The sequence below is a fragment of the Rhinatrema bivittatum genome, chromosome 12 (assembly GCF_901001135.1).
Source record: "Rhinatrema bivittatum chromosome 12, aRhiBiv1.1, whole genome shotgun sequence".
Classification (NCBI taxonomy): domain Eukaryota; kingdom Metazoa; phylum Chordata; class Amphibia; order Gymnophiona; family Rhinatrematidae; genus Rhinatrema; species Rhinatrema bivittatum.
In genome coordinates, this window is record NC_042626.1 from 71,591,620 (window position 1) to 71,663,098 (window position 71,479).

The 71,479-nt window shown below is 47.6% G+C and overlaps 2 protein-coding genes across 5 annotated transcripts in view; one reads left to right on the forward strand and one right to left on the reverse strand.

Annotated features, from left to right (window-relative positions):
* Window positions 1–2,403, reverse strand: part of LOC115074067 (death-associated protein 1-like) — an 18,535-nt gene extending 16,132 nt beyond the window's left edge. The window contains exons 1-2 of one of the 2 annotated variants that reach the window (XM_029573180.1): window positions 2,200–2,403; window positions 1,559–1,658 (exon numbers count right to left, since the gene is read on the reverse strand). In XM_029573180.1, the coding sequence (XP_029429040.1) occupies window positions 1,559–1,658; window positions 2,200–2,245 (146 nt within the window). In that variant the 5' untranslated portion in view covers window positions 2,246–2,403. Of the gene's footprint in view, window positions 1–1,558; window positions 1,659–1,738; window positions 1,863–2,199 lie in introns of those variants that run through there. The other variant, XM_029573179.1, reaches the window with a different exon arrangement.
* A 9,594-nt stretch (window positions 2,404–11,997) lies between these two features.
* Window positions 11,998–60,053, forward strand: TNS4 (tensin 4). Of its 3 annotated transcripts, XM_029573290.1 has the most exons (14): window positions 11,998–12,030; window positions 27,499–27,613; window positions 45,824–46,495; window positions 49,340–49,700; window positions 50,030–50,496; window positions 51,977–52,063; window positions 52,612–52,728; window positions 53,058–53,150; window positions 53,672–53,749; window positions 53,874–53,945; window positions 55,403–55,571; window positions 58,338–58,406; window positions 58,833–58,859; window positions 59,151–60,053. In XM_029573290.1, the coding sequence occupies exons 3-14, from the start codon at window positions 45,955–45,957 to the stop codon at window positions 59,290–59,292; spliced, it is 2,223 nt and encodes a 740-aa protein (XP_029429150.1). In that variant the 5' UTR covers window positions 11,998–12,030; window positions 27,499–27,613; window positions 45,824–45,954; the 3' UTR covers window positions 59,293–60,053. The 3 variants fall into 3 exon arrangements, with proteins under 3 accessions (XP_029429150.1, XP_029429149.1, XP_029429151.1); XM_029573289.1 differs by lacking the exons at window positions 11,998–12,030; window positions 27,499–27,613 and adding an exon at window positions 38,382–38,573; XM_029573291.1 differs by lacking the exons at window positions 11,998–12,030; window positions 27,499–27,613 and adding an exon at window positions 38,771–39,317.
* Window positions 60,054–71,479: the final 11,426 nt, after the last annotated feature.

Consider the following 71,479-nt stretch of genomic DNA (forward strand, 5'->3'; position numbering starts at 1 on the left):
CACAATTACTGGGATTATACCTGGGGGTTTATCCCCTATACAAATGGCCACACACAATTATTGGGATTGTATAGGGGATAAGCCCCTGGGTTTAAGCCCCCAGGGATAATCCCAGTAATTGTGTGTTTATATGAGATTAAACCCCCCCTGGGCAGGGCACCAGTAAGCACAATCTGAACCCGTAACAGGGAGGCAAAACCCAGGAGTCTGGACTGATCTGGGTACGTATAAAAAGAGTCCCACGTTCTAAGGAGGGAGAGACAGTAACTCTTGTGAGCGCACAGGATACAGCTCACTGATGCTCTTTGATGTCACCCCTGGGGCTGAGTGTTCCAATGCCAATCCAGGACTAGGGACAGGGACAGGGACTTGACTCCCCCCCCCCCCCCCCAAGTACCTCCAGTGCATACATTTTATTCTACGTGCTTTCAACCAATTGATTATTTTTACCCAACAAAGTATCACGAGGGATGTAGCCACGCGCCACTGGTGCACTCATACAGACTCTGAAGTGGAATGTTTGCTGAGCCGAGCCACTTACCTCAGCCAGGCAGCACTTTTGAAAGAGGAAACAATACCAGTTATTCCAAGGCCCGACATGCTCCACACTATATACATTTAAGGTGCCTTACATCTGTTTTCTGATGATAACTTAATAATTTTTCCCCAAGAAGCAAAAGACTCTTATTGCACTCAACTCTACTCCAAAACTGGTGATTATTAACACCCTTTGCTCTTTTTCGTCTACACAGCATACCCCGTTCTCTGAACAGACCTGCTGCAAACAAATGGTTTCCCTGGAACACCAAGAGGCTACATGTAATCTCTTATCAGATACACAGTTCTCTAGAATAGGTAGGTGCTGGTTCTGTTCTATGAAAGACCAGCAGTAACATTAGTGAACAAAGCAACTCTCTTCCTGTCCACTGCAATCCAGCATGCTTTCATTATCACTGTTTGCCTTCAGTCCACACATTATTTGTTCATTGTAACTTTATCTTCCTGTTCATTGTAACTTTATCTTTCAGCAAAAGGATGAAAGAACAATGATAAAGGTAATCTAGTAACAGAAATCGGAAATGACTCATTACACTTACCAATTTATATCAATTACAAACTATGTTACCGACCCTAAAATTGGCACCTATGTAACTTAAGATACATTAGCCTCATTTTATGTGCCTTAATGTAAACCGTTGTGACGGTTCCCACCAAACAACGGTATAGAAAAATGTTAAATAAATAAATAGTTAATTGGTTACTCCTTGTTTCACTGCAAACCAGTACGATAAGACACTAGTCTTGAGTATGGGTATATCAAAAGAATTTAAATAAATAAATAATTAAATAAATTATGCCTAAGAAGTCGACAGAAGAGGAAAAGATTTTTGTTTTAGGGGGGTTTTTTTTCCACAACTGTAACACCAGGACGAAACAATGGCAAATAATTCTCTGTACTAAAGCAAAGGGTGGGGGCAAGAATAGATAGGGATGGGAGAGAACCAGTGTCCTGGCAAGGCAGGAGTGGAACCTCTGGTCTGAGTGGAAGACCCCTTACCTGCTACTTTCCCATTCTTTCCCATCCTTATCCTTTTCCTGGTTCTGCTGGTCACCACTGCTGTGATGTTTGCGGACTATACGCATTCCTCCTGCTTTCACTGTAAGAGAAGACGTGCAGTCAGTGCACAAACCCAGGCCACACCCAGCATCCCCACATCTGCTATTATCACAAAAGTACCTTGTACTTTTTTGCATACAAAGGTGACTTGGCTGCTGCTGTTTTCCATTTCCTTCTACAATTAGCTGTGTTCTTCCTTGCCTCACACCAATCCCGTTTTCATACTACACAGGACACCCCACATGAATAATACTCCTGCAGGGGTGCTTCTTTCTTATAAGATACGGGAGGAGGGGAAGAGATAGCATGGGTTTTGTAAACACACCCCTCCAAATGTCTGTGATTATATAAATGTCCCATTCATTAGCATTGCACTGTAATCTTTGTATGCTGTTCAAAACAACAAGCAGGACACCACACCTGGCAGACAGCAAATTTGCGCTGTCAAACAGTAGCAAATGGTAGTTTCCCTTCGAGAATCTGCTACGCCCGTACAAAAGGCTCCTCAGATCTTGCACCTGCTTTATTTGCGGGTAGGATTGTGGGACGGGGGACAAAAGAGAGACAGTTTTTCGCAGGACCCTGGATAAAACTAAGCGCCACGGCCTCCCCAAGCGCGTAGAGCATCCAAAGGAAAATCTGTTAATTATTTCACAGTCGCTGCTTGTGTGCGTCAGGCCCCTATATCATTATCATCAAGCGCATGGGAGAAGGTCCTCGCCTCCGGCTGGCCCAGTCCCGCTGCACGCAGTGACTTGCAGTTACGATTTCTCCATGGGAGTTCCCTACTACAACAACAAATATGAAAACTGCATCTCCCTGCATGCACCGGGCAAACCCTGGCCTGGTGAGGAGGTGGCGGCGCTACCCTGGGGCTGTGGCCACAGAGTCCCCCACGCTCCCCAGCTCACCTGCGGGAAGATGCCCTGCACGGGTCTCCATCGTCTCCTTGGGCCGGTAAAGGCCGCGGCGCAGGCCCCAGGCTCCGGTAACAGGCGAGCGCCGCGGCTCGGGCTCGGATAGCGGAAGCGACCGGGTACCGGAAGCAAAACAAAGCACACGTGACTGGGCGATGTCACAGTGCAGGATGCCGGGGGGGGGGGAGGGGCGGTGAGGTTGGTAGGTGACGAAGGCCTGGAGCAGCAAGTAACTCCCCCCTCCCCTCCGTCAGTTAGCCGCATTTGGTACCGTCCAAGCTGTCCCATCCACAGCCCCTATAAATACCCGTCTCGCTGGTCAGGCCGCAGGCGTTATCCCTGCTCAGTATATCCTTCTCTCGTCCCAGTGCTAACATTGTTGCTAATTCAAAATAATTTTTCAAAACGGTTTACAATATAATACAAAATACAATATTAATAAATGAAAATATAATTTAAAAAAACATGATTAAAGGCATAACAGACCAAATCACAAAAATATAAAACACCCAGTGATATTTACTAGCCCTCAAAGACCTGGTTAAAAAATCAGGTTTTAACTGACTCAAATACCCGTCTTGAGTATTAAGCATCTACATCTCCCAGTGCTCCCCAGCAAGTACCTAAGTAAATACCCCTTTGAGTACTCAGCAAACACTTTTCCCAGTGTTCAGGAATTATCCCTTCCCAGCAAGTAACCTTTCCAGTGCTCAAGAATCCCTCCTCAGCAAATACCTGAGTATTGAGTAACTACCCCTCCCAGTGCGAATGGTGACCAATGGAATTGTTGTACTCTGACAGATTTTTTTTTTCTTTGTTGTACACCACTTTGGGGAGCTGGGTTTAGGAATTAAGTAAATACTTATCTGACTGTCCAACAAAAACCTCTTTACCAGCTGCCAACTGATCATTAACTCCCTTCTCTTTCTAGCCACTGTCCCAGACCCCATTTTTTCCAGCCTCTCCCTGTCTAACTACCCAAGTTTGTAAGTCCTGTACTTCCACTGTGGGCAACACCTGAGAGTTCAGTAACCTGCAGAAAAAAGGAACTAACAATGCCTTTGAACAGGTCATTAGTGAGATCTCACCTAGAATATTTGTCCAGTTCTGAAGACCATACCTCCAAAAGGATACAGAAAGGCTGGAGGTGGGCCTGAGAAGGGCTACCAAAACTGTGTGTAGTCTGCAGCAAAAGCCATTATGAGATGAGCTTTAGGGACCAAAATATGTTATGCCCACACTCCAGGAGAACATAAGAACATAAGAAAATGCCATACTGGGTCAGACCAAGGGTCCATCAAGCCCAGCATTCTGTTTCCAACAGTGGCCAATCCAGGCCATAAGAACCTGGCAAGTACCCAAAAACTAAGTCTATTCCATGTAACCATTGCTAATGGCAGTGGCTATTCTCTAAGTGAACTTAATAGCAGGTAATGGACTTCTCCAAGAACTTATCCAATCCTTTTTTAAACACAGCTATACTAACTGCACTAACCATATCCTCTGGCAACAAATTCCAGAGTTTAATTGTGCGTTGAGTAAAAAATAACTTTCTCCGATTAGTTTTAAATGTGCCCCATGCTAACTTCATGGAGTGCCCCCTAGCCTTTCTATTATCCGAAAGAGTAAATAACCGATTCACATCTACCCGTTCTAGACCTCTCATAATTTTAAACATTTCTATCATATCCCCCCTCAGCCATCTCTTCTCCAAGCTGAAAAGTCCTAACCTCTTTAGTCTTTCCTCATAGGGGAGCTGTTCCATTCCCCTTATCATTTTGGTAGCCCTTCTCTGTACCTTCTCCATTGCAATTATATATTTTTTAAGATGCGGCGACCAGAATTGTACACAGTATTCAAGGTGCAGTCTCACCATGGAGCGATACAGAGGCATTATGACATTTTCCGTTTTATTCACCATTCCCTTTCTAATAATTCCCAACATTCTGTTTGCTTTTTTGACTGCCACAGCACACTGAACCGACGATTTCAATGTGTTATCCACTATGACACCTAGATCTCTTTCTTGGGTTGTAGCACCTAATATGGAACCCAACATTGTGTAATTATAGCATGGGTTATTTTTCCCTATATGCATCACCTTGCACTTATCCACATTAAATTTCATCTGTCATTTGGATGCCCAATTTTCCAGTCTCACAAGGTCTTCCTGCAATTTATCACAATCTGCTTGTGATTTAACTACTCTGAACAATTTTGTGTCATTTGCAAATTTGATTATCTCACTCATCGTATTTCTTTCCAGATCATTTATAAATATATTGAAAAGTAAGGGTCCCATTACAGATCCCTGAGGCACTCCACTGTCCACTCCCTTCCACTGAGAAAATTGTCCATTTAATCCTACTCTCTGTTTCCTGTCTTTTAGCCAGTTTGCAATCCACGAAAGGACATCGCCACCTATCCCATGACTTTTTATTTTTCCTAGAAGCCTCTCATGAGGAACTTTGTCAAACGCCTTCTGAAAATCCAAGTATACTACATCTACCGGTTCACCTTTATCCACATGTTTATTAACTCCTTCAAAAAAGTGAAGCAGATTTGTGAGGCAAGACTTGCCTTGGGTAAAGCCATGCTGACTTTGTTCCATTAAACCATGTCTTTCTATATGTTCTGTGATTTGATGTTTAGAACACTTTCCACTATTTTCCCTGGCACTGAAGTCAGGCTAACCGGTCTGTAGTTTCCCGGATCGCCCCTGGAGCCCTTTTTAAATATTGGGGTTACATTTGCTATCCTCCAGTCTTCAGGTACAATGGATGATTTTAATGATAGGTTACAAATTTTTACTAATAGGTCTGAAATTTCATTTTTTAGTTCCTTCAGAACTCTGGGGTGTATACCATCCGGTCCAAGTGATTTACTACTCTTCAGTTTGTCAATCTGGCCTACCACATCTTCTAGGTTCACCGTGATTTGATTCAGTCCATCTGAATCATTACCCATGAAAACCTTCTCCATTACGGGTACCTCCCCAACATCCTCTTCAGTAAACACCGAAGCAAAGAAATCATTTAATCTTTCCAGCATGGCCTTATCTTCTCTAAGTGCCCCTTTAACCCCTCGATCATCTAACGGTCCAACTGACTCCTTCACAGGCTTTCTGCTTCGGATATATTTAAAAAAATTTTAATGTGAGATTTTGCCTCTACAGCCAACTTCTTTTCAAATTCTCTCTTAGCCTGTATTATCAATGTCTTACATTTAACTTGCCAACGTTTATGCTTTATCCTATTTTCTTCTGTTGGTTCCTTCTTCCAATTTTTTAATGAAGATCTTTTGGCTAAAATAGCTTCTTTCACCTCCCCTTTTAACCATGCCGGTAATCGCTTTGCCTTCTTTCCACCTTTCTTAATGTGTGGAATACATCTGGACTGTGCTTCTAGAATGGTATTTTTTAACAATGACCACGCCTCTTGGATGTTTTTTACTTTTGTAGCTGCTCCTTTCAGTTTTTTCCTAACAATTTTTCTCATTTTATCAAAGTTTCCCTTTTGAAAGTTTAGCACGAGAGCCTTGGATTTGCACACTATTCCTCTTCCAGTCATTAAATCAAATTTGATCATATTATGATCACTATTGCCAAACGGCCCCACCACCGTTACCTCTCTCACCAAGTCCTGTGCTCCACTGAGAATTAGATCTAAAATTGCTCCCTCTCTCGTCAGTTCCTGAACCAATTGCTCCATAAAGCTATCATTTATTCCATCCAGGAACGTTATCTCTCTAGCGTGACCCGATGATACATTTACCCAGTCAATATTGGGGTAATTGAAGTCTCCCATTATTACTGCACTACCAATTTGGTTAGCTTCCCTAATTTCTCTTACCATTTCACTGTCTGTCTCACCATCTTGACCAGGTGGACGGTAGTATACCCCTATCACTATAGTCTTCCCCGACACACAAGGGATTTCTACCCATAAAGATTCAATTTTGTATTTAGTCTCATGCAGGATGTTTATCCTGTTGGACTCTATGCCATCCCGGACATAAAGCGCCACACCTCCTCCCGGGTGCTCCTCTCTGTCATTGCGATATAATTTGTACCCCGGTATAGCACTGTCCCATTGGTTATCCTCTTTCCACCATGTCTCTGAGATGCCAATTAAGTCTACGTCATCATTCACTGCTATACATTCTAATTCTCTCATCTTACTTCTTAGACTTTTGGCATTAGCATACAAACATTTCAAAGCTTGTTTTTTGTTTGTATTTTCATTCTGCTTTTAATTGATAGGGATAAGTTAGAATTTTTTAGCTTAGGTGAGTTTTTAGTTACAGGCACATGGACTATTTTTCTAATTATTGGAACCACACTGTTAGGTTGCCCTAATTCTAATGCATCATTAGTATCCTTTGAAGATACCTCTCTCCGAACCATGCACTGCTGAGCGACTGTCGGCTTTCCCCTTTGTTCTAGTTTAAAAGCTGCTCTATCTCCTTTTTAAGGGTTAGCGCCAGCAGTCTGGTTCCACCCTGGTTAAGGTGGAGCCCATCCCTTCGGAAGAGACTCCCCCTTCCCCAAAAGGTTCCCCAGTTCCTAACAAAACTGAATCCCTCTTCCTTGCACCATCATCTCATCCATGCATTGAGACTCCGGGGCTCTGCCTGCCTCTGGTGACCTGCACGTGGAACAGGGAGCATTTCAGAGAATGCTACCCTGGAGGTTCTGGATTTAAGCTTTCTACCTAAGAGCCTAAATTTGGCTTCCAGAACCTCCCTCCCACATTTTCCTATGTCGTTGGTGCCCACATGTACCACGACCACTGGCTCCTCCCCAGCACTGTCTAAAATCCTATCTAGATGACGCGTGAGGTCCGCCACCTTCGCACCAGGTAGGCATGTTACCAGGCGATCCTCACACCCACCAGCCACCCAGCTATCTACATTCCTAATAATCGAATCATCAACTATGACGGCCGACCTAACCCTTCCCTCCTGGGCAGTAGGCCTTGGGGAGATATCCTCAGTGCAAAAGGACAATGCATCACCTGGAGAGCAGGTCCTTGCTACAGGATCCTTTCCTGCTGCACCTGCTTGGTGCTCTCCCATCATGAGACCCTCTTCCTCCAAGGCAGCACCAGGGCTGCCAGTCTGAAGTTGGGACTTGACTACTATGTCCCTGAAGGTCTCATCTATATACCTCTCTGTCTGCTTCAGCTCCTCCAGGTCTGCCACTCTAGCCTCCAGAGATCGGACTCGTTCTCTGAGAGCCAGGAGCTCTTTGCATCGGATGCACACTTACAACTTCTCACCGGTGGGTAAAAAATCATACATGTGACACTCGATGCAAAAGACTGGGACGCCCCCCTCTTGCTACTGGACTGCTGCCTTCATCTCAATTTTGATCAGTTCCTAGTTAAGTTTTAGGTTGCTAAGGGAGTAGGAATGTGTCTAACGTCCTTTAAATGAAGGAGAGAGGGGATGTCAGCATGGCCATTTGGCTAGGGCCTACAATGTTCAAGGGGGCCTACTTTTGTTGGACAAAATTTAAAAAAAAGCTAAATATATCTATTTATAACATGTATAAATAAAACATTTATTCAACTTATTGTACTAACTTTTTTATGCAAGAGAAGGATTCAGTCATTTTGTTCTTTAAATTTAAATATGATGGTTTTATTTTATAGAGGTGAGCAAGCTTACAAACATAACAGCAGAATGTAAGGCTGACCTTGGTGGTATTGAAAAGTATCTGGACAGCTTTGAATGTGTTTTAATGGCTTCAATTTGGATTAAAGTGCTAACAATGATACATGAGGTAAATCTACTATTGGAATGTCGTGATGCAACATTGGACACAGAAAGAAACAACATCAATCAATCTTCTGAAGCTTAGAGACAAGTGGGATGAAATACTTCAAGAAGTTAGTCAATATACCAATAGGTATATTGACTAACTTGAATTTGCATCGTGGTTCCACACACTCAACAACATGCAGAAAATTACTTCATTGTGAATTTCTTCCATCACATAGTAGACTTTGTACTTAATGGGCTTAAGCGTCGATTTTCTGCAGTTAAAGAAATATGCAGTCATTTTGATTTCTTATGGGACTTTAAGAACTTGAGTGAAGACAAATTATTTCAAAAAGTTAACAGATTTGTGAGCCAATATGCGAATCAAGTTTCAGTTGAACTCCTCGATGAAATAGCTTTGCTTAAGAGAGTGTTTGACGTAAATTTTAAAATTGATGATATGTCACCAAAAAAAATTTACGGTCAAATATTGAGTTTGAAGTTATCTAATATTTTTCCAAATGTCCTTATTGCACTGAGAATTTTCTTGACACTTCCAGCAATGGTGGCATCAAATGAAAGAAGCGTTAGTGTCCTAAAATTAGTTAAATCCTATTTGCGATCAACAATGGGACAAGAAGACTAAATGGATTGGCTATATTGAATATGAATAGTGATATAGCAAAGTTACTTGACTTTTCAATTGTAATTGAAGAATTTGCTAACAAAAAAGCTCGTAAAACCTTCTTAAATAAATAAAAATTATTTGGGAAATTTAGAAAACGATTTCTCTTATTAAGTATCACATCAGAACCTTACAGAGGGGCCTACTTTTCTTAGCTGGCACGGGCCTAATTCCTGCTCTCTCTGGCCCTGTATACCCAAGAGGAGAGGAGAGACAGGGAGCGGGGAAGGATAGGATGGAGACCTTTAAATACTTCAAAGGTATAAATCGGGCACTAGAAGCAGTGCAGGAGGAGTCGAGTGGTTAGAGCAGAAATACAGTAAATGTTTTAGTGGAACTAAAGTTCTAGAATGAAAGGAGGGAGACTCAGGAGAAGCATCAGAAAATATCTTCACAGAAAAGGTGGTGAATGCTGGAGACAAAAACAGTATCAGAGTTCAGGAGAGCCTGGAATAGGCACAGAAGATCCCTGCTAGCAAGAAGGTGAGGGTAAAGTCAGAGATCAGGCTGGGTCTGTGGCAGGAATGAAATTGGGCAGATGGGATGGTCCTTATTGGCCCTCTCATTCTGTGTTTCTAGGAGTCTGAGTCCCCAGCATAGTTTCTGCAAACCTCTAAAACCCCCTGGATGGCGCCTTAATCTCTCTTTGCTGGACTGCAGGGTTTTCTTGTGAAGGATGCGGGACAGGATTATTAGAGCTAAAATAACAGACAGACAAACGGACTTGTCCACGGTCTCAGAGAGAAAGTCATGACAAGCCAGGAAGGAGATCAAGTGACTGCTCCAATGTCAGAGAGGCAGTGGCAGAGCTGGGATTTGAACTCTGAATCCTCAGAGCACGCCAGGCTGATGCTGATGTCACTGGCCACGAGATGTGATGGCCTGTTCCTCTCTAGCGAGGAGATGCCTGGGTGTAAGACGTCGGCTGAAGCCAGAGCGGTCTCCTTTACAGCATGGAATGGACAGAACAAGGCGCAGGCTTGCAGTTTCCTCCTATTTCTATCTTTTTGTTTTGTTTTCTGTCTGGGGCAACTGAAAATATTTACATCCCCCTTCATTGCCATCTGTCAGCCAAGAGCCGCTGGGGCACACCAGGAGAATAGGATTTGCACAAGATGCTCCTTGGGGATCTTGAGGTGGGCAGCCTGGGATTCTCGGGTTTCTAAAGGAAAAGCAGCAGGGGCAGATAGATTCCACCCTGAGGTCAGGAGAGGAAATGAAGTCGGCCGGGCATCCCACATTCCTCCATTGCTCTGGGACTCAGGCCTCCAATTAAAGTCATCTTAGAAGGGCACCTCCGTGCCAAGAATGTGTCTTAAGCAAAGTGTGCTGTAATAACAGATTTCCAATTCCAAAGAATGCAGTGAGGGTTTGATTGTTGTTATTTTAAATTTCCAAATATAATGCATTACTTTTACATTTAATAACAGAATAATAACCTGAAAATAAGAATAAGTATTGCATTGGCCCAAGGCCGGTGCTAGCATTTTTGCTGTCCTGTGTGAACAATTACCGTACTGACCCCCCTCCTTGTTTTTTTGAGGTTTTTTTTAAAACACAGAATACACCACCTCAGTTAAACATGAAGAACACAGACTTACCCTCACCAAATACAGAATAAAGAGACTATAAACTATAAATAGAAACTGAACTGGCAACTGCAACAAGCCAGACTCTGTATGCAATGCAACAATGGAGAAACAGAAACATCACCAGTCCCTCATAAATCATTCATCAACAATAAAATCAAGAAATATAAATCAGTCATATTAGTAAAACCATACTTTTGAAAATAATATTTCCAATGATCCAAGAAATAGAATAGCATCCAATAATTAAGAGCTCATACAAAATTTAAAAAATTTCCCAAACAACAATAAATTATTTCAAAATGGCAGACACAGGCATCCAATAAGTAAAACTAAAAAGGATGGAAAATTCACCATTCTCCATACCTGAAAACTTTATATTTCCAGTCATCCTGACTAAGGCATAGATTAGTGAGGCAGTACAAATTTTCTGCGCACACACACACACCTAGATAGGCTCCCATTCATACACACACACACGACAGCTTCCTATTCATTCTCTCACATACACACCCCAGTCAGGTTCCCATTCATACACACACACTCCAGACAGGTTCCTTCCCCCCGCCCCTCCCCCCCCCCCCCACACACACACATTCACACACCAGTCAGGTTCCCATGCACACAGAAACACAAACAACCCCAGACAGGTTCCCATTCACACACAAACACACACACACCCCAGACAGGTTCCTATTCACACACACACGACAGGTTTCCATTCATTCACACACATACAGGGCCGGCGGAACCACTAGGCGAACTAGGCGATCGCCTAGGGCGCTGAGCATTAGGGGGCGCCGAGCCGCTGATGGCCAATGGCCGCCGGTAGACGTCATCCCAATGGCGGCTGAGCGGTGAACTACTGCTATGCTGTGTGCCGGATACACACAGCAAGAAGATCGGCAGGACCGTGGTACAGTCGCGTCTAAGCATGCTGGTGCTCCTCCTCTTTCCTGCCCGCGCGGCTCCGGCAACATTTTTCTTCCGGGGCCGCGCGGGCAGGAAGGAGGAGAAGCTCCTGCATTGGCTGGTGCTCCTCCTTTTTCCTGCCCGCGCGGCTCCGGCAACATTTTTCTTCCGGGGCCGCGCGGGCAGGAAGGAGGAGAAGCTCCTGCATTGGCTGGTGCTCCTCCTTTTTCCTGCCCGCGCGGCTCCGGCAACATTTTTCTTCCGGGGCCGCGCGGGCAGGAAGGAGGAGAAGCTCCTGCATTGGCTGGTGCTCCTCCTCCTTCCTGCCCGCGCGGCTCCGGCAACATTTTTCTTCCGGGGCCGCGCGGGCAGGAAGGAGGAGAAGCTCCTGCATTGGCTGGTGCTCCTCCTCCTTCCTGCCGGAGCCGCGCGGGCAGGAAAGAGGAGGAGCATCAGCCGCGTGCAGAAGAGGATCAGCGCGGCTCGAGAAGACCGGGGCCGCTGCAGAGCCCATCCTGCAGTGGCCCGTGAAGAGGAGGCCCAGAGGTGAGAGAGAGACTGAGGGTTTGTACAGTGTGTATGTATGAGATGAGTTGAGAGACTGTGTGTGGGAGTGAAGACCTGAATGTTTGCAGAGACAGCATGGGAGAGCCTCTGTGTGTGTGAGACAGCATGTGACAGTGAGAGCCTGTGCTTGAGCAAGACAGCATGTAGGAGTGAGAGAGAGCACCTGTGTGTGTGAGTCAGCATGTGACAGTGAGAACCTGTGTGTAGGAATGATTGTATGAGAGAGAGCATGTGACAGTGAGAGCCTGTGCTTGAGCAGGACAGCATGTGGGAGTGAGAGAGAGCCTGTGTGTGTGAGTCAGCATGTGACAGTGAGAGCCTGTGTGTAGGAATGATTGTATGAGAGAGAGCATGTGACAGTGAGAACCTGTGCTTGAGCAAGACAGCATGTGGGAGTGAGAGTTAGACAGCATGTGCAAGAGAGAGACTGTGTATAAATGATTGTATGAGGGACAGCATGTGAGAATGAGTGCCTGTGTATGTGAGAGAGAGAAAGCATGTGAGAATGAGAACCTGACTGTGTGTTTGAGGGAAGCAGACAGATGGAGAGAAAAGAAATATGTTATAAAAGGAATTGGCAAAAAAATAAGAAAGGGAAGGTGGAAAAAAAAAAAGCCTGTGACCAACCGATTAGAAAACTAAGATCAGACAGCAAATGTAAAAAGAAATAAATTACTTTTTACTGATTGGAACATGTAATCTTTGGGAATGTGCAAGAGTAGCACTTTCTCTATGCGGATCTCACAATGTACGAGATCAGCATAGAGGAACTGGAAGCCCATGGGGCCTGCACAGAGGAGGCAGCAGAATGGGCTTCAGTGCCAATAGCAGCAATCAGCACCTCCGCAATAGCCATAGAGCAGCAGTGACAGTGGCAGCAGAAGAATGAGAGAGGCTCTGAGGTTGCTGGCAAAAGAAAGAGAGGGGGTCTCTGCCTTTATTGTGTGCATGTGTATGAATGGGAGTCTGTCTGGCGGTGTATGTGTGTGAATGCATGGGTGCCTGCCTGAGGGTGTGTCTGTGAATGTATGGGTGTCTTCCTGGGGTTTGTATGTGTGAGAATAGGTGCCTGCCTGTTTGTGGTGTATGTGTGTGTGTGAGAATAAATTGGTGCCTGCCTGGGGGTCTGTGTGTGTGAGACTGAATGTGTGCATGCCTGGGGGATGGGGAGGGAGTGGTGTGAAAATGAATGGGAGCCTGCCTGGGGTTCAGTGTGAGAATGACTAGGAGCTTGCCTGTGTGTGTGTGTGTCTGTGTGAGAACGAGTGGGAGCTTGCCTGGGAGTGTGTGTTTGTGTGTATGTGAGGGAGCCAGTGAGAGTGAGAGCATGAGTGTGTATGAGAAAATCCAGGGGAGTAAGAGTTTGTGTGGGGGTGTGTGTGGAGGGGGAGAGAGTGCCTGAGTGTGTCAGTGTCTGTGAGAGCGAGAGGTTATGGTTGGGTATAAGAGCATGAATGTGTATGTATGTGACAGTGTATGTGTGAGAGAGAATGGACATGTGAGTATGTGTGAGAGAGAGAGGATAACCTCCTAATCCTCGACAATATCAGGGTGACTGGAAATCAAGAGCTCCCATGTATGGACAGCAGGGGCTTTTTAAAATCCTTATTAGTTTTAATTATTGTGTGTTATTTGATATATGTACTGTTTTGAAATATTTTATTGGTGTTTGGGAAATTGTAAAAAATATATATGATTTTAATTAATAGAAATTCTATTTATCAGTAGTTTTAAAATATTTTATTAGTATGGTTTTACTATTATAACTGATGCTTTGTTTCTTGATTTTATTTGTTTTATGAGGAATGGTTGTTCTGTTTTTCCATTGCTAATACACAGAGTCTGGCTTCTTGGGGTTTCCATTTCAGTTTTTTCTAATTTGTGCTCCTTTATTTTGTATTCTGTATTTGGTGAGGGTCTGTCTCTGCTCTGTGTGTGTGACCATGATGAGAGATTCTGCTATCATATAGTGTCTGTATAGAGATCTATAGCAATCGGGTTTGTTTTGTTTCCTCAGTAGGTGGTGTATTGGTATTCTAGGACCCAGTGTAATATTTACCCTTGCTTATTCACAGGTAGGGTATTGTTGTTTGAGTCCTTGGTGTTATTACTGTTATGTTATGATGGGATTGCAGTATAGATTTTGGGTGTCTTTTTTGCGGTGCTTTGTGTTAGTTCACAATGTGTCTGGCAGTGGAAGGTGTTTGTGCTGCTGTTACTGTGAGGTGACACCAGAATTTGAAAATATATTTTAATATGATGAGCTGTAAGGGAAACATCCAAGCTCCATTGTTTGGGGGAATTTCAGTGGATGCACAGAGATACAGAACTGGAGGTGCAGGATTTGTATTGACATTCTGTCCCTTCCTATATATTCCAGACTTCACTCTCATAATCCATATAGAATTAGTTGAATGAGGCTATCAAATAATTTTATAGTAGTTTTACTAGAAGTGTGAAACTGGCCAGCTTTTTAAAATAATGCAGAGGACCCTTTGGACTTTTTTTAACAACACTTTTTTTTATAACCAATTTTAAAGCAGGATCCATGCTATAGAGGTGGGTGAGATGAAGAAATGTCATTTTGGCTCCCCCCCCCACCCAAAACAAATTCTTCTGTCTAGAGATGCCACTGATTTTCTGTGGCACACAAATGCATTGGCCCCTGGGCGCCGGAGACCCTTGGTGCACCACTGGGTGCGAGCCATATGGGGCCGCAAGTGGTGGCAAAGAGGAGTGGAGATTTGGCGGGCCGCAAGCAGTGCCCAATCTGCTCGCGACCCAGAAAACCCCAGTCAGCGGGCGTGATTGAGAATGAGGTAGGAGTCGGGGCCGAGACCGGGGGGGGGGGGGCGCAAGGAAGAAGGCTCGCCTAGGGCGCCAAATCCCCTTGCACCGGCCCTGCACACATACACACCCCAGTCAGGTTCCCATTCATACATACACACCCCAGACAGATTCCTATACACACACACACACACACACACGACAGGTTACCATTCATTCACACACATACACACCCCAGTCAGATTCTTACCCACACACACACATACACACTCCAGTCAGGTTCCAATGCACAGAGAAACACACACACACACATGCCCCAGACAGGTTCCTATTCACATACCCCCACCCCACCCCCCAAGTCAAGTTCCCAATCACACACACACACACACACACCCCAGACAAGTTCCTACTCACACACACACACACACACACCCCAGACAAGTTCCTACTGACATACACACACACACACTCACCCCAGACAGATTCCTTCCCCAACACACTCATCCCAGTCAGGTTCCCATGCACACAGAAACATACACATCCCAGTCAGACTCCCATTCATACACACCACACCTCCCACACCCCAGTAAGGCTCTCACACACACATACATACCAGTGGGAGCCATTCTTCTGACGTCCTCATGTTCTGGCATTTCCTCTTTGCTGATCTTGTGTATCGCGAGATCAGCATAGAACACGTGCTAGTTGCACATGTTTTGGATAGCTTATGCCAGCACTGAGAAGCCCTAAGAGAACCGGCTCCTTTCTTCATCCGCCAGTGGGATGGGGTCCATTGGCGGCCTCGCAAGCCTCCTTTACTTCCGGTCCGCCAGCGGGATGTGGTCTACCAGCAGCTTCATGGACCTCTTCCTCTTCTCGGCTGTCGGTGGGACAGGGTCCACCACCCCTCAAGGTGTGCCACCCTCTGCAATTGCACGATCTGCACACCGAGTAGCGCCAGGCCTGCATTGACCATGCTTGTGGATTAGTAGACTGTGAGTGTCATTGATGTAGAGTGGAGTATGCTTTCCTTCTCTTTTTCTACACATGAATGCATTATTTAAATCATTTTATAGAGCATGCAGCCAATAGAAGAATAGTTACTACCTCTCTGCTTCGTTACGGTGTCTTCAGAATTCACCCATCCCCCTACCCCTGAGCTTCTCTGAACGGAGCCGCAGCCTAGTGGTTCATGCAGCGGGCGGTGAACCAGAGAAGCGCTGCCCCTCCTCGTGACCTTGGGCAGGTCACTTCACCCTCCATTGCCTCAGGTGCAAACTTGGGGCCTGATTTACTAAGGCTTTTAAACACAGTCTGGAGACAGGAAAATACCTCCTGTACCTGAATGTAACGTACCATGAACTACATCTAAATAAATAAACCGCACACCCTGGGAGGTGTGCTTACACCTTCGCTGTCATCTGAGTTGATCCTTTCAGGATAATTCAGGAACATTAACATACCAGGTACCCTTGGGTGACACCGGTATGACACTGGCATGGGACGAGCTGGCTGTCTGCAGAAAATCCTTATACATTCCTGGGGGAGGGCCCAGAGAGGGGGGTGCTGTGCAATCTGCCTGAATCACTTCATGCGCTGTCCTGCAGACGCTATAAAACTAATCATCCTGCATTCTGTTTGGTTCTCCAGTAAAAGAAACACTTCTTGGGGAGTGGGGGGGGGGGGGGGGCAATAGCCCTTGTTACTGGCATTTATGTAGGTGATTCTATTAGTAAATGACACTGGATCACACTCCACCTTCCAGCAAGAGATTTGAAAGCTCTTCACAGAAGCCGTGCAGTTTGGCGGCTTCCTTTGCAAGCTCTTACTGGGGATGCGGAGTGGAGAGCTCTGGGAGGCAGGGCAGCCAGTCAGATCACTGTCAGCTTTCTTAACAATCCATTCTTAGATGAAATTATGTGTTATTATTGTCCGGCTCCTGACTGCCCAGAAATAATTTACAAAGGACCATCAAGTCTCACTATTTTGAAAAGGTTCACTTCAGCAGCGATTGTCCCTATAAGGAGCTGTGTGTACCTGGAATGGAAGAGCTCTGGAATGACCATGGATGAAAACGTTGGCATCAAATTCATGTTTCCCTTGTGCTTTTTCTGAAAAGTAAACTCCCTTCAATTCTCCAGGCTATGAGTGGTAACAGGTTCCTGATGCTGTATTTCTGTTCTGCAGTGCAGCCCCTGCTGGCGTGTACTTTGAGCTGCTGTCCACTAGGGAGCGAAGCAGCCTCACCAAGGGATCATTTGGCACTGTTCATTCTGCCTGTGCACAATCACCAAGCCTTGCAGTGAAGTTCTCAGTGGCCACACCGCAGTTCTTGTTATCTGGCGCTGAGCTCAGCCAGTGGGCAGCCGTCGACAACAAGTAACATGGTTGATTTGTGTTAAGCAACAACTACACTCCAGGTTATCGCCAGTATCCCAGTAGTGGAGGTTGTCCAGACACAGCTGCTGTGCTGCTGAAGCCTGTTCAATAAGGCCCATTGACAGCTTGGTGGGCAGACTCTGGGATCTATGGCAAGGAACTTGTTTGGCAATGGTACTGAGCTGCATTCCTTATGCCCAGAGGGTCTCTTCTGTGTAATCCGAGTGGTAGTTTGGGCCATGGTGAGTGTCGAGATGGTAGAGGAGCGGCAGGTGCATTTAAATAATCGTAGATCTTCTCCAGTACATCCGAAGTGGAAGAGAGGTCAGTCGGGGAGTTCGTGAGAGAACGTGCACCATCAAACGTAGCCACATCGAAGGGCGAGTAGTCATGGACATTCAGATGCAGTCTCTGTCTCCTTGCTCCAGTGCTGGGAATTTAAGGAAAAGCCCTTGCTGTGAAAAGTAAAAAATGCCATAAATATAAGAACAGTGGACAGAGAGAGCTGCAGCGTATCTGTTATAGCCAGCCCTCCTATCTAATGCTTCCTTCCAGCAGATCTCACAGAAGCACACACCTTGTGGCAGGGAGAACCTTCTGGGCATAGAGGGGGTTACTTCAATGCACACAGGGAGGGTCACTTTCAAACTGCATAGCAGTCAAATCTGTGTGTACAATTGTGCACATAAGCATACTCTGAATATTTGTGAGAGTGCCCGAGTACACTCAGAAACCCACCCGCATGAACTTACAGCTGCTCCATCGAGGGCGTGACTTGTGCGAGAGAACTTACGGGCATAATATTTTAAATTCATAAAAAGGTAGTTCTATAATTGAGCAACCCTCCCAATTCCAGCGAGCGCCACTCATTGGATCTCGCTTGCGATTGGCTGGCCCCAGCATTCCATGTTCTGATGCCAAAGAATGCCCAGGGAATCTCACCTCTGATTGGTTGGTGGAAACCTCCCATGCTGCATGTGCAGGCTCGGCTCCATGTGCAGTGTTTCAGGCATAGAGCGGGGCGCACCCCTCCCTCCTGACCCAGTCCCATGCCCTCAGAGAATGAGGAATATGGGAATTATACCCCTGGATAACAGCTGTTCTTTTTTTCAAGGGAGGAGGGGGAGGGGTAACCAGTAGCTCTGGCACGCATCAGGCTGTCTACAAAACCAACACAACAGCCATCACTAGGACAACAAATTACAGTGATGGCGTGGTCTCAGGAACCATGATGTCACAGCTTTGAAGTGCGAGGGAGAGGTTCCCAAGCTGTGACTCACTGCTGCACTGTGAAGGGGAAATCCTGTCCTCTGGGCCTGGGAATGTTTCCGTACAGGCCTCTTCCTTTCTTATTTCCATGTCATGGGAAAAGCAGAGGAGAACATGTGCAAGGCAAAATCACCAGAATCCGGTGCCTGAGCCTCTCAGGGGCATGCTGAGATTGCGATGCACTCCTGGAAATCTCCCAGGAAGAGACCACAGCATGTGTCTGAGAGCCATAGATGGCTACAGAAATGAAGGGGGATGCCTGGCTGTGATTCCACATGCTGTCTCTGGGCAGGAGGAGAATGCCTTACCTGCCTTACCTGTCTAGCACAGTAAGACTGGCAGCTCGGCCCATGGAGGGGCAGCGTACCGGACCGTGAAGCTCAGATCCTGGTTCCATGTCCCCAGACACCCCTCATTATCTTCCTTTGACTGAAGCTAGCCACGTCCTTGCGCTCATAGACTGTCAGCTCTCTGGGGTAGGGACGTTGTAATTAGCTGTGACAAGTTGCTTATTTTGCTCACAGATTCCCACAGGAAAGCAAATACTGGGTAAACAACATGAAAAGACAGTGCTCCGAGTTCTAGGCTTAGGGCTCAGAACTAGGAGCCAGGAGGCTCCGGTCTGCAGCCACACTCACCCACTGACCCCTCATTTTCTCTTCCCTGTCTCAGGGAATAATAATAATAATAATAGTCAATTGGCTCCTCCTCCTCTCCGGAGGCTTTGATTCATTCCCAGTGCTAAAAAATGTGCCTCCAGATGATCCACCCCAGAGGTGTCTGCATGTGTTTCTGCCAGGGTTGGAGGGCAGTGTACAAATCTAAATTATTATTATACAGTGAATTTTAATATTTCTATCTGGAAAACAGCCCCAAATGAGCAGATGAGAAGGTTGGTCTGGCCTGATTGTACTTGCTAGAAGGGTTGAACTAATTCTGTGGTACTATGGAAAGTGGAGGGGGGAGACTGAGAGGCAGCATGCCAGAAGGACCCTTCTCAGAGACGAGGTGCAGAAGCTTTCTTCTAGCCTGCGGGATTGCTAGGGGTAATCTGATCCCCGGATTCCTGGCTGCGTCAGGTATAAGGATTCTGGACTCGCTGACGTGTGGTGTGAGGAATGCATTGAGGTTTGCTAGCACCGGGCTTGCCTGCACTCAGCACCCGCTGGGTGGCTTCAGGAGAGGCCTGTGATTCAGTCCAGTGTGATCCTACCACGCAGCTTCTGCCAATCTACTGAATCAGAGATCAGAAGCCCTAACCATGAATTTCCTGCTCTGTAACTTTGCGTTGTATTTCTCCCATGGTTGTGTGAAGTGTGGGGATGCATCCAATATCTTTCTCTTCTTAGTGGTAATTATAAACTCCTTGGATCCATGTAGAAACAGAGCTGTGTTTATTTATTTTTATTTATTTTGTTGCTTTTATATACCGACATTCGATCGAGATATCACATCGGTTTACATCTAACATAACAATAAGGCAAAGCCTGCTTATTTTACATTGAACATGATAACTTGTAAAATAAAATTAAAGAGGTACATTTAGATATTAGAATTAAAACATTCCGACTTTGTAACATAGTAAGGGTAAGTTAGGTTAAGTATATACATGTAGCAATATAACAGAGAATTTGAATCATTGGAGGGGAACTTAACAATAAAGATCTGAATGGGACCAGGGAGGGAAAAGGAAGAGATTTTATGGAGGGTAGCGTTCAGAGGGAGGCTAAGGATGGATGGGAAGGTGGGGACGTGCTTAGAGGGAGGCTGGGAGGGATTGGGGGGGGGGACGGGGGGATGGGGGGATGGGGAACTAACTAAGGTGGAGTAGAGGGAAGGAAGGTGTTGTGTTATAACAGCCGTGTTTAACAAAGTGAAGTTAGTAACTGTATGGGGAAGGGGTGCTTACGTCTTAAGAGTCCTATGCCTCCATATTTCTGTTACTCTTGTGTGGTGTAACATTAATTATTATGTGAATGGATATTGGATTTACAATTAGAGATATATTTTAAAAGTCTACTCAATGAGCAGAGAATGTGAAGGATCCCAGCCTGGAAACATTAACTTAGCAGTGGCAGAGCCCAGGGTGTTAGTAGTATCTGCAGTCCCCAGGGAGTAACTGATTGTTACGGCCACTAACATGACTATCTGGTGTCCCCAGGGTATAATTTACAGAATATCTGTGATCCCCAGTGTATTGCAATGCCTGATGAATGTCTAGCATAAGAACATAAGAACATGCCATACTGGCATGCCATACAGCATCCTGTTTCCAACAGTGGCCAATCCAGGCCATAAGAACCTGGCAAGTACCCAAAAACTAAGTCTATCCCATGTTACCATTGCTAATGGCAGTGGCTATTCTCTAAGTGACCTTAATAGCAGGTAATGGACTTCTCCTCCAAGAACTTATCCAATCCTTTTTTAAACACATCTACACTAACTGCACTAACCACATTCTCTGGCAACAAATTCCAGAGTTTAATTGTGCGTTGAGTAAAAAAGAACTTTCTCCGATTAGTTTTAAATGTGCCACATGCTAACTTCATGCAGTGCCCCCTAGTCTTTCTACTATCCAAAAGAGTAAATAACCAATTCACATCTACCCGTTCTAGACATCTCATGATTTTAAACATCTCTATCATATCCCCCCTCAGTCGTCTCTTCTCCAAGCTGAAAAGTCCTAACCTCTTTAGTCTTTCCTCATAGGGGAGCTGTTCCATTCCCCTTATCATTTTGGTTGCCCTTCTCTGTACCTTCTCCATCGCAATTATATCTTTTTTGAGATGCGGCGACCAGAATTGTACACAGTATTCAAGGTGCGGTCTCACCATGGAGTGATACAGAGGCATTATGACATCCACCATTTTATTCACCATTTCCTTCCTAATAATTCCTAACATTCTGTTTGCTTTCTTGACCGCCGCAGCACACTGCACCGACGATTTCTTGACTACACAGCAGTTCCATCATTGCCAGCTCCCAGAGGCCTTGGAGCACTTCCTGGTCTCCCACATTTTCACTTTATTACATAAAGATTCCTAAACATGCTCCCTACCTCTCCATGCACAAAGAGTATCCTGAGCTCCCAGGTCTCACACACACACGCACACAAACACACACACACACGCACGCACGCACACGCACACACGCACGCACACACGCACGCACACACACTTCCACCAGACCCTCTTCTTCATCTGATGCAGGAGATGTCAGTGTAGTTTATAGAGAGCTTCTCTAAGTTTCTACATGCTTTCTCTTAATTACTTAATTACATAAAACAATAAATATTGTTGTCATTTTTGTTCAGTTTTAAAATTTATATCTGTTATGGACAAAGCTGAGCATTTATCACTGGTTAAATACATGTATAAGAAGAATATAATAATACCTGGGTGCGATTCTTTTTGCATCTGCACTTAATTAGGGGATGGAACAGGTACAAAACCTTCCACAAAATGTATTGTCAGAGGCCATATAGGCAAGTGACCATTGATGTTACCAGGCAATTCGACCTAAGGGGAAACGTAATGGTGCAATTTATGAGAACATGGGAGGGTTCGATCCACTGCCAGCACAAGGCATAGAGGAGGGCTGTGTCAGCTCTAATACCAGTAAAGAAGGGAATACTGTGATGGAGCCACTGCCACTGGTAGGAGGGAGTGCTGTGATGGAGCCACAGCCATTGGTAGGAGGGAGAGCTGTGATGGAGCCACTGCCACTGGTAGGAGGGAGTGCTGTGATGGAGCCACTGCCACTGGTAGGAGGGCGAGCTGTGATGGAGCCACTGCCACTGGTAGGAGGGAGTGCTGTGATGGAGCCACTGCCACTGGTAGGAGGGAGAGCTGTGATGGAGCCACTGGTAGGAGAGCGTACTGTGATGGAGCCACTGGTAGGAGGGAGTGCTGTGATGAAGCCACTGCCATTGGTAGGAGGGAGAGCTGTGATGGAGCCACTGTCATTGGTAGGAGGGAGTGCTGTGATGGAGCCACTGCCATTGGTAGGAGGGAGTACTGTGATGGAGCCACTGCCACTGGTAGGAGGGAGGGCTGTGACGGAGCCACTGCCACTGGTAGGAGGGAGTGCTGTAATGGAGCCACTGCCACTGGTAGGAGGGAGAGCTGTGATGGAGCCACTGCCACTGGTAGGAGGGAGTGCTGTGATGGAGCCACTGCCACTGGTAGGAGGGCGAACTGTGATGGAGCCACTGCCACTGGTAGGAGGGAGTGCTGTAATGGAGCCACTGCCACTGGTAGGAGGGAGAGCTGTGATGGAGCCACTGCCACTGGTAGGAGGGAGTACTGTGATGGAGCCACTGCCACTGGTAGGAGGGAGTGCTGTAATGGAGCCACTGCCACTGGTAGGAGGGAGAGCTGTGATGGAGCCACTGCCACTGGTAGGAGGGCGAGCTGTGATGGAGCCACTGCCACTGGTAGGAGGGAGTGCTGTGATGGAGCCACTAGGAGGGAGGGCTGTGATGGAGCCACTGCCACTGGAGGGAGGGAGTACTGTGATGGAGCCACTAGGAGGGAGGACTGTGATGGAGCCACTGCCACTGGGAGGAGGGAGTGCTGTGATGGAGCCACTGCCATTGGTAGGAGGGAGAGCTGTGATGGAGCCACTGGTAGGAGGGAGTGCTGTGATGGAGCCACTGCCATTGGTAGGAGGGAGTACTGTGATGGAGCCACTGCCACTGGTAGGAGGGAGGGCTTTGATGGAGCCACTAGGAGGGAGGGTTGTGATGGAGCCACTGCCACTGGGAGGAGGGAGTGCTGTGATGGAGCCATTGCCACTGGTAGGAGGGAGAGCTGTGATGGAGCCACTGCCACTGGTAGGAGGGAGTACTGTGATGGAGTCACTAGGAGGGAGGGCTGTGATGGAGCCACTGCCACTGGGAGGAGGGAGTGCTGTGATGGAGCCACTGCCACTGGTAGGAAGGAGGGCTGTGATGGAGCCACTGCCACTGCTAGTGCTATGATGGAGCCACCAACAATAGGGAATTTGGTGAGGAGGACCAAAGATTCACTTAGGGTGCCAATTACTCTTGCACCAGCCCTGGGGAGTCTGTGTGTGTGTGTGGGGGGGGGGGGAGCCTAAATGAGTGTAAGTATGTGCTGGGAGCTATAGGGCAGGCAGTGATGTCATTAAGGCCCCTACTCCCCACAATAGGGGTGGGGAGAGATGAGGCCTTCCTGACATCAATGCCCTGGCAATGTACAGTAAAGGAGGTGAATCAGAAATGAGTTGCATTAGTATAGGGAACGTGCGTGCAACCATTTAAAAATAGGACAAGGGGATGTTTTCTTATGATCTTATGATGCAAAAGAAGAAAGGGGAACATAAGGATGTTCGTTGCATGAGGAGACAGTCCCAATCCCCTGAAGAAATGGCTGGGGCACACGTTTGCTGGTAGTTGGCACGTCACGCCCACACTTAGGAGCAGGGTTGCCAAGTAAACAGTGACTTGCTCCAGATCCCATGGAAGGAAGCATAGGAGGAGGCGGGGAGGGAGCAAGAGAGGAAGAAGGGGGAGGCCTGGGAGTGGGCCCTGCTGGCACCCACAACCAGCAGCTCGCAAAAGAGCTGTCACTCAGCAGTGACTGGAAGTAGTCACTTAAAGTAACAGTTGTTACAATTTACCACCTTCTGAGAAATAAACCGCAGGGGAAGTCCTGAGATCCGAGGCTAAACGAAACATCTGTGGGAGCTTAATGTATTGCCAGTGGATAATGTAAAGGAGGGTGAGAGGTCTGTGTGATAGTCTACCAGCAGATCTGCGGCATCTCTCAGCCAGCTTTACCCGGAGAAACCAGGAGTACTAACTTCTACTCTTCTTAACAAACCAATGAAACTATTCTATCAGCTTCCAAGCTGGAAATCAGGAGTGAAAGGTGAGGAGATCCTTCACCTAACGAGTGGTTGCCAGCCTAAGGCCATCTTGTTATGAGTTTGATCTATTTTTGGTTGCCTACCTATCCCCCCCCCCCCCCCCCCCCCCCCACACACACACCTCCCAGTGCAGTCCTCAGGACACCACACACCACAAGCGATAAACTGGCACTTACATTCACCACCAAAAAAATCCCAGGAGATTATGTCTTGATCTGGCATGGAGACCTTGGGGAAATGTGCATCAGTGCTATGATTGCAAGATTGTCCTGATTGGGGTGGGCATTCATCTCATGATGATATAGGAGTTGCACTGGCAGTCAACTTTCCCCGCAGATTTTATAGTCTGCAGACCCCTCGCCCCCTCATTTTTTTCTTATCCAGTTTTTTTGGAAAACTCTGAACTCCAGACTTCTGTTTTTATCTGAGCTCCATCAAGTAGCAGACGTCCTGCTAATGCCACATAGTGGTCAAGAATGGTGCCTTGGAAGGCTTCCAAAAGCATGAGAGTGGCTCATGGACACTGATGTTGCCACGAATATCGGTATAGAAAAGTTTATAAATAATAATAATAATAATAATGGACATGCCGCAAAGGTAACTGATCTGAGCAGGTAACCCAAAAAATCCTTCGGAGATCCTGCACTCCTCTCATGCCCCAACCAGGCGAGGGTCCTGCAGCCTTATTCGTTACAGCTTATCTCTGGTGCACAAAACTGCACTGGGATTTATCGATTAAAACACCCCGTATTGCATGCGAGTCTGGCGGCTGCATCTCTGAAACATTACAGACAAAGGAGAGGCAATTCTGGGAAGGTCTAATGAAATGGTGCCTTGTGAAAGGGAACTTGAGGATTTCAATATGTATACCCTAGAGGAAGAGAGAGAGAAATAATGCACAGAAAGAGGAAAGGACGTTCTAGCATAAGGGGTCATCATAGGAGGCTCCAAGCGGGTAACATCAAGAAATATTTTAGCACAGAAAGAGTAGTAGAACATAAGAACATGCCATACTGGGTCAGACCAAGGGTCCATCAAGCCCAGCATCCTGTTTCCAACAGTGGCCAATCCAGGCCATAAGAACCTGGCAAGTACCCAAAAACTAAATATATCCCATGCTACTGTAGCCAGTAATAACAGTGGCTATTTTCTAAGTCAACTTAAATAATAACAGGTAATGGACTTCTCCTCCAAGAACTTATCCAATCCTTTTTTAAACCCAGCTATACTAACTGCACTAACCACATCCTCTGGCAACAAATTCCAGAGCTTTATTGTGCATTGAGTGAAAAAGAACTTTCTCTGATTAGTTTTAAATGTGCCCCATGCTAACTTCATGGAGTGCCCCTAGTCTTTCTATTATCTGAAAGAGTAAATAACCGATTCACATCTACCCGTTCTAGACCTCTCATGATTTTAAACATCTCTATCATATCCCCTCTCAGCTGTCTCTTCTCCAAGCTGAACAGCCCTAACCTCTTCAGCCTTTCCTCATAGGGGAGCTGTTCCATTCCCTTTATCATTTTGGTCACCCTTCTCTGTACCTTCTCCATCGCAACTATATCTTTTTTGAGTTGCGGCGACCAGAATTGTACACAGTATTCAAGGTGCGGTCTCACCATGGAGCGATACAGAGGCATTATGACATTTTCCATTTTATTCGCCATTCCCTTTCTAATAATTCCCAGCATTCTGTTTGCTTTTTTGATTGCTGCAGTAGGTGTATGGCAGTGAAGGTGTTGGCAGCAAAAACACACACAACTCAAGAAAGCCTGTGAGGAGCACAGAGAACCCTTTCTTAATGATAATGAAATGCATTCTGGAGCCGGCTTTTCAATCCAATTTTTCATCAATAAGTTCTTTAGAAGTATCTTTTGTAATCGAGTCATCGGTTTGTATTCAGAGTGCAGTTTACATTTCATAACAACACAGCCACAGACTTCACTCATCTGCTTTTTCAGTGCGTAGAACATAAGACTTGTCATACTGGGTCAGACCAAGGGTCCATCAAGCCCAGCATCCTGGTTCCGCTCATCAAGCACCATTGACAAGTGGAACGCCAGCTGCTCGGCTGTAATGAGAACATAAAGTAGTGCGGTTGCTTTGCTAGTCCAGTTGAATGTGCAGGAATAAAGTTTAACAAACACATAAAAATATCAGAAGATGATCTTGACTAGCTTTTGGGAGCTGACACTGCCTCGGGCCTAGAATATGAAATGAGCAAAAGATGACATTGACAGAAAATGCAAGTGAATCATAAAATGCATTCCAAAGATCATGTGAAGAGGGAAGAGGAGGGGCAGGCGTGATGTGTTACAGTGATCAGAGGGTGACAGGCAGTAACATTTTATGGCTCATAATGAGTTAAGAAACCCAGATCTTTGTTAAGCCTTTCTCAGCAGTTCAAAATTTTCAGATCATTATAACTTCAAATGTTTTGGGTTCCTGGAATTTTTTGAATTGTCCTTATAGTCCCCTGATCATAGGGGTCATTGATGCTGTGCATAGGATGAACCTGGATAGCAAGCGTAAGGTCTTCTATAACCAGATGCACAAGGAAAGACGCTGAGAAAACTAGACAAGACTTCCGTAGCTGGTTAGGTTGAAAATCATCCCCAGGATAACCACCCTTCACAGACTTAACAGTACAGCTGCTAATCAGTGTGGGGAGAAGGGAAAATGCAAAAGTATGAATGTAAGTGCAAATCCCAGCCCAACGCCTCCCCCCAGAAACGCCTCTGCTGCACTGCCGTCCTAGACCAGCTGTGGTTGTCACAGTCGGGCAGGCTGGGTCGGGGGCAAGGACGGCCTGGATCTTCTGCCCGGATCCTTGGCCTGAGCTCTCAGGTTCTATTAGCCGGCAGGATTTAGCTGGAACAGGAGAGTGGGCCTGGAACGAACTAACATAGATCACGTGAGCTCCCGTATACCTAGCCGCCGGGATCGTGTCAGCGGTATATGGGAGCACACGTGATCTATTTTAGTTACTTCACATGGGAATCCCAAATAAATAAGACATTTGAAAAAGTGGCTCGGCCTGGTTCAAGATGAAAGTAGAAAGAGTGTATTCCATGCTAAAGAGCAGATTCATTGCAAACCCCGCTGTGTGATTTATTCTAGGGTACTTCGGATGTACCATAAGAAACCTACCGTGTAAACATCTGGACCATGTCACATCCATTAAACAGGGAGATGATTCGTCTGCAATTGGTTTAACGCCTTCATGAAACCTTGAGTGAGTAACAGCAAGAACTTTTATTTCATGGGAATGAATCAAATACGTTTCCTTATATTTAACTTAATTATAAATATCTACATCCTGCCTTTCCAAAAATGCCACACAAGGCACGTAACAGCATAAAAATAATGCACGACATGGTAGAGACTGGAAAAAATATTTTAAAAAATGAGAATCCAAATGGCTATTTAGATTAAATAAACCTTTTTAATGGCCGATCAGCAGTCATTAGTTATAAAATGCTGGACTGATTTGTTCCAGAAGTCTATGGAGTACAACCGGTGGGGTTTGGACGTTGATGGTTTTTACACCGTGCTTTAAAGCTGTTTTTTAATTCCCTCTGCCGCTTAATTTTTATTAAAATTTAGAGAAACATAACATCAAAACCACAACAGAAGGTAAGGTACAATACCAACGTGTAACAATAACGCAAACGAGGGGAAAATACAGCGCAGTTCACTTGATTTTGGCAGTCGCACTCTGTCTTTATGCTGCCTATAAAGTCTTGCCAGATGAATATGAAGATAAATTTAAGCAAATCAAACATTTTTTTTCCAGGAATGGGATAATGTTGTGAGCCCCACTTCTAGCAAGCACAACAACCGGGATCACATATTTTCTGCACTTGTTGGATGATGTAAAAAAGGTTTAGCCCATGCAATTGCTCTGGTCTATATGGATGTGATTATACGCAGCAGGAACTCAGGAAAGGATGTCAAGTCTGGAAAAATTCGTTACTCTCCTCATTTATTTTTTTTTGTTAACCTTTCTTTATTGACTTTTTGAGTAAGAATAACAGTAACTTGAACAGCAAACCATAACGATAAACTCCCCCCCCCCCCCCCCCCGTCCTCTGAGCAGGAATGAAAAGTCTCTCTTCCACCTAAGCCTCCCCAGCGTCTCGATGAAAGTCAGTTTTCACCATGGCTGCACACCCCCAGTTGTTTAAATTCAGGCCTGCTATTGCTTTCCATTTACAGGAGTAATCAGCTTGGGAGGCAAGTTTCACCAAGCCACATCGCAGCAAAGTACGCAGGTACTTTAGCGAATTCTCAAAGAGAAACTACGCGGGTAGCTTCTCTTTGGAAAGTTGCTAAAGGTACATGGGTACAAATAGGGATGTGCATTTGTTTGAAACGAAACAAGAAATGTTAATGAAATTTCTCCTGCTGTATCGGTTCGTTTTTAAAATGAAACGAAAGAAAAATGAACACAATTTTGTAGATAGCAAAGTTAGCCTCTTCAGAGAAGAAAACTTCTGTGTTTTCCCTCATCCCCAGTTCTATCCCCAGCTTTTCTTTCCCTATTGAAGAATCTTCACCGGTCGCTCCTGCCCTGCCTGTGCTATGATTACAAATGGCGCCTACATACTAAGGATGGCTCCATTGTTAATTTCTTCTATATAAAATGGCACTGTTTTGTTTGGAAAAAATTAACAATGGCACCATCCTCAGTCTACTGGAACCATCTGTAATCCCAGCATAGGCAGGGCAGGAGTAACAGGGAATCACTTCTGCCCTGTGAAGATTCTTTAATAGGGAAAGAAGAGCTGGGGAGGATTGGAGGCATCAGGAAGAGGGACCAGGAGTGTTTTTTTTTCCTCCAATGAGGCCAATTTTTTTTTTTTCCCCTTCATTTTTAAAAATTGCATTTGGGGGTTTTTTTTTTTCATTTTAAATAAATGAAAAGAAACAAAAAAATCAGAAACAAAATGAAAACAAATAGAAGAAAAATATATCCACGTACTTTGCCCCTGCTATTTCTGCAGATGGGACGAGGCAGGGAAAAACTATGCATTGTTTGTCACAGAGTGGGGGACCAGTTGGATGGGGATTCCCCCCCCCCGCAGGAGTTGGGCCACCTCTGAGCCCTTGGGTTCTGGTGGCCAGCAGGACTTAGGCAGGTCTTAAAGTAGAGCAGGCACTAGGAACAAGGCAGGCAGAGGTGATAAGTCAGGAACTGGAGACAAGCTGGAACTGGAAGCAGGTACTGGAACCGGAGGAACAGGCTGGTACTGAAGGCAGGCAGGAGCTGGCGACAGGGCCGGAACAGGAGGCAAAGCCTGGCCTATAGACAGGGCTGGAACTGGAGGTATAGGTAGGGTTGCCAACTGGCTCCAAATTTTCAGGACAGGTTGATCCAGTCTTGGTTTTACTCCCCTGCATTCAGGTACTTATAGTCTTGATTTTCTTAGGGAATGTGATAGGTAAATCAGAATAAGTCCCAGCATGCAATGGGGTAAAACCAGGATTGGATCAACCTGTCCTGATAATCTGGAGCCAGTTGGCAACCCTAGGTACAGGCTCAAAGCGGAGACAAGGGAAAGGACTGGGACTGGAGAGGACAGGACAAGACAAGGACAGGACAGAAAAGGACAAAACAAGAGAATACAGAAAGCCTGAAGGCCCAGGCAAAGCTGAGCAGTACAAGAAGCCTCAAAGCCACAGGCAGGAAGATGAGGCCAAAAAGGTCACAAGCAAGACAGAAGCCCCAAAGAGCCACAGAACAAGACAGAAGGCCAAGAAGGTCACAGGGCAAAGCCATGCAGCAGGAAAGCAAGGCAAGGTAGGCCAATGCAAAGAGCCAAGTTGACTCAATAAAGAGGCACCAACTTCTGAGAGAGGCAGGGCTAAATAGGGCTGGAACTGCTGCATCTTGGGAGCATCAAAGAGGTGGCTAGCACAAGAGACAGGGAGGCTCTTTGCTGGCAGGGAGGCTACCTAGCAGCCAGAATTGTGACCGTGTTTATTGGAATGTTCAATATAAATGCAAAGGTTTTCTCCTCTGACCAAGTAATGTCCCTGGGAGTGTTTACATTTACAGCAGCTAACTAAATCCTCCTAAACAAGGCAGGGGATCTCTGATCCGCTTTGCTTGGAGCAGTTATCAAATCAGGCATCAAGCTGCCTAATTCTGTGGTTGGCCAGCTAGACCCCAAGATGGTGAGGGAGACCCAGCACGAAAACCTTGGGGCTCAAAAGAATTTCATCAGTGGTAGTTTCCTTCCTGTGCTCCGGCACCGTTTTCTGGAACTGCTGAGTGCTGCCACTGCGCAGGTTGATTTGTTCCCTGCAGACCGCGGACCATCCAGCCCCACACTTCCTGGGTAGCCTTCATCTTGCTCATCCTTGTGAGGGTTACTTGCCACCCCATCACAACTCGACATGCACTTTCTTTTTTTTCTTTTTTTTTTTGTTATTAAAGGTTTTTATCGAAACAACAACAGAATGAAACCTACAGATCGGACCATACAAGTAGAAAATGAAGTATACATAAGAAACTGCACAAAGCTGCAATCAGAGCCAGGAACAACTGTAGGTGAAACATCACAGAATAGCAAAACCAAGTTGTTGATGTTTAATGAATATAGCACCCCACCCCCCCACCCTCCCTAGCTTCACAATGACAAAAGAAATTAGAAAAGCAGAGCATACATGGAGTCACACAAAAGCATAGATATGATCCTATGGGTTTCCCCCCGAGAGAGAGAAATAAATAAATAAAAATATGAAAAGCGAAGGGCCCCTACCGCTAACATAATATTTAAGGCAAAGGACCCCCGGCCCCCCAGAAAGCCATTGTTGGTAAGGGTGCCAAATCGATGTAAAACGGGAGACTGTCTTATTGTTGAATGCTGTAATTTTGGATAATAAATAAATTTTCCGCACTCTGTTGTGAATGTCCTCTATCTTGGGAGTTCTGGTGTCTTTCCATAAACGTGCTATCTCACAGCGGCTGGCAGTAGAGACAAATTGAACTAACTGATTAGAATCCTGCGAAAGCCCAGTGGGTGCCAAGCCCAGCAGGACATGCACTTTCTAACAGCACCAGATGAAATTGCAGTTCGTTTGTCCCGTTTTCCAGATGTATTATGCCCTAATTCTTGCTCCCTCAAGTCTTCTCACGTGTTGCAGACCACGGGCCCATCTTGGAGCCTGCTCGCCTTACCTCTAGGCCAGACCAGGCCCCCTTCTCCTCCTGATGCTGCACCAGCTTTCTGAGACACGGCCAACTGCCACACCAGTCTCCAGACTCCCGTCTGCTCCCTGGCACTGGGCACTGCTGGGAGCATGGTTGGAGGCTGCGCTGCAACGGTCCTCCTCTTCGAGGCAGGATGCTGCCGGATGCCCCCTCCCTTAGGGCATGCATGTGATGACTGCCCTTAATTTAAAGGACCAGCAGCAAGAACCCCCCAGAGGCACCCCTTGATGATGTCATCCAGCCATCCCTATAAAGGGCTGAGATGGAGAACCCTCCAGTGCCTCTGCAATAGTTCGACTCCATTGGAGAAAAGCTTTGCCACTGTGTTCCTGATTCCTGGTTCCTGATCCTTGCTTCCTGGTTCCTGTTTCCACTGTGTGTCCTGTTCCTGGTTCCTTGGTAGTCTGGATTGACTTCTGAGTCTTCCCTTCATCTGTCTTCAGTGTCTTGTCCTGCTTCTGTGGTTCCTCATCCTCTTCCTACTCTTTGTACCTCGCCACTTCGGATTGGAATTCTGGCTTTGTCTTTGGATTGGACGCCTGACACTGCTTGACCTTGGTTTGGACTTTGATACTGCTTGACCTCCGCCTGCCCCCGACCACTGCCTGTTTACCATTACTGAATGAACTCCGCCTGCCACTGACCACAGCCTGACTCTGTCTCCATTGACTGCTGCCTGTCCCAATCACTGCTCATACCAACTCCACCTCTTCACTGTGCTGGCCTCCAACATCTTCTATATGATGGATCTTCACCTCCACAGAGGCCCGCGCCTAAGTCCAGCTGGCCCCGGCAACCGAGGGCTCATTCATAGGGGAATGAGGGCTGGTATTGGGAAGCTCCAGTTGGGCCTTTGCTCCAGTCAGCTCTACCTGCCGACAGTGGGGAACTGCAGGACTCCTCCCTGAGGGTTGCACCAACTCTACCTCAGTGCAAGGGTTGACTTCTGCAACAGATTGCCAAGATCATGGATCCAGAGGACACCTTGGGCCTTCAGGCCATTCTGGGCCTAGCACAGAAGATCCAGCAGCAGCAGCAGCAGTTTCTTGAGCTCCTGGCGAGCTCCATGTAGCAATTCAGCACCAGCCTGGATGCAGCGACAATGTCAGCCGCCTCCTTGCCTCCTGCTGCCATTGCAGCCCCCGTAGTGGTACCTATTCCTCCTGTGATTTGGCTACCAGTATCACCAAGGTATGCTGGGGACCTGAAACAGTGCCGAGGCTTCTTGAACCAATGTTTCATGCATTTCTCTCTTCAGCCAGCACTGTTCCCAATGTCTCGGTCAAGACAACCTTCATGCTCTCCTTGCTGGATGGTAAGGCCTTGTCCTGGGCCTCCCCATTAAGGAAGCGAGCAGATCCTCTTCTCCAGAATCTTCAGCAATTTGTCAAGGCCTTCAAGCTCATCTTCGATGAACCCAGCCAGCTGGCCACAGTAGGTTCGGACCTTCTGCACCTACGCCAGGGTTCCTGAACGCTGGTGGACTATGCTATAGATTTTCAGACCATGGCTACAGAGCTAAACTGGGGAGAAGACAGCCTCTGTAGTATATTCATAGAGGGGCTGTCTTCATGAATCAAGGATGAGTTGGCCACCCGCAAGCTCCCAGAATCCCTGGATGGCCTTATTGATTTAGCCGGGAGGATCAACCATCGCCTCTAGCAATGGGCTCTGGAACTCCGCCCGCCATGCAGACCCATGGTGCTGGCTCCTCGATTTCAGATCCCCTTCTCTCCCATTCCAACAGCAGCACCAGCCCAAGCACGCCTGGAGGAACCAATGCAGCTCAGCCAGGGGTGCCTCACCCCTGAAAAAAGGCTCCATCGATGTCAGCTGGGGCTATGCCTCTACTGCGCTGGGACCGGGAACCAGCTGGTGTACTGCCCACTGAAGCCAGGAAACTAACCAGCCTAGGATCTAGTTGGGAGGTGATTCTAGGCTTCATGACTCTTGCTCCTCAACTAACGCTCCCAGTGACTATCACTATGGATAACCAAGAATTTCCTACCCAGGCCCTGGAAGACTCTGGTGCCAGAGGGAATTTCATAATGAAAGCTCTCATTGACCACTTATGGCTTCCCATAGTTGCCAGAAAGACACCCCTAGTCATCTCCTCAATTCACAGGGATCCGCTCAGATCACCTTAGCTATGGTACCCTTACGCCTATGCACTGACTTGCTACATATAGAGAGTATAGTCTTTCATATCATCAACAAGGTGGTACATCCCATCGTGCTGGGCTTACCCTGGTTGCAACACCACTCTCCAAGGTTCAACTGGGCTTCATTACAGTTGACCAGCTTCGGCTCCCATTGTCACAGCTCATGCCTGCAACATGTTGAACCACCACCTCGTTTGCCCTTGGCGACAACCCTAGTAGAGCTGCCTCCACAGTACACAGATTACACCAATGTGTTCTCCAAGAAGGAGGCTGAGACTCTTTCTTCCCATAGGGTATACAACCGTGCTATCAATCTGTTACTAGAGATGTGAATCGTGTGATCGATCGTCTTAACGATCGATTTCGGCTGGGGGGGGAGGGAATCGGATCGTCGCGGTTTTGTTTTTTTAAATATCGTGTAAATCGTAAATCGGGGGAGGGCGCGAAAACCGGCACACTAAAACATCCCTAAAACCCACCCCGACCCTTTAAAATAAATCCCCCACCCTCCCAAACCCCCTCAAAATGCCTTAAATTACCTGGGGTCCAGAGGAAGGGTCCCGGTGTGATCTTTTAGTCTCAGACCTCCGGTGCGTTGTAGAAATGGCGCCGGCGCTACCTTTGCCTTGTCATATGACAGGGCAAAGGTAGCGCCGGCGCCATTTTGTTTTTTGTCCCCTGACGTCAGGAGCGTAGGAGATCGCTCCCGGACCCCCGCTGGACCCCCAGGGACTTTTGGCCAGCTTGGGGGGGCCTCCTGACCCCCACAAGACTTGCCAAAAGTCCAGCGGGGGTCCGGGAGCGACCTCCTGCCCTCGAATCGTTTTGCCGTACAAAATGGCGCCGGCCATACAGCGTATGGCCGGCGCCATTTTGTACGGCAAAACGACGTCAGGAGCGTAGGAGATCGCTCCCGGACCCCCGCTGGACCCCCAGGGACTTTTGGCCAGCTTGGGGGGGCCTCCTGACCCCCACAAGACTTGCCAAAAGTCCAGCGGGGGTCCGGGAGCGATCTCCTACGCTCCTGACGTCGGGGGACAAAAAACAAAATGGCGCCGGCGCTACCTTTGCCCTGTCATCAGGGCAAAGGTAGCGCCGGCGCCATTTCTACAATGCACCGGAGGCCCGAGAGTAAAAGATCACACCGGGACCCCCCCCACTGGACCCCAGGTAATTTAAGGCATTTGGGGGGGGTTCGGGAGGGTGGGGGATTTATTTTAACGGGTCGGGGTGGGTTTTAGGGTTGTTTTAGTGTGCCGGTTTTCCCGCCCTCCCCCTTCCCCTCCCCCTTCCCCTTCCCCCGATTTACGATTTTTGACGATAAATCAGGGGAATTCCTATTAAATATCGCCTCTAACGATTTTTGACGATTTAAAATATATCGGACGATATTTTAAATCGTCTAAAAACGATTCACATCCCTATCTGTTACCCAACACTGAGCCACCCCATGGGACAGTATATCTTTTATCTGCCCTGGAGATAAAAGCAATGTCAGAATACATCAAAGAAAATCATGACCAGGATTTAATCAGGCCCACCACTTCCTCCACTGGGGCAGGCTTCTTCTTCTTTTCCAAAAAGGATGTCTCATTACATCCATGCAACGACTATAGAGGATTGAACGCAATAAGGAAAAAGGACCGGTACCCCTTGTCACTCATTTCTGAGATGTTTGACCATCTCCAGGGCTCAAGAGTATTTACAAAGCTGGACCTTCGCGAGACCTACAATCTAATTCAGATCAAGCATGAATTAGAATGGAAGATGGCATTCAATATTCGAGATGGGTTATGTAATGCCCTCGTTGTATTTTAGAAGATGATGAATGAAATCTTTAGAGACCTCCTCTATGTCTGTCATCGTGTACCTTGACAATATCCTCATCTTCTCTAAGGATCTCAACACCTACCACTAGCATGTTCGCCTAGTCCTCCAGAGACTACAAATTAAACTGTACGCAAAGTTGGAGAAATGCTTTTTTGAGAAAGAGAGTTTCCCTTTCCTAGGATACATCATATCTAGCAAGAACTTCCATATGGATAAAGATAAGGTCAAATGCATCCAAGACTAGCCACAACCCTTCGGTCTTCATGCCTTGCAGAAATTCCTAGGCTTTACCAACTGTTACCAACATTTAATTCCTAACTACTCCCGGACTGCAGCTCCACTCACAGCACTCACCTGAAAAAGAGTTAACACCAAAGCCTGGCCTCTGGAGGTGGTCACTGCTTTCCAATAATTTAAGGATGCACTCCTTCAAAAGCCTTGCCTCCATCACCCTGATCCTACAAATCCCTTCATCCTCAAACTAATGCCTCTTTGCTGGGGGTAGGAGTACTGAGAAACCACTCTGATACATGCTCTTTCTTTTCACAAACATTCTCCCCACAGAATGCAACTATGGGATCGGACACAGAGAACTACTGCCCATTAGGCTTGTACTTGAGGAATGGCACCATTGGATCGAGGGTGCTCAGCATCACACTACCATCTACACCAATCACAAAAACTTAAAACACCTTCATCAGGCCCAACGGCTGAATGCCCACCAGGCCCCGCTGGCCTCTGTTCTTTGCACGTTTTGATTTTGAGCTGAGATACTGGCTAGTCATCAAGAACCTTAGAGCAGACACTCTCTCCCAGTCCCAGGCATATTTATTTATTTATTTTAAAACTCTTCTATACCATCGTTAAGTTAATTCACCATCACAATGGTTTACAGAAAGGCACAATAAGAAAAAAATTATAATTGGTATAGATTACAAATTATTCATGTGCCAACATAGTACGGTAATATATTTTAAAAAGAAAAGACTATGTGTTAATTAAGGCTTTTATGTCGGTTGAAAAACTGTCAAGTGGTTCAAATCTAGCATTAATATGCAATTGGAGATATTAGAGGAACAAACCGATTACTTGGTGCATCATTATTGATCCCACCCAGATCCTCCTAGCCTCCTCCACGACCGTCCCTCCAGGGAAGACAGTTGTACCATGCAAACTCCAAGAAAAAATGTTAAAATGGTCCCACGACTCCCATGTTGCAGGTCACCATGGACAAGCTCAGACTCTCGCAATGCTCCAGCAGTAATACTGGTGGCCCCAAATGCACAGAGATGTCCAGGCCTAGGTGGACTCCTGTCCCACCTGCGCACAGTAGAAGCCTCTGACAGGACAACCTTAGGGGTTGTTACAGATGTTGCAAACCTCGGGGAACCCTGGACCCACTTGTCCACCGACTTTGTGGTGGACCTCCCTCTCTCAAACGGCTGCACAATCATTTGGGTCGTAATTGACCATTTCTCAGTCCGCTCCCTGGAATTCCCATGGCCCCAGAGTTGGCCTGCCTATTCAGGCAGCACATCTTTCGCTTGCATGGTCTGCCCAAGCACATTGTTTCTGATCATGGGACCCAGTTCACATCCAAATACTGGCAGTCTTTATACAAAAGTTTAACATCTCCCTGGACTACATGACGGCATACCACCACTTTGGATTGGACTTCTGGCTTGACCTCCGCCTGCCCTGACCACAGCCTAATTCTGTCTCCGTTGACTGCTATCTGTCCTGACCCCTGCTCGTACCAACTCTGCCTCTTCACCGTACTGGCCTGCAACATCTTCTATGCAACAGATCTTCACCTCCACAGAGGTTCGTGCCTAAGTCCAGCCAGCCCCGGCACCCGAGAGCTCAACCTAAGGGGAATGGGGGCTGGTATTGGTGAAGCTCCAGTTGGGTCTCTGTTTTAGTCAACTTTGCCTGCCAATGGTGGGGACCTCAGGGCTCCTCCCTGCAGGTTGTGCCAACTCCACCTCAGTCCAAGGGTCCACATCTGCAACATCATGGTGCTAGAAACTAAATCTGAATTGCAAAGATAACTGTTTCTAGAATGGCTTGATTGATAAATAACTTTTAATAGCTGTGTTTGAACTTGCCTATTGCTGATGGTAATAGAATGATATAGGCAGATAAGGTTGTGTGCAAACATTTATGTTCTCCTGGTTAAAATATTTCAATCAATCTCTAATTGAACAGAAGCTAAATCAGCCTCTACATGGTAAAGACGTTAAACAGAACATCTTTCTGCAGGGTTTAATGCAAAATTACTATTTATTTCCTGATAGTAGCAGATTGAAAATATCTGTCTCTCTCCTCTTGAGATCTTGGGGAAGGGACCCCCCATGGCCCCGCGCTCTCTCTACTCCCGGAGCCCAGGGAGGGGGAACCCTCTGACCCCGCATTGACCTTGTGACACTGGAGCCTCAGCGTGTCCCGCGGTGGCCATGTCCACACCTGCCCTCACGAGGTTTTCCCTGCCTTCCGTTTCAGACTGGACCGCATAACCGGAACAGGCATTTTAACTCAAACCGTGGCCTTTGTCCTTGCACAAGACGTTTCAGCCATGTGTGCAGGGCAAGGGACAGCGTGCAGAGGGCCGGGGGCGGCCCTCCCAGACACCGCGCGGGTGAAGGGAAGAAGCCAGGGTGGGGCTGGCAGCTTGTGAGGCTTTCTTTTTAAATAAGGAGCGAGGAATCAGCTGATTGTCTGGGAGAGCTTCCTCCCGTCAAGGCAGCAGAGAGAGAGAGAGGGAGCGCAAGAAGTCCCCCTCCCCACCCTGCGCTCGTCTAGCAGAAGAGGTTTGCTAGACAGGTGCTGCGGGGGGGGGGGGCTTCCAGGTAAGCCCTGCCCCGCCCCGCTTCCGGCTCCACCTGGGCACACCCCCTGTCCCACCCTGCCTGGGTGGGCGGCCTGCGCTTAAAGGCAGGCGCAGGGCAGGCGAGGGGGCAGGGCTGCCCGGCACACATCCTCAGGTAAGGTGGCTGGAGCTGGGCTCTCAGCCCTAGCACTGCTTTCTGGGGTTGGCTCTGTCTGGGGGGGCAATGAGCTGGGAGCTGGGCTCTGGGCTCTGCAGGCACGAGCGTGCCCTGGGCTTCTCTTTAGAGCGAGCTGGGCCCAGAGCTGGGACTTACACAGGTGACTGTTCCGTGAGCGAAGCCTGCATCTGGGGATCTAGGACTCTGACCGTCCTTGTACTGTACGCAGAACAAGTTTCTGGAGGATGATACAAGACTTGCAGTGAGTCTCAGGAAATAGCCAGCCATGCTGGCATCTGAGAAGGGCTGAGGCAGAAAGGTGCCAGGTTCCAGGTCGTGGAGAAACCCAGAGGCATTGAGGCTCGTGACACCTTGCAAAGGACCCACATAGAAAGAGGGTTGTGCTAGAAAAGAAGGGGACCCTGTGAGGTCCTTCACCAGCTCGTTTTAGCCCAAAAAGAAGTATCGTAGCCTACGTGGAAAGATGAACCCACCTTCCCACAGTCCCTGCTGCAGTCCTGCTGGGCTTTTGTACCGGGCAAAAGGCATTGCATGCAAAGGAATGAGATCCTAAGGAAACTACATCTAGCAGAAAAAAAGAGAGAGAGAGGTGTCTTTGTCCTGGTCCCCATGGTTGCAGGATCTGTCCAGCTCTGTCCTGAACTGTTGTGAAAGCCTTGATTTCAACGCTCGGCCATACCTGCAGGCTTTTGTTGGTGCTTGGTGTGGCAATGCCGGCTGGTAATTATCTTCACATCTGCTTTGTTGGTTTTGCATTTTTATCATTGAAATTGAATATCATAGCAGGGGGTGGGAAGCAATCCAGGAAACCTTTTGCTTGTTAGATAATAACAAGTTGTTTGGTCCCCTGAGGGGTTGGCTGACTAAGGGGACTTAGGACAGATTTAGTTCAGCCTTATCCAGGACTTCTGTCCACTCAGACAGCTGCAGAGAATTTTCAGGGTCCCCTGACAGCTGCTGGGGAGGGTACAGGGGGCACATCCCACACAGATAACCAGCAGGGAGGGGTGACCTGCCCTAACTTAATTTCAGTGGCACCAGGTCTGGTCTCGGTGGCTCATGGCAAGTCTACGTAAGGCCTTGCAGGCATCCTCCTCTGGAAGGGTTTTCCTGACATTTCTGAATTGCTGAGTGGTTTTGCTGACAGGCTCTCAGGTCACTGGTGGTCTGCTGGAGGGGGTGGGAAGGGCACAGAATTAATGGTTTAGATTGCTGATTCTCTAGATCTATAGGAGTGTGAAAAATATGCCCAGGGATAAATCATTTTTAAAACACGAGACCTTTGCTATGCTTGTGCAGGATTATAATGGCATATGTAGTCAATTTAGTGGCTAAAATTCCTTCATTTTACAGTTCAGCTACTGCCCAGTGCAGGCATTAGGTAGCTCAGGGAGGAGTCGCCTAGTGGTTAGAGCTGCAGGCGGGGAGCCAGGGTTCAAATCTTACTGCTGCCTTGTGTGACCTTGGGCAAGTCACGTCACCCTCCATCGCCTCAGGAACAAACTTAGGATCTCATCTAATAAGGCTTTTCTCCCATTCTGTGTCTATGGGAAAAATGCTTAGTAAATGAGCACCTAAGATTGTGAGCCCTCTGGGGACGGGGAACTGCCTGCAGCCCCTGACTGTGACTCGCCGTGAGCTACATCTGAATAAATCAATAAATGTCATGGGATGCAGCCATCCTATTTGATGATGTCACAGCCCCTTTGGTGATCTCGCTGAGCCTGGCGTTTCCCCCACAGGGACTCTGGTCCTTTCACACAGGCCTCACTCCCGCTAGCTGGGTGCTGGAGCAGTTTCACCCTCCTCAGTCTGGCAGGGCCTCACATCGCACAGGCTGAGTACTGGTGCCGGGGTTACTGGACCTGCCCTCACAAGGCGATGGAAGATTTGTGTTAGAGATTTGGTGTCTGCTACAAAGAACTGACATAATATGGTTGCATAAACCAGACAACCTACTCTGCTTTAGTACCTGTGATACTATCAATCTGTCCATCTCAGCGCAGGCTAGGAAGAGCTGTGGGTGTAATGAAAGCCTGCAGTGATGCTTCAAGCTGGTACGGCATCCTTCAGCCAAACACAGCTAACCCCAATGCCATGTGCAGGGGAACTACACAGCCAAACATACACACACCCTGCCATGTGCAGGGGAACCACACAACCCCCCAACGCGAAGTGTAGAGGAGACCCACAGTCACCCCAACACCATGTGCAGGGAAGGTCTCCAGAAACACACAGGCAGCCATTTCTGAGGTGGAAGCCCTGGCAGAGAGAGGGAAGAGGCATCCTTACCCAGTTACAGTCAAGCCAGATAGGAGTACGTGACTGCGGTTGCTCAGTGTCAGAAGCAGAAGAGATTAATGTGCGCAGACTGGGCTCTCGTCTGACTCATAGTTCCCTGGTATTAGCCCCAGATCACACCCGCCTCCCATGTGTCATAGGATGGAAACTCTATTATTTACTTCACTATGTACTCAGACCAGAAATGGAAGGGGCGGGAAAGATGTTATGTATTTCTCACTTGTTTTGTTATTGCTCTCTAATGTGGGTTTGTGAGGAAATCTTTATCATCAAAAACAGAGAATCTGACAGCAGATAAGGAGCAGACTTTGCCCAATGTCGTTCCTGGTGCAGTGCCTTTGGTTTCCAGCTTTCCCTCTCTGCTCTTCTCCCCCATCTCCTCCACCCAGAGACTTTTCCATGCATCCACCAGCCTTTCAAGCCGATACTGTAAAGGGCGCTCAGAGGAGCGCACTTTTTAACCCGGTTTGGACGTGCATTGTGGACGCACGACCCCAACCCCTTATACAATAAGGGGTTTAGCGCATCCAACCCCCCCCCAACCCTAATAGCGCTCATCACATGCAAATGCACGCTGATGAGGTTATTAGTCATTCAACCAGGATGCAGGAAAGAAATGTGCAGCTGATCCGCACATTTTACGCCCAAGGGCAGGTGCCAATTTCAGAGCAGTTCAAAAAAGTGTACAAAGAAGCAGAAAATACTGCTTTTCTGTCCATCCTCCGACTTAATATCGTATCGGAAGAAACAAAAAGTGCCTGCAGGTCAGATTAGGAAAACGAACGCTCAATTAACAATCATCCGTTTTCCTAAGCCATGGCCGTGCACCGGTTAGGAAAACGGATGCTGGTAAAATTGAGGGCCCGTCCTGCAGACCCGCTGACAGCCACCTCTCCTGGGCCAAGGGGGCGCTGGGGGCACGCAGCTGTCCCTTGCGCCTCCTTTTAGCTTGACCCCTCATTTACATTCTGTATCGCGCGTTCAAAGAGCGGGTGCTGAGAAAGTCCACACTTTATCGGCCTGTAAGTTGGGAAAACTCATGTAATTCCCAAGCCTCTTATCGTGACCTCTTATTCTAGAGCAAAGTTTGCTTCTTGTGCATTATCTATCCCTCGACAGTTTCTCTCCTTGCCTCTAGGGAATACATATTTAGGTCCTTCACTCTGTCCTTCCACTTATGTGCAAACTTCAGTGTCCTGCATAGTTGCAAACCACACGAATGCTTCTACCTCTCGTACGTTGCCTGCTAATTTTGAAGGAGAAACTGCCTGGGTGGTTCCTGTTTGAACATTAGCTGCTGTGAATACAGGAGGGGTGCACTTTGCACCTGCTGTTTGTCCAGGCAGCCGAGGGGGATGAAATAGCGCACACTTTCCTCCCCTGATGTAAACCTGCCTCTAGGGACACGTTTTTTTAACCCAGCTAGAAGTGCTACTGCTATGGAAGCGCTACACTTCTCTGGGCAGAGGAGTGCAGTCGTCGGCCATGCCAACTGGTCCAAGTCAATTGCTATTTACCCAGCTAATTGGCTTTGAAAATTTCTCATCCCCTACTACCAGAACATTTGCATAGATGCGAATAGGTGAGCTGGACAGCAGAGATCCGAGGCTAAGGAAGGAGGGACTCCAGTCACCAGAGGGCCTGCCTGGCAAAGGGTTATCCCCAGAGATGCAGAATGGGAGGAGAATCTTTCCGGGCCGAGCCCCTGACCTGTTTGCAGGAGATGTGCAGCATCTGCACATGATGGGATATGCCTTCTTCACGGAGAATTTCCCAGAAAACCTTAAGGCTGTTATGATGAGGGAAAATCCTTGTAGCTTTGATGTTGGAGATTTGTCTTGGCATACAAACTGCTTTTAAAGTTCTCCTTGGACATCACAAAATACAGCTTTGCTGACCAGGACATTGAGCGCCCAGTGTTCAAAGCTACAGTAATGTAAATTACTGTTACTTTAGTTGTAGTAATTGATGGGCCAGATAAGACTTCTGTGATCCCCTCTCTCGTGCACAGACATAATTGACTTTTTCCAGCTGTCCTTTTGAATTATTATTATTTTTCTGCTGTTGCAAGGAGGCTAAGATGGTTCACATTCTTGTGAGGCGCTTTCATGTGCTGACTGGTTTTCAGGATGTGTGCCTGCAGGGCAGCAGCCACAGAGAAGGGAGAACAGGCTGACAATTCCAGCTTATTTACCTGTTAACCTCACAGGAAGGCAGGGCTTTTCAAGCTTATCCTGGTGACCTTCTCCCCCTCAAGCCCACAGTTATTCGGGATATCCATGATGAATATGCATGAGATCACTCTGGAGACCCAATATTTGCAAAATGTTAGCGCATATTCACCATGGATATCTTGAGAACCCGACTGATCTCACCAGGACAAGTTTGCAAAGCTTTGTGCTAAGGGAACAAGTTGAGAAGAGCTTCAAGGAGCTCTTTGAAATGGCGCCATGCGGCCCCATGCTCTCTTTGTCGGGACTCTCGTGCAGTATTGCGGGTCCCGATGGAAGACTTGCCCTGGATTAGAGAGAAGCGAATGCAGACCGCTTGCTCTGCGCTCTAGTTTCCTGTATGGGACAGGATGCCGTGAAGTGGAAAGGCTGCGTCCTGAAGACGGCAGCTGGGAAGGGATCTGCTGCCTGTGCACGGGCAGGTCCAATAGTCTCCCCTGCATTAGCCGGCAGGTCTATTAGTCATACCTCTCTAGACATGACACACGGGGCCAGCCCTGCTCTTCTATTACTTTTCTTCCTCCACCCATTACCTTGGGCTATAAACCTTGGGTCTTAATCAGCCCGACAACCAGGGATCCTCTGTTCTGCCTCCTCAGCCACAACCTCTTCTCCACCCCCATTAAATAATCCTCCTTTTATGGCAAAGATGAATTAGACTTTGAAAGGTGTGGGGGAGAGGAACACGCTTTAGAGACAGGGTGGGTGCAAACCTTTGTGTTCCTTGGCTCTTTCCTTTCTTGTCTGAAATCCCTGCTCTCCATGAGGTTACAAAGGCTCAGGGCCTGGAGGGTTGGGTTCCTCCTCCTTTTCCAGACCTTAGCATGTGCTGGGGGCTATTCTTGGGATCGGGGGAGGGGGGCTCTTCTTGTTTTTAGCTCATTACACCTCCCCAGCTGACAACGGGCCTCAGTAGACTAGTGGAGCCCATCCTCAGCCCAGAGTTTGTTTCTGTCTCTCTTCTCTGACCAGACAGTTTCATCTTGCTCCTTCGTACTTCCTTCCAGTACAAGTTGAAGCCAGAGCTGGGATCTGGTGCCATGGCCCTTCATTCTCAACTGCCCACCTGAGGTTTCCCCCTCTGTTTTATATCCCGACTGGTCATGGCAGTGCCGGTCCTGGGTTGGGCACCAAGCACTAGGGCTGCTTCTGGAATCCTAAAACCATGGGCCCTGAATCTGACCACCAGGTCCAGCCTTCAGGAATGACTACGATCCTGCCCCTCACCTCTACAGTACTCCCACCCCCAGCCAACCCAGGCAGTGGCAAACCCAACTCGGTAGTTGACGGGGCTCCCTAGGCGAACCTTCAGCCTTGCGGATTCCCAGCCCAATTAACTTTCAGGCCCAACCCTGTCCCCCTGATAACTGAATTCAACAATCACGATGATCTCAAGACCACCCCTCCCAGAACAGGCCTGTAAAAGCACAGGTTGTAGGAAGGAGAATTTGCAAAAGCTATTTACATGGGTAAAAGGACTTCCCACCCTAAACGTGCTGATGGTTCAAAGGGAAGATGTGCTGGTACTCTCCCTCCGAGAACTGGTGGAAAGCCCATAGTTAAAGTACTCACGACTCTGAGCCAAAATCCACGCCCCATATTTTAAAATATTAAACTTTGTTTTGTATGTGTGCAAATCTGTTTCACAAATCAGGTCACAGTGTCTGAACGTGTCATGTGATTTTTTTTTGGGGGGGGGTAGTCTGAACCCCCCCCCCCCAAATAGATAAAATGTATACAGTAAAAGACATCTATACTGCATCAATGGCTGGCTGGCCTGAACTAGGTAGGATGTCTTCTCCCTACTACTCACCAAAGAGTTCACAGACTCCATCCATTACCAGGCACTTTGTGAAATAACACAAAACCCTGTAAAAAAAAAAAAAAAAAAAAAAAAGTCACTTGGCACTTTAATAGTAAATCTGCCATACCAAAACAGCACTAACTTCCAGAACTCAAACAGTAACAGCAATACAAATATTACACCGGGTCCAGGTACAGCACTACCATTCTTCCCAGCAGGGAAAGAAGTGAGCTGGTGCTTAGCGCAATGGGCTGTGAAACAGGGAACCACTTCATCCACTGACACTCCTTGTGACCTTGGGCAAGTCATTTTATCTCCAGAAGCCTCAGGTACCGACTTTGCTTGTAAACTCTCTGGGGCAGGCACTTATTCTACCTGCGTTCTAAAAATGCTGTAAGGCTACAAGGTGAATAATATATCAGAAGTCATTAACAGCTTGATAATATAAGGGTGTCTCAGGACTACATTTTAAATAAATCTAATAGCCAGTGCTAATAGTACAGTGCTCTCCTTATTGTTCCAGGTGAGATCTTGGCATTGGAAGGATGGGTTCTATTTGCGTGTCCTTTGAGCTGATACATGGACCCCAGTGACCCATCCTCAGTGGGTCACCGGGGTCCTTGTATCAGCTCCACAGAAGTGAAACGGTCAAAGTACGTTATCTGATTGTCTGGGGAAAGCATTCCCTCTGTTTTACAGATGAGTCTCCATGGTTGGAGTAACAGGGGCTTGGTGTCCTTTTAATTTTCTCTAGATTGACAGGATGCCAAAGAGAATCGGATTTCTGGATGTTGCCCTCTATTTAGATGGACTGAGGGGTGGGGGTGGTTATTAAACGATGCTGCTATGGTCCTATTTACTATCTTTCCTCTTGTTTTGCTGCACTCTAGGTTTCTTTTGTGTATAATTAGAAGACCTGGTGTCCATGTTCCCTTACTGAAAAGGCGTACGGAGAATCCAACCTTGGCCTGGCTGAAGACGACTACCACGGAAATATCTATTGCAAACCAGAGGCTACAAAATGTCTCAGACTATGCCAAACCACATTCTGCGAGTTGGGCAGACGATCTGTGTGGCATCCCCAGAAGAAAATGGCAACCTACGCCCAGCCGGGTGCCCTGGCAGTCTCTCCATATCTCCGAAGTGCTCTTACTTCTCCACAGAAAGATGGCATGACCAATCTGTGGTGAAGCAGCCTCACGGAGGACTTCACAGCCCATCTACCAACCCCACCTGTGCTTTCTCCCATTCTGGTCCAACATTCAGAGAGCTCGAAAGGACGACCCACAGTCAAGGGAATGGACAGCCCTGCTCTTCTATGCACAAGGTCAACCCCGCTTTTCAGCCAAAGAGAGAGGTGGACGGAGAGGCCCGGCGCGGCGGCCAGCCCATGTCGCCTACTCTAGACGTCTCCATAGAGAACTTGAACCAGCTAATTCTGGAACTCGATCCCACCTTCCAGCCCATTCCTGCCAGGCTGGACAGCATCAGGAAGAGCCTCACCCCAGCCATATCTCCTGGCTGGACTGCAACAACCGGAAACGCCGATGCAGGCTGTTCAGGTGAGAGAAAGCAAGAGTCAAGTGTGACCTGCCTAAGGTGATAGGCAGGTCCTCATCCCAGCTGGAGAAAGAGAGCTTTTCTCTAAAAAGGATCAGCATGAGGGCCTGTAAGAATAGCTTTTATTGCTTACCAGTGCCAGCTTATAAAGATTACAATGTAAGCAGCCCTAAAGAGCTGACAGCACTAATGTGTTGCATTTTGCTTTGTCCCGAGCATGGGGGGAATGGCTGTCTTGTTCCCTGTTTCTGTAAGTAGGACTTTTCCTGGCTGGCTCTGGACTACCTGCTGTGGCTAGCATTTCTCTAGCACTGCTAGATGTACCCAGTACTATGCAGATACACATTAGAGATGAGCCCTGACCTGTGCCACTGGACAGTCTGGTCTAGACTCACGGACAGGAGGCTGTCAGGAAGTGTATTTATTATAGGAAACAGGACTTAAAATGGTCAAGCTTCTGATCAGGGAGCGATAGGGCTTCTGCAACAACTGAAGTGATTATGAAGCAGGCTCGGTGCTGCTTCTTAGGGCTCCTTTTTGTCTTGGCTTAGGATCAGGGACAGCCAGAGTTTAAGATTTAAAAGCAGCCTGTTTCAGCTCACTGCAGCTCTGTGTGCTTGAATGGTTGGTTTACTAGAGGGCTTCACCAAAATAGCGATTTAGCAGTGGGGGGCGGGGGGAATCTGTGCAAACAGAGCACACCGACTTTGCTTTTTCAAATGCACATGTGCTATTTCCCGCCCCAAAAAGCACTACATGAAGTCCATGAGCCAGGTGTACCCGTGGGCAAGCTTCAAAGGGAAAGTACCTGTGAACTTTGCACCCCCCACCCCCTCCCCTTGGTCCCTTTTGTAATGATTCCTAGTCAGTAGCTGGCGTTTCAGCCCATACCTGTGATCCAGTGACTTGCTCGCACCTGGGGACACCAGTCCTCCCCCACTCATTAAAGTAGCTCAGCAAATGGGATGAGGATGCGTTGAGACGCTGGGCCAGCGGAAAGCAGCATTGTCAATTTCAGAACCCAGCTGAAAATGTAAGCTCTTGAGGGTAGGGACAAGAGAAGGTGGATTATTCTGTATCTAGCACTGCGTACACAGACGGCACCCTTGGTGAGCATCGTGCCTTTCTTGTCCAGCAAAGCTTCCTATGTAGGAATGTCTATATTGATTCAGATTTTAAAATCAGAAAGGGGCCGTCCTCGTTGGCGCCGGCTATGAACTGAGGGTCCTTCCTGTGGAGGACGCTTTGGTGCCTCTGGTGCGCACAGGCTGACCACGCTGCAAATGTCACTGCCGGGCACCTCGCTGTAATACAAACTGTCCTCTGAAAAGTAAGCGGGGGCTCCAGCAGGCTTACAGGACAGATTAACACTCCGGTCACTGCTAATGCTCATTTCTCGAGCACAGCAAGCTGCACAGACACACAGGAGAGGCAGTCCCTGCTTTCTGGAGTTTACAATCTGGTCGAGACACACGGATAAGACAAGTGAGAGTGATTGGGGACTAAAGGGAGTTCTGCTAAGCCTGCAAAGGGAAAAACTAATCCCATTTGTGCTAGGACTTGCCTGTCTTTTACTTCTTATGAAACCTGACGCCCGCAAGGCCCATTTGTTCCCAGTGAGAAAGGATGACTGCATTCTGGCAAACTTCATATTATTCATTGCCACGGAGCCCTGTAATCAGCAACCGCAGGTTACAGACAGCCAGGAGAGCCTCCCACATCCCTGCAGCACACTTCACAGGTGGCTGTGGTCCTTGTAGGGGGAGAGTCTGCGTCTCCCACACTGTATTTATTTATTTTAAATATTTATATAATCCTAGGTGAGTTACATAATCACATAAAACATGGCTGGGGGTCAAGAATCCAGCACAATGAGTCCTTGACTCTTCCTGTGCGCCTATGGAGATCATAAGCTCTCTGAGGTAGGGACCCTGTATCAATGAGCTCATCTCTTGTTACTTGTACAGCACTACCAGTGTTCTGAAAAGGTCAGGATTCATCACCACCTTTCTGATGCTTCATGTGTCCTGGGCCTTAAGGCAGCTGTACTGACCGGGACCCTCAAAGTGTGCTCCTTTCTCCAAGATTGCTCCTGTGAATTCTCTTTCATGCCAGAGGCAGAGCTGGGAAGAGCCTAAGCTGCACTATATCTGGGGTCTCCGTGCCATAACTGCAGCATATTGGTGGAGCAGCGAGTGGGGAGGATTTCCTGTTTGCAGTGCCAGTAAGCTGGCATCTTTCACCAGCTATTCATAACCTGCTATTACCAACTCCTTGGATTAGCAGGGCCCTGGTGGCAGAAGCCAGGAAACCTTAGTTCAGGTCGGGGATGAGCAGGCACCGACAGGTAAAGAGAGGGGTGCAATCATTGCATGCCTGCAGCGCTGGGCCTGACCCCAGGGCTTGCTCCAAAGCTGGGTGATTAAAAGATTATGCTCTCTGTTTGCAAAGAATTCAGTGGGGAAAAAATGCAGTACGGGCCTAAAATCTGCTGTTTGTCTTCTCTCTCCAGCCTCTTTGAGCTGAGGGCCTGTAGAGAGAAGCAGCCATGCTCTGGAAAGGTGGCGGGAATCTCGTCTCCCGCAGGCTTCCTCCTCCAGCATTCACAGATGCAAAAGCCGGCCTGATGAGGCAGGGCCATGTAGTGCTTCGAAGACGGCAGAAACTCTTCTTGCTTTTCAGTGTCTGCAGAAATGTGTCCTTCTCTTGTTTGGATGTGGCATCACCTGCCCCCGAGGGGGAGAGGTCTGAGCCTGTTCTGGTGCAGAAAAAAAATGTAAAGAGGTGTATAAAAGTGTGGTTTAATTCTAGATAACATCCATATCTAAATATTTTTTTTATTTTAGATATTAAATGTATAGACGTGCAGCCCAGCAGAGTCCGATGTCATGAGGCCATACAGCGCTGTGCAAGTCCTTCTGTCTCTGCCAGTGGGGACTGCATCCTGGTTCCTCGGGGCACCCAAAGGGAGAACTGCACCCCAAACGGCAGCGTCATCTTCTCCAGCAGCCCGAGCACAGGACGCCAGTGCTACCCGGCATCTGACAGCATGCCTATCCCTCCGCAGCAGCAGCCGCAGGACTGCATCACTCCGGGCTTTGAGGATACCTGGAGGCCTCAGTATGTCGCCCGGGCGCAGCACAGAGCCAGTGGCCTCTCTATGCTGTCAAACAGCCCGGGGTCTGACACCAGCTATTTCCTGGGCAGGTAAATAAGTTGTTCCGTGCTTTAAAATAGATCCCATTACATATTGTCTGTAGCTCGTTGACGAGTAACTTCAATAAGTGTACTACCCTGGCGTTCCACACTGGGCCCTGAGCACAGAATGCACAAGAGATGAAATGTTCATGATCCTATAGTGACAAGGCTGAATACTGCAAAGTTCAGCCTTCTATAGGACCATTTGCTAAGTTCTGCTCCCAGCCCACTAACCCCAGTTTCCTTGCTCCATTCTCACCCATTAATTTGTCTTGTGATCTAGACAGCAAGGTGGAAAGCAAGTGCTAAGTTATGTTCTCAATGCTTTGTCCTGACAGTGTGCATTCTCTAACCAACAATGACTCCGACAGTCACCAGCACGTGCTCATCTCCAGGTCTACCGGTAGCCTTTTTGGGTCAATAGGATCCTTTGCTAATCTGAACAGCCCGAGCATAACTTCCCCTACAATACCGAAGAACTATTTCAACGACCCGATCCCTGAAGCCTTCAGCCCTGGTCCATACCAAACGGCCACGGCCTACTCCAGCAAGAATCGGTCTGGCTCGCCACCTTATAAAGGGGAACACGCCAACAGCTGTCCGCCCTCCGTCACCAGTTCTACTGTGGACATCCCGATTCTGCTCGTCAACGGTTGCTTGGAACGTGGTGATCTTTCTCCCAACCCTTCCAAGAGCCATCGGACTTTCGGCCGGCGTCGGATCTCATCCAACTGCAACCCATTCTCTGAACCTGGGAATCTGAATAAAACCTTCTCGGATTCCTCCCTCTCCGCATCCTTGGATGGTAAGTCCTCCTTTTGGGCATTCCTTGCGAGATTTCTCCTGACTTAATGAGAGCCAGCACTTGCTGAAAGGAACAAGTGTTCATTCACCTGTGGAAATTGTTGTGGGAAGATGTGGTCAAGGCATCAAGCATAGCTGACTTTATTAGAGATTTAAACAAGTTCCTGGTAAGGGTGGCTCTTCCATTAGGTGAAGTAGGTGGTTGCCTAGGGTATCAACATTTTTGAGGGGGCCTCAAAATCCTCCAGGTGCCATCTATCCACTTTTAAGGCATGACATCACAAGAGAAAGAGTAATGGATGCTGGTTAAATGTGGATGGGGGAGTTGAGAGAGACTGGTGAGGGTAGGGTGGAGAGAGAGGATTCTGGGCAAATAAGGAGTGAGTAGAGAAAAGATGACGGGCACTGCATAAAGGGGGAAAGAGATTAGCGTGATGCTGGTGAGCTGAGCAGGGAGTGAAGGGGAGAAAGAGGTTACTGTGGAGTAGAAGAGAGATGTTGGACAGGGAAGCAGAGAAGGGATGCTGGGCACTAGGGAGGGGGGATGCAGGACTTGGCAGAGGGTGAGAGGCAGATAATGAATGGGGATGAGAGAAGGGGTTGCTGTTGGAGAGGTGCCCCTGATAGACAGATGTGTACAGGGGAGGGTGCAAGACTGGAGGTTTACCTAGGATGCTTAATACCTTTGCACCAGCCCGGATTCCTGGAAGAAAAGTCCATGAACAGTTAGTTATTAGCCAAGTAGATTTTGGGAGAACCACTGCTTATCCTTGGAAGTGAGTGACAAGGAATGGATCTACTCCTTGGGATCTCCCAGATAATTCCTAGTGATCTGGATCAGCCACTGTCCGAGACAAGTTGCTGGGCTCAGTGGACCCTTAGTCTGACCCAGCATGGCGCGTCTTATGTTCTTATCTTATGTCCTCTTATTTGCCTCTCTTACTGGTTCACGGTTTTGCTAGAGAAAAAAGAAATCAAACAAGGGACAGGGTATGCCAGGAATCTGTAAGACTAAAATTCTGAAAGGATTATGTTTATTGGAACTCCCTTCTGTTACAGGCCTTGGAACATAAGTTTGGCCATGCTGGGTCAGGTCAAAGGCCCAGGGTTGTTTCCAATCCAGGTCACAAGAACCTGGCAGGATCCCAAGTGGTAGATAGAGTCCATGTGGCTTAATCCAGGCATAAGCACTAGATTTCCCCAGGTCCACCTTTAATAATGGTTTATGGACTTGTCCTTCAGGAACCTGTCCAAACATTTTTTTTTTAATGCAGCTACACTAAAAGCTTTAATCACATCCTCCAACGAACTCCAGAGTTTAATGTGCTGAGTAAAAAAAATATTTCTCCTATTTGTCTTTAATGTATCAGCTAGTAACTTCATTGCTTGTCCCCTGGTTTTTACTCGTTGGAAATCCAAACTCAGCCTGTTATTTGGCAAGGTTCTCTCTGACACAGTTGTTTTGGCTGATTCTGTTACAGGTCCAGGCAGAGAAGGACAACCAACCATGAAGTTTGTCATGGACACCTCCAAGTATTGGTTCAAGCCAAGCATTACACGAGACCAAGGTAGAGAAAAGGTTTAACAGTAACTGTTTAGTGCTCTCGACTGCAGTACATGGCGGCTAATGGCAGGATCCATTCCTGCAAGAAGCCAGTTATGTTGCATTACAGTATTTGCAATAATGCAAACTGGCTAAAATATCTTGAGCATTTTTCATCACATGACAAAGTAACTAACTGACCTTTTGGTTCCAGATGTAGTCCAGAGAGGCTTAGAAACGCCTCTAGAACCCCATGATTTATTTGAACCCCTGGAGTTGACTCACTGCTTGTCTATAACACTGCAGTTGGTCAACCCTTAAAACGCCTTTCGCAGTCACCTGCACCATGGCTGTGTACAGGAGGGAGCCTTTGTCATGCTGGGCTCCAGCATAATTCTTTCTCCTAAATGATCCCTGTACCTGTGAGGATGCTTCCTCCTCCCAAATATTCTTCGGAAGAAGTGTGACATGTGCTGAATCTTCTGTCCTCATGCAAGCACAGGGTTTGCTCAAATGTCTTCTACACCTTAGCTCTCTTGGGTCATACTAACTCTGATCCTTGCTGTGTCACAGCCATTGACCTCCTGAAGAACAAGGAGCCCGGATCATTTGTCATCAGGGACAGCACCTCCTTCAGGGGCTCCTTTGGCTTAGCAATGAAGATCCAGGCTGCAGCTGGGACTAAGACAGGTACAGCAATCATTTCAGGTGTCAGGATGGCACCAGTGTCACAATCTCCCAATATATTCACTGTGGGCACACAGGTTATGGAGTCATTTGTTTTCATGTCGTGGAATTAGCAAAGGAGGAGAAAAGGTTGACTGACTGGGCAGATCAAAACCTTCTGACCTCTCAGTCAGAGGAAGCTTTGATCAGCGTGATAGCCGGCGATAGTTTGTAAACTGAGCTATGCAAGAGATGCCAGCTTGGCAACATGAGGCTGTATTACTGGGGAGGGATGGTAAACATGGACACCATGAGGCTGTATGGTCACACTGGTCTCCTTTTTTATTGAGAAGGTGACGACACTCTTAATCAGGTCCGGCACTTCCTCATTGAGTCGTCTGCGAAAGGCGTGCATCTGAAGGGAGCGGCCGAGGAGCCCTATTTTGGTAAGAGTTTGCTGCAGCTAACAGCTTGGATTAAGATCGCAATAAAACCTTTCTAGTACAAGTATACACGGACAGCGAATGAGATCTGTGGTGCCACCAGAAATGAAACCTTTCACTACAGCCGAGGAAGGGGCACAGTGAAGCTGAGTGGCTCGATCTGCCCCACCCAGCACAAGATGCCATGTCTTATACCATAAGAGGCATTACTTAAACTGTTAAAGTACAAAATATGTAAAAATGTTATATTTGGAGGAGCTTTGTGATACTAGCCTTTTATTTTTTTTTATAATTTAAAAGAAAAATTACAAAATCTGCCTCCTGCTCATCTCTACAGCATACACAGGCAAAGGGCCGGGACTATAACTGCTATAGGAAGTGCCCCGTTCCTCCTTCTTGACCTCTCATCTGTGTTGAGGTCTCACTACTTATAGATTTTGAAGTGCGCCGTGTTAGAGAGACCCCCTCCCCCCTCCAGGCTTCGACCTGCTGCTTCCTGCTCACCTGCCCCTTTTCTGTTGCAGGGAGTCTGTCAGCGCTGGTATACCAACATGCCATCATGCCGCTGTCCTTGCCCTGTAAGCTGTTCATACCAAAGACAGGTAGGTGACCCCGGAGTGAACGAAACTCCATTCTTTTTTTTGTTTTATTATTTATTTATTTTTAATTCTACATTTTTTTTAAATGTTGCTGTCCATACATTGAGCGATGTTTCCTCTGCTGCAGATTTTGTGGACGGAGAGGGGACCATGAGTTCGTCCCCGGAGCTGGCCGTGTCTCAGCTGACCAGAGCTGCAGGTGAGGACCGCCAGGCCATCTTTAATGAATGGGGGGTGGAGCCCACAGCTGCTCCTGAAGTGTTAGACTTTGCCTTCCTTTGAGGCTGATTATAATTAGCTGAGGGTTACAACTGTGCTGAAATTCAGCCCACACTTTAATGCACAATATAAAAAAACATGTTTAACTCCCAAAATAGTAAGCTAATGGTGAGCTAATGCATTGGGAGTTTAAAATGCACACAAACCAGAACGTGTGCAAAAGAAGAGGCTTAGTACACAGCAAAACCTGATTTATACACACAAAGCATATCTTGTGTGCAGAAAACATTACTTATGTGCGTAAAGCAAAAAATACCAACCCTGGAGCTCCAGCTTCTGCCGTAGACTGCATTAGCCCTGGATTCTTTATTCCACCTCAGACTAGGAGTTTAAATTTCCAGTGCTTAGAAACCAGGAAGACGCCAGCGCTCCTCTCTGGATTGGCAGGGGGAGTGGGGGTTAATAGCTAATGCCGTCCTTAGCAGGGGATTTTCGTGCTGGGTGCTAACTTAAACACATTTGCTATAAGCAAACCTCCTTGCTGCATAGGCAGTAAAGTTTGCACATAAAAAATGTGCCCCCAACTTTGAGTTAAACTGCTGAGTGCACGTTATTGCATCAGCTCCTCTGCGAGACCCTTAAGTCTCATTTCCCTTGCAGTCCGGGCCTCATGATCTGCCTTCCCCTCCCCTAGCCCAGGGCATCCTGAGTGCCTTCTATTCAGAAGTTGACAGGCAGTGTGGAAGGTCAGTGCTCCCCCCCCCCCCCCCCCATTAACGCACAATCTGTGGATACAATGCTGTGATGCCCTCATCCCAAAGAGCTTACAGTGTGGGTGCAGGAGAGGCTATGAGCCTTTCACACAGGGAGTCCAGCTTTGCCCCTCTGAGTCGGCTGCATGGATGTTTGCAGGGTGCAGTTCCAGACACTTTTTATATGGGGGAGGGGGCACAGTGAAATTCAAGCTAGCCAAATGCTTTTCCCTCCAACCAAGCAAAATGATCCAGCCAGACTGGGAGGGGGCAAGCTCCTTGTCTGAGGGGGAGGGAGGGCCTTTGCCGCCTGTACAACACCTTTTGATCCCACGTGGACGAGCGGTCACACAGCTGCCACACTGACCCCTGACCCACTCGGCCTGAGGTAAACGTCTCTGCCTGCACGAGGCCCAGAAAGAAGCTCTAGGCATCCCGCAGTGGCTGCCACTGCAGACGTGGAACCCACAGTCTGGTCAAATCACCGAGCACTGGCCTGGAGTGCCCACTGACCGGTGAGACGTATAATAAAAGGGTAAAGCCTCAGATGTATCCTGTCAGATTCTTAGCAGGTGCTGTCTGTCCATAATTAATCCACTTGTAACTTTTCTGGGGGGTTTTTTTTTGTTTTTTAAAATTTTTCTCTACCTGTAACTCACATGGGCCTCTGCTTTTGTTTTCCCAGCCTGCAACGTCCTGTACCTGAACTCTGTGAGCACAGAGACCCTGACAGGAGGCTCTGCGGTTCACAAAGCCGTCTCGACCACCTTTGAGTCAGAGGCCCTTCCCGTGCCCACCATCGTCCACTTCAAAGCCACGGAGCAAGGAATAACCCTGACGGATGTGCAGCGCAAGTAAGGAGATTCTTGACCCTCTTCTCTGCAAGACAGAACCCCTCTTATCTATAAGAGGCACCTATGTTGTCATGAAGGGACATGTGGGTTAAAACCCCATCCAAGCAGTTGTTTAGATTGGATTTATTTTAGCTGATCTGGGCCTGGTTTCACCCCTCCCCACTGCATTCTGGGATATGTAGTCCTGCATCATTTAATAGGAAAATCAGATCTGTTGTAGATCGATGCATGCCATGGGCCAGAGCCAGGACTGGATCACCCTGTTCTGAATCCCTTGGAGTCGGTAACCTTAGTTATGTATAAACTTTCAGGATGCAGGTCTGATCTGAGAGCTTTACACAGGGGTGGGGGTTTGATAGAGGCAAAGTCACCTGGACCGGATGGTATGCATCCTAGGGTACTAAAGGAACTCAAAAACGAAATTTCTGACCTATTAGTTAAAATTTGTAACCCATCATTAAAATCATCCATTGTACCTGAAGACTGGAGGGTGGCCAATGTAACCCCAATATTTAAAAAGGCTCCAGGGGCGATCCAGGTAACTACATTTGACTACTCTGAACAATTTTGTATCATCCGCAAATTTGATAACGTCATTCGTCGTATTCCTTTCCAGATCATTTATATATATATATTGAAAAGCACTGGTCCAAGTACAGATCCCTGAGGCACTCCACTGTTTACCCTCCACTGTGAGCCTGACTTCAGTGCCGGGAAAAATAGTGGAAACTATTCGCAAGATCAAAATCGTAGAGCATATAGAAAGACATGATTTAATGGAACAAGGTCAACATGGATTTACCCAAGGGAAGTTTTGCCTAACAAACCTGCTTCATTTTTTTGAAGGGGTTAATAAACTTGTGGATAAAGGTGAACCGGTAGATGTAGTGTATTTGTCAAACTCCTTCTAAAAATCCAAAGTCCCTCATGAGAGGCTTCTACGAAAACTAAAAAGTCATGGGATAGGAGGCGATGTCCTTTCGTGGATTACAAACTGGCTAAAAGACAGGAAACAGAGTAGGACTAAATGGTCAATTTTCACAGTGGAAAAGGGTAAACAGTGGAGTGCCTCAGGGATCTGTACTTGGACCAGTGCTTTTCAATATATATATAAATGATCTGGAAAGGAATATGACGAGTGACGTTATCAAATTTGCGGATGATACAAAATTGTTCAGAGTAGTTAAATCACAAGCAGACTGTGATACATTACAGGAGGACCTTGCAAGACTGGAAGATTGGGCATCCAAATGGCAGATGAAATTTAATGTGGACAAGTGCAAGGTGTTGCATATAGGGAAAAATAACCCTTGCTGTAGTTACACGATGTTAGGTTCCAGATTAGGAGCTACCACCCAAGAAAGAGATCTAGGCGTCATAGTAGATAATACATTGAAATCGTCGGCTCCGTGTGCTGCAGCAGTCAAAAAAGCAAACAGAATGTTAGGAATTATTAGGAAGGGAATGGTTAATAAAACGGAAAATGTCATAATGCCTCTATATCGCTCCATAGTGAGACCACACCTTGAATACTGTGTACAATTCTGGTCGCCGTATCTCAAAAAAAGATATAGTTGCAATGGAGAAGGTACAGAGAAGGGCAACCAAAATGATAAAGGGGATGGAACAGCTCCCCAATGAGGAAAGGCTGAAGAGGTTAGGGCTTTTCAGCTTGGAGAAGAGACGGCTGAGGGGGGGATATAATAGAGGTCTTTAAGATCATGAGAGGTCTTGAACGAGTTGATGTAACTCTGTTATTTACACTTTCGAATAATAGAAGGACTAGGGGGCATTCCATGAAGTTAGCAAGTAGCACATTTAAGACTAATCGGAGAAAATTCTTTTTCACTTAACGCACAATAAAGCTCCGGAATTTGTTGCCAGAGGATGTGGTTAGTGTAGCTGGGTTCAAAAAAGGTTTGGATAAGTTGTTGGAAGAGAAGTCCATTAACTGCTATTAATCAAGTTTACTTAGGGAATAGCCACTGCTATTAATTGCATCAGTAGCATGGGATCTTCTTGGTGTTTGGGTAATTGCCAGGTTCTTGTGGCCTGGTTTGGCCTCTGTTGGAAACAGGATGCTGGGCTTGATGGACCCTTGGTCTGACCCAGCATGGCATGTTCTTAGAGTATCACACAGCACCATTCCTGTGGGAGAGCCAGAGATGAGCTGAGTATCATTTATCACATGGAACAACAGCGGAGAATGGGCATAGGCGATTGGGGGGTGCTGAACTCAGTACAAATGACCCCTCCCTGGCAGGGTCAGTGCAAGTGAATTGGACACTTTAGGCGAACCTTCAGTCATGCACTCCCTCCTAGCACTGGTAACGACTCCAGCACAGTGTTCTTGTTTCAGCAGTATAAGATCTGGCACTGCGCCCTTCTATGCCTTGAAGATTTTTCCGCCCCTGAAATTTTGGCACCCTAGGCAACTACCTAGTTTGCCTGATGGAAGCACCGTCCCTGCTCCCTGGACACAGTGAAGGAGTTTGATCAATAGCCAGGTGCTCAAGCACCCAGTGCGCTGGCATCTATGGCACTGGGTATCCAAAGCAGGATGCCGCTTGCTTTATCCCACACGTATGAGCAGTCATGTTGCAAAGTGCCTCCGTGCGTGCTGCTGGAGTGACATCCCTGGGGGGAGTATTGAGTCCCACATGCATTGCCACATTATGTGAAGACAGATTATATTTACAATAAGAGGATGCTCTGCAGCATCTTGCAAGACCCTGTGTTCTGAACTTCTCTTTCCTCTCTTTCCAGGGTGTTTTTCAGGCGCCACTATCCTCTGACGACCCTCAGTTTCTGTGGCGTGGACCCTGAAAACAGAACGTAAGTCCTGGTAGCAGTGATGCAGTACAGCTGGGGCAGGTTGGGGAGTGAGAGGGGATGGTTGGGGAGTGAGAGGGGATGGTTGGGGCAGGTTGGGGAGTGAGAGGGGATGGCTGGGGTGCAGCATGGCTGGGGCAGGTTGGGGAGTGAGAGGGGCTGGTTGGGGAGTGAGAGGGGCTGGCTGCAGCAGGCATCCCATGCTCGCACCCTGAGCCCCGGGGCTGGGTGCTGGAGTTTCCAGTTGGCAGACTGGGTGGGCCAGGGGGGCTCTCAGTCTGCTGCTCATTTCTAGGTTAGTGTATGAGACCATTATCTGCTGCTGCTGCAGGCCTAGCATGGAAAGTCTTGTAGTTTTATTAACAAAAAATCCGTGGGCTGTTTTGCATTTGTGACGATGGTGTCTGTTTTTTTCTTTTTCTGAAACAGGTGGCAAAAGCATTGCCGTACCTCCAGGTGAGTCCCCGACACCCTCCTGCCATATACTACACAGCCTTGGGGAGGAGGTTGCCAGTGGCTTTCTTGAAATCTGAGTTCAAGCCCAGGAAGGCACATTGTGGAAGTGATTTTGGTGGGGCTGGCAGTCCCTGCTGGTCCAAGAGCAGCACTAAAGGGTTCAGCCTGAGTGTCTTCTTCCCTTGTGTCTCTCTCCCTACACACAATAAAGAATTAATTTAGGTTTTTCTAGCTCTGGCAACCTTTGGCACAGTTTAATTTTTCTTTTTTTTTTTGTTTTTCTTTTTAAAGGATCTTTGGATTTGTAGCCAAAAGCCCAACAGCTGGCACGGAGAACGTCTGCCACCTCTTTGCAGAGTACGATGTTGTCCAGCCTATCTCTCCTGTCATCAGCCTTGTTGGGAATCTGCTGCAGAGTTTAGAGAGGATTTAGCCTCCCTGGATGCGTCTCTGCAATATTTGCGCTGGTATTTCTTCTTGTCTCGCTTGCTGTGTTTTTTGGGCCTCTCTTTTCTGTTTTCTTGGGCACTTCAGACGGCGTTCCAAGAGCTGAAAATGTTTGTATAGCTTCCCCACCGTTCCCTGGAGCACAGCTTCTGGGCGAGCTTATGTATATATCTACCTGGTGGATGAGAGAAGTGCTGCAGGAGGCTATAGTGCTACAGCTGGGCCGAACGAGACAAGTGGGGCACCGCTGGTTAATCGGCAGCTTTCTAACGGCCACATGCACAAAGGACGTTCAGCTCCTGCCAGCTCTGGGAGGGGGGAGGGAGAGGCAGGCTTTCGGGCCCTGACCGTCCCTGTTGGTTGGCGCAGTTGCCTTGCGAGCGGCAGACCTGCTGAGAGCGGGGCGAGGGAGCCGCTCTGCTGCTGAAGGCGATGGGTTACGGAGCCATGCGGACCTTGCAGGGGACGTCTCTAAATCTGGCATTCATTAGCTTACCCTCTGCCAGGCACACATGAAGGGATGCAGGGCGGCTTGGGTCTCAGGCCTCCAGGAGTGACTGATGCAAGCCTTCTTTTTTTTTTTTTTTTTTCTAAATCAGACGCATTAAAGGGAATTTTGCTGGAAATGGACATTTAAGCTCTTCAGGAGATGTCTTTGCATGTCATGAGTTGTATTTTTTTCCATATACTAATACAAAGCTGTTGTTTTTTATTTCCATTGTGCCTTGCTGTGGTTCTTTTTTTCTTGCTTACGCCCCTCTCACCCCCCCCCCCCCTCCCTTTTGTTTGTTACACGATGACTATAGCTGCCCCAAGGGCCCCTGGAGTTTCCAGGATGTAGGTGGAGGCAGGTGCACATTCTGCAGCTGAGCCGCACCGCACAGAAAACAGAATAGCACTATCGGTGCTGCGCAAGACAGAGCACATGGGTTCCAAGGTCCCTTCCACCATGAGCTTAACAAGCTCAGATTGGGTGCAGGGCAGCGACTGGCTCAGTGAGAGGTGGATGGGCGGGGTTCTTCCGTCTCCCGTCTGAGCAGTCAGCGCTGCACTGCCAGGTTCCACGTCCAGCATTCACAGTCCCCCCACTGCGATCAGAGGGCAGGAATCCTTAACGGGGGCCTGAGGCCTAGAGCTGGGAATCTTTTACTGGCCCTACATCCAGCTTCTAAGAAAAGTTCATTTTGTTTTCCAAAGAAGTTTTCTCACTTATGAAAGCTCTCCAGACTGCTTTTCCCTTGACACCAGGAGCCACTAGTAAGGATGTCATCCTCCTCTTTCGACGAGAGGTTACTGTTTGTCTATTTATGAATAACTGTAATTTATTGATTATATATTGTGATTTGTTGTTCTGTATAGTAATTTTTTGTAACGATGGTTATTACTGCTCCAGGCTTGACTTGGGTGCATTGCTGTTTTTCAATAAAGATGACAATGAAAGCTGCAGCCTCGAGCAACCTTCGGCAATGGGCACTTTTCCTCCAAAAAGAAACTTCAGGGCCAGAGGCCGTGGAGCTAGAAGCAGAGAGGGAGCCGGGAGTCGCCAGCAGCAGTGTCAGGATTTCAGCGTGCAGGGCAGGAGCGGTGCAGACGGGGTCAGGAGGACCTCTGCCTCCTCTGCCAACAGGCCCCCTGTTACATTTTAAACTGGGATTCATAACTCAGTGCTGTTAAGTTGGTGCCCATGTGGTACATGACCTCGGAGCTGGCAGAGGGCAGCAGGCTTCGAGCTCTCGTTCTTCATAGGGCACTGCCTACCCCTTATCCAACCACCAGTGCTCCCCCCCCCCTCCCTCCCTGCTGGCACACGTTCCTTCCTTATCACCGCGGGGCAGGAGGGAGTCCTGGCTCGCAGGCCCTTCCCAGCCTCTGTGTCCAGTGCGGCAGCTCTTGCACAATGAGGACAGCGGGGAGGGGCTAGTACTAGTCACTGGGGGGGGGGGTTGGATGGTTGAGCAATACTTTCACTTATTGAGTGTTGACCTTTGATTGCGCAAAACTGTTTGCAAACAGCGGAGAACTGAAGGGCATCGGCCTTTCAGCACCGGAGACCCAGCTTGACATCTAAGCCTAGAGTAAAAGGAAGGCCGAGCTCCCAGGTCTTTGGGAAGGCCAGGACCCCAGATTATCTAAGGAACAAACTGTGCTTTGCAGGGGGGAGGATTTAAAGGTGCCCTCGGCTTTTCTATAAATCTTTGGAGGTGTTTTTTTGGTAGAGACGGAGGGGAAGAAGTGAGGATCCATGAATAACACCCAAAGCTACATATTTTTCCCTGCTATCAACGTCCGTGCACTAAACTTCTTTCATTCCTCTTAATAACCAATTTTGTCTTCTGTTTCTCTTCTTCCCTCCTTTTTTTTTGGAACTTGGATCCAGCTGCAGAGAAAAGAGAGAAAGAATCCCTTGTTTTGGATCTCAGTTAACCCAAGGCTTCATGCACTGGTTATTTGTTGATCTTTCTTAACACAAAATTTAAAAGTAAAATGTACTTTGTACTGATGCCCCTTAGGCAGCCTGCCTGACTTTTTAAAGATCCAAAAGAGGTTTTCTGCTCTTGCTGATTTATTCGGCTGTCCTTGTTCACAGCAGGGCATTCAAATTCCACCATCCTTGTTCACCGTTATATTGACTCCCGCTGATCTGTACACCCCAAGTTCCCATAAAGTGTTGCTGTATCTAGAATATATTGAATCTATTGATGAAAATGCATTCCATGAGTGTGCTGGCAGAAAGCAATAGAGCTGAGTGACAGCTGTAGGCTCAGATTCCAATCCCACTACTGCCACCAACTGTTGTATATTCTTGGAGACCAACCAGCAGGGATGCAGGCGCTTTACTGGGAAAACGTAATCCTTTCTTTCTTGGGGTAAAGTGCTGCTGGCAATGCTTTTCCATTAGGCTTGCTGTATATTGTAGGAAGATACAGAGTTACAGAATCACCATAAGCAGAGTAAGAAAGAGGCATGTAAACATGTTAGGGGGTGCCACACTGCAGTCAAGAGCTCAGTGGGTGCATCTTGATCTATTGGGGGTGGGGGTGGGGGGGTCAAGCCCATCTCGTGCTCATTCAAGATGGTGCTTGCTGAACTACTGCCTTGTCTAGTTGTTGGTGCTAAAAGAAAAAAAAATCATCCTGTTTAGCCAAGTCACCAGGGAAACCGAGCCCTCCCCCTCCTACAAGAGCAGAGTGTATGCTAGATAAGAGACAGAATGAGTGGGGAGGGGGCTGGGGTTTTCTACCAATCTACCAAATCACTTCACCCTCCATGGCCTCAGCTACAAACCATTTACTAAAGGTTTTCTCCCACTCTGTGTCTATGGGGAAAATGCTCAGTAAATGAGGGCCTTAGCCTGGGGAGAGGGAACTACCTGCAGCACCTGCCTGGGACTCGCCGTGAGCTACATCTGCCTAACTCAGTAACAGTGGCTGCCAGGCCCCAGCACTCCTCCGTGCTGTTCTGCTTAGGAACGAAATAATGCGATCCAGCTGGAAAGCCAAGCACGCCCTGTGTGTGCGAAGACATGAGCAGAGGAAGAAAGGTAATTAGGGGCAGCTTCTGACCCCCTTTGCTCTGGCTCATTCCTTGGCGGTCAGAAAGGAAAACGAGATGGGGCTGTGTTATCTCGTTCCAGCCGCAGAGAGTCTGTCACGTCACCCCCCCCTAAGATGCCCGGGCCCAGAAAGCGGCTCGCATGCCACTGGCAGTGCTCCAGGCCGCTGCGTAGCGCTACAGGCCCCCACCCCCAGGGATAAGGCGCCCTTTCATTATAGCCCAGGAAGAACAGACTAAGAGTTTAAACCCAATTAAAGGTATTGCAGTTGGAATGTTTCTGTTGGCTTTCATTTTAACCTCTATGATTGCTTAAGAAAGATTATTTTACATGGTTGGGGGAGGAGGAGGGAGGGGAGAGTATTTGAAGCAGATTTAGAAATATCTCCTCTTGATTTTCATTGTTGTGGGGGGATAAGGAGGCCTTTTATGTTGGCCATGGCGCCTGTTTCAAAGAGCTTATCCCAAGAAGAAACTCCACAAAATGATCAGATCCATTTCAGTGACAAAATCTAATGTATCCATGTGTGTGTGTGTGTGTATATGTGTGTGTGTGTACACTGTATATAAATCTTAAAGTCAGGCCCTTGTGGCTGGAAGCTGTGGTGTGGGGGGTCCGGATTCTGATTCTGCCTCCTTTGAGCATGGCCGGGTCTCTGCCCAGTCTTTTGGACGCGGGCTTTGGCCACCGCAGAGCCAGGGGTTACCAACTCATGAAAATGGTTTTCGAAGGTCAGGCTGCCAGATGTGTTTATTTGTGACCTGGTGGTTTCCCCTCGCTCTCATTCCTTTGGACTTCCACCTCCATCAGAACTGGGACTGGGACTGGGACTGGGATCTGCCACCGTCAGCTTTTACCCCCAGCTCCCTGTGGATATTCCCCTCCCAACTTAGTCCACTCACTGCAAATACAGTCCCGCAATCATGGACCTGTCCAGGGAGGGGGTAAGAGGCCAAGGGCCCAGGAAGGGCCTACAGTGGGGGGAAAGAAGGGGACACACTAATGTTACTGTCTCTGCGCCTTTAAGGGGGTCAGAGGGGATGCTCCTACACTTAAAGGTGCAGGGGCTGCTGGGTTAGCTGCAAATGTTGAGGAGAGAAGCTGGATCTTTGGAGGGGACCCCAAGCTCCCTAGGAATTAAGGGGGGAGGGCATGGCCCTCTCCAAAACTTTGGATTCGAGCCCTGGAATTTGAACTTAGCCACTGGGACATAGGCAGGGACCAATTTTGGGGTGTACGACCTGTGCGGGCGGCCATGTCTGAAGGGGCACCACTGTGCTGGCACCTCCTTCCCCCTGAGCACGTTTCTACCCCGCCTGCACCCTTCACGGCAGTCATTCTTCTGTTCCAACTGCAAGCTGCAGCCAGTCCAACAATGCCGGAGTTGCCACATGGGCACAGAATGCTGGAACCTCCTGCAGAACGCGGGGACCGTGTGCAGGAGGCGGAGCCAGCTGTTCTGCAATGCCATTGGCTTACAGCCTGTGCAGGAGCTGCCACCAAGCTGAAGCAGGAGACTTCACTGCAGGAGCCGCCAGTGCCAACAGAGAGATTTGAGCAGTAGGAAAGGGAAGGAGGGAGATGTGGGAAGGAGGGGGAGAGACAGATAGAACTCTGCTGCAGTGGTGTCTCTAGACTCAAGTATTTGGGATAGTGACATTTACACACATTATGCCCCCCCCCCCCTCTGCCATTAAATCGGCTCTAAAAGATACAATAAGAAAACGTTCCACTGTTCTTCTGTGCAATTTAAAAACAAAACAAAACCCAGCCAGTTTCAACTACCCAAGGAAATAACCATTAAAATTGTTTGATAGCCTCTATACAAACAGGGAAAGAATCTCAATGAAAATCCTGCACTTCGCAGGAAGTTTCCTAACCACGGACCTAAGATGCTGACCCTTACAGCTCATCGTACTAAAAGATATTTTCAAATTCTGGTGTCACCTCAGTAACAGCAGCACAAACACCTTCCACTGCCAGACACTTTGTTAAAAAATGTAAAACTCTAACAAAAAGAAACTTAGAAACGATATAGCAAACCTGTAACAGCACTAACTCCAAGGACTTAAACAGTCACAACCCTACCTATGAAGAGGCAGCACTGAAAATATTACACCAGGCCCTAGAACACCAATAGACCTCCTATTAGGAGAACAGAACAAGCCATGCTGCTATAGGTCCCTACACAGAACCTACATGCTAGCAAAATACCTCACCTCAGATACACATGCAGAACACAGAAAGACCCTCACCAAATACAGAATAAAGAGACCATTAAGTATAAATAGAAAAGTGCAGACAAAAACAGAGCTGGCAACTACAACAAGCCAAACTTTGTATGCAGTACAGCAATGGAAAAACAGAAAAAAAAAATCCCATTTTGTGAACCGCTGAGATAGCGGTTCACAATAATAGTAAAAATAGGGGAAAATATCAAAAAATACAATTATTATATTATAAACATCATAAAATCTGGATTTTTAAAACTATAAAATTACCAAAAGATAAAAAGTCAAAGCAATATAAGTAAAAAAAAGTTAAGACACATTAAAATGTATAAGGCTCCTATGTTAATTTTTCTCGTCTGCATATGCTTGTTGGAACAGCCATGTTATTTAGTCCTTTCTGAAATTATCTTTTATCTGACTGTAATCTCAGTCCTGGTGGCATTTTGTTCCAATATTTAGGACCTGCAATAGATATAGCGCGCTCTCTTACTTCACATAAGTGGGCTGATCTGATGTTCGGAATCGTGAGAAGACCCTTATGAGATGATCTCAGGTCACGTTGAGGTACGTGTAATCTTATTGTGGTATTCAACCAATCTGTCATATCTCCGTGTAGAATTTTGTGGATGATACATAATACCTTAAAGATTATTCTCTGGCAGCCAATTGAACAAACAATAAAATTAAGAAATCAAAACATCAGCCTTACTAACATGCAGGCCGATACAGTAAAAGTCGCGGGAGAGCGCACAGGCCACTCTCCAGGGCGCGCGATTCAGGAGGGTGGCCTATGCAAATTAGGGCCCGCGGTAAAAAGAGGCGCTGGGGACACTAGTGCATCCCTAGCGCCTCTTTTTTGACAGGAACGGCGGCTGTCAGCAGGTTTGACAGCCGACGCTCAATTTTGTCGGCTTGGTTCTCGAGCCCGCTGACAGCCACGGGTTCAGAAACCGGATGCCGGCAAAATTGAGCGTCCGGTTTTCAACCCGTGAGCCGTGGGCCGATTTCAAAATTATTATTTTTTTTTTTAACTTTTGGGACCTCCAACTTAATATCACCATGATATTAAGTCGGAGGGTGCACAGAAAAGCAGTTTTTACTGCTTTTCTGTGCACTTTCCCGGTGCCGGAAGAAATTAGCGCCTACCTTTGGGTAGGCGCTAATTTCTGAAAGTAAAATGTGTGGCTTGGCTGCACATTTTACTTTCTGAATCTCATAGGAATGATTAATAGCGCCCGCAACATGCATTTGCATGTTGCGGGCGCTATTAGTTTCGGGGGGGTTGGACGTGTGTTTTCGACGTGCTATTACCCCTTACTGAATAAGGGGTAAAGCTAGCGCGTCCAAACGTGGGTAAACAGTGTGCTCCGCCGGAGCGTGCTGCACTGCATCGGCCTGACAAAGAATAAATATTTCAAACATCTGATGAATAGAATAGCATCCAATAATTAACTCATACTAAAATTTTAAAAATTTACTAAACAACATCCAGTAATTAAAATTAATAGGAATAAAACTAATTTCTCCACTCTCCATACTTTGAAATCTTGAATTTCCAGTCACCCTGAGATTGTCCTGGATTAATAGGGAAGGTGGGGGTGCACAATCCTTAACCTCTTTCTCTCCCCCTTACACACACCCTAACACATATTCATTCTTTCTTTCACACACACACACACATGTTCACTCTCCCACATACACAGGCACTCTCTCTCTCTCACATACAGGCACAGTCTCTCCCATACACACAGGCACACCCTCTCCCACACACACACACATGCACAGGCACTCTCTCTCACATACAGGCACAGTCTCTCACACACACACACACACACACACACAGATTCTCTGTCATACACACACAAGCTCTCTCTCACATGTACATTCAAGCTTGCTCATACACACACAGGCTCTCACACACATATAGGCTTGCTTTCTCTTTTTCATACATTTGCAGGTTCACACACACACACACACAGGATCAGGGCCTCCCCCTCAGGCTCTTCTTCAGGCCAACGCAGGCCAGAGGCCTGCCAGAAGTTCTGTAACTCATTGTATTCAGCTGCCAGCAGAATGGGGTCCACTGACAGCCATCAAATCATGGGTCTCCTCGTGATAGTATGGGCCGAGGGCAGCAGCAGCAGCAGCAGCAAGAGTCACGTTTAAGCAACATCATCTCCTACTTTTGCAGGACTGGTCTTGTGGTCTGAGCTGTGAGATGGTCCTGTGGGAGCAGGAGATGATGTTCACTTAAATGTGATTCCTGCTGCCAGTTGGGGGGGACGGGGGAACGAGGAGGTCAATCATGTGGCTGATGGCCGCATCGGATTGGGCAGGGTTTTGGTTTATTCCTACCCAATCCGATGTATAAAATTGGGGTGTTAAAGGGGGTGGTGAGCCATTTTATGGAGGTGGCACTTGCCACTCTCCATAGCAATGCCTATGTTCTGTTGCCCACAGAGTTTGGGGAGGAGGTGAAGCTGCTGCTGAGCACTCAGGGTGAAGGAAGCTGGGGGATGGGGGCATCCTGGCGCTGAAGGGAGGGAGTGGGGAAAAGAGAAAGCTCCTGGGCATGCTGAGTGATGGAAAAGAAAGAGAGAGTCAAGAAATACTAATGCCAGGCAGAGGACGGGCACATAGAGGACAGAGGGGAGCGAGGCCTGGGGCAGGGGGATCCTGGTGCTGGAGGAGGAGAGTAGAGGGAGGGATCAGTGGAGATACTGGTGCTGGGCAGCTGGCACAGAGACGGGGTGAGGGTGGGGGGGGGGCAAAGTAATGCAAGGGTAGGGAGGAAAGTATTTTATTTTTCATGGGGGAGGGAGATGCCCCAAAATCAGTATCCACACAGCCTAGAGTTGGCCCTGGACAGATGTTTTATCCTTGACATTTTGTGGCAATTCACCTCTGTGTGCACCTGAGAACTGTAGCATCACAGAGCCTGAGCCCTCAGCAGCAGAGACACAGGCCCCCCTGTTCAGGGCATTTTTCCTGACATGGGACTATTTTTACAGAGACGGGTTTTTTACTGTTGCACGAGGCTCCGGTGCATTAGATTTGGTAGCGTGCTCGTTGTATGATGTCTCCAAGCATCACAGCTCTGTGCTACAAGCACTACCCTACTCTACCTCGCCAAGACTTATCCAAGTCAAGAGAGGAGATCCATGTTGGGCTCAAGGTTATTTGGGTCAAATCTAAGGGGATCCCGACCCTTCCACATTTAGTTAGGCTGTCCTGACCCGGGTCAGAGAAGATGGTCCATCCATCACTAATCCATACACACCTGGGACCTGCTTATTAGCGAGCCAGCTGTCAGAATTTGAACCAAGAAACGTGAAGAAGTTATCCCTCACATCCTCTGCCCCGGCCAACAAAATGCTGTTTCATGTAGATCTTGGCTACAAATCTTGAGCCAGATTCTAAGAATTTTGGAAATCTTTCCCCGGGGGTAACTGGCTGTGTGCACGACCAGCTCTGAGCGTGCAGCTGATGAAATTCCCGGGGATCCGCCTGTTCTGGGATGGAGGGGGGAAACACAGCACTGCCAGCTGCTCTGAGTCATTCCAGGCTTTGCTCTGGGTTCAGCCGGGCACAAGCGAGCGTACAGCTTGGATGTAACTCGATAAGGTCCCAAGCAGAGGTGCACCGGCTCAACAGGAGTTTCCCCAATTTCCCCAACTCCATAACCCTACCAGCATCCCGCACTCGGGCAGGCTACACCCCCACCCCTCAAATGGGAGAGGATGCCGGTCTCACACCAGCAACAGCGGTGGCACTGGGGGGGGGAGGGGGGGATGATTCACAAGGCCTCTGTCCAGTCTGAGGGTCTGGGGAAGAGGGATCCCAGCACGCGAGGAAAGGGAGTGGGGCTGGGGGGGGGGGGGGGACCTGTTTGCCACCTCCTGTCTGATCTGAAGCACTTTTGCACATGTCAGAATCTGGAATGGGCTCCTCGGAGGAGTTGGCTGTGGAAGGGTTGTTTTTCGGGGATGTGCAGGATCTTCCCAAGAGGAAACCCACTCCATCACTGGAGACAGACTGTTTTGTCATCATCATGAATAATGTTAGCAATCAATGTTCAGGCAGCCGTGCTACCAAAATAAAACGTTTGAATTTATCATCAGGCAGAAAAAAATGAACAAAATCAGTAAGATTTCTGTGTTCCAGCTCTGATGTTTTTTTATTTTTTTTTTTGTTCCTGAAGAGATTTAAAGTTTTATGAAAGCTCCTTCCATTAGCCACAGCCACTTCTATGACTCATAGGTCACTAACTGTGCTCGTCACCATCAGATCCCCATGCAAGCATCTCACTGATATACGCAAAGCATGAATACAGCACAGACAGCTGAAGAGCAGATCATCATCACAGCTCCATGCAGGCATCACACTGATGCACGTACAGCAGGAATACAGCACAGATAGCTGAAGAGCGGATCTTCATCAGAACCCCATGCAGGCATCTCACTGATATATGCAAAGCATGAATACAGCACAGACAGCTGAAGAGCAGATCATCATCACAGCTCCATGCAGGCATCACACTGATGCACATACAGCAGGAATACAGCACAGATAGCTGAAGAGCGGATCTTCATCAGAACCCCATGCAGGCATCTCACTGATATATGCAAAGCATGAATACAGCACAGACAGCTGAAGAGCAGATCATCATCACAGCTCCATGCAGGCATCACACTGATGCACATACAGCAGGAATACAGCACAGACAGCTGAAGAGCAGATTTTCATCAGAGCCCCATGCAGGCGTCACACTGATGCACATACAGCAGGAATACAGCACAGACAGCTGAAGAGCAGATCATCATCACAGCTCCATGCAGGCATCTCACTGATATATGCAAAGCATGAATACAGCACAGACAGCTGAAGAGCAGATCATCATCACAGCTCCATGCAGGCATCTTACTGATACACATAAGCAGGAATGCAGCACAGATAGCTGAAGAGCGGATCTTCATCAGAACCCCATGCAGGCATTACAGTGATACACATAAAGCAGGAATACAGCATAGAGAACTGAAAAGCAGATCACCATCAGAGTCTCATGCAGGCATCACACTGATATATGCCAAGCATGAATACAGCAGAGACAGCTGAAGAGCAGATCTTAAGCAGACCCCTCTGCAACTGTTACACTGATACACATAAAGCATGAATACAGCACAGAAAACTGAAGAACGGATAATCAGAGCTCCATGCAGGCATCACGGTGATACAGATAAAGCAGGAATATAGCACAGAGAGCTGAAGAGTGGACTTTCATCAGAACCCCATGCAGCATCACACTGGCACATGTTAAAGCCTGAATACAGCATGGAGGTCTGAAGAGCAGATCTTCCTTAGAGCCCCATGAAAACATTATACTACTACAGATAAAGTCTGAATACAGCACAGACAACAGAAGAGTAGATCTTCCTCAGAGCCCTATGTGGGCATTACACTGAAGCACATAAAGCAGGAATACAGCACAGACAGCTGAAGCCTGGGCTCAGTGGAGGTTTTTAAAAACAGAGTGTGGTTATAATAAAAAATCACACACCTTTTTGTAATTAACAAATAAACTATATAAGAGCAAGAAAAGAAAGGTGAGGGAGGAAGTCTACAGTACCTCCAGTGCCTGAGCGTAATTTGCTTTGAAGTGCCGAAAATCAAACCAATAAATAGGGCAGAGCTCTCTCAGGTCCTGCCGCTTGGGCACTCTATGGCTCCCTCTACTGGCTGCATGGATGGCTCTCTTTTTCAACAAATCACTTTCCCTGGCCATGCTCACATACCATAATCCTTCTCTCCTAAGCCCCCCACTCCCATCCCCACCACCATCAGCTCCAGCTCCTGCTCCTGCCCCTCCTCCAGAGAAAGCTGCAGCTTTTAGATTGGGTTTAAGTTGCCCAGACAGAGATTCGGGAAGCAGGACTGGTGCAGTGCTGGAAGGGGTAGTGGCCAGGGAGAGCACAAGGAATCCCAGGTTATAATGGTTTAAAATTAGGACGCACTCAGCCTGTGCTCCTAATGGCCCCCTCTTAGAGCAGTGGTTCTTGGCTCTGGTCCTCGAGAACCCCCAGGAGATCTGGGTCTGGTTTTCAGGACACCCTCAGTGCATGGTCATGAAATACATGCTACCAGACGTGGCCTAAGAGTCCCATATTCCCAGATCTGTGTGACACCCTCAAGGATCTGATTTGGGAACTGGTAAACTGGAGGCCTGTGGTCTGTGGGTCCCGCAGCCCATCCTTACTGAAGCTGACAGCAGCAGGGGTGGTGACGAAGGATGAATCGTATTTTCCCACCATGTGACACCCCCCCCCCCCCCCCAGATAGCATCACTCTGACCCTTCTGCTGAAGCGCTGACCGCCTCCTGTACCTTCGCCCC

Coding starts and splice junctions, on each gene's coding strand:
- TNS4 (XM_029573290.1), top strand. CDS start 45,955: ATGTCTCAGACTATGCCAAACCACATTCTGCGAGTTGGGCAGACGATC. Junction 50,497..51,976: donor CCTCTCCGCATCCTTGGATG/GTAAGTCCTCCT, acceptor ATTCTGTTACAG/GTCCAGGCAGAGAAGGACAA. Junction 53,151..53,671: donor GGCCGAGGAGCCCTATTTTG/GTAAGAGTTTGC, acceptor TTTCTGTTGCAG/GGAGTCTGTCAGCGCTGGTA.